Here is a 72,089-nt window from a genome sequence, read left to right as displayed (position 1 = left end):
TGACGTCACCTACAACATGGGTCGCTTACCTTGTCGCTTGCCTTGTGTCGCTTACCTTGTCGGTCACTTCCGTCACTTACCCTTGCCCCGTCCTCCTCCTCTATGTACGTTCTTTTAGAGCAGAGCTACAGATTAAAAATGCCCAAGGCGAAGCGGTCAAAAGTCTGGCTGTACTTCACAGCAAAAGATGCAAACTCAGCAGCCTGCAACAAGTGCTTTAAGGTGATACTGTGATACTGTCAAAGGAGGTAACACCTCGAATCCGATGAAACACCTGGCGACGCATAGCGTTTTTTTAAAAGCCGAGAAATGCGCCGTATTTGATAGCTTAATGCGAGACCTCACACCGAGCACATCTACTGTGGGTGTGGTGCCTCTTATCGGACCCGGAGTTAGCAACATCCCCCAAAAACCCGAAGAGTAGAGTCCTGGCCCCTAGCCCTGCCAGTGTAGCAGAAATGATGACGGATGATGATGCAGCAGCCGTTCTTCTCTGCGTGAGTAGCTTAATGTTGTTCGTGTGTAATTTACGTTGAGTAGGCTCACCACGTTATTACATTAATGCATGTAAGGTGAACTAGCAAACATCCTCATAGCTACATGCGGCTGTCTTCTTGTTTGATGGCAGATACTCCCTTCACCCTGGCCAAAAAGGCTAAAATGACCAAAGAAAAAGTGGAAAACAGTTAAACGTGAGAGGTTTTTGGACAAAGTTTGTGTTTTTCCATTGATTAAGCACTGCTTCCAGCCAAGAGTGATGCCATATATGCCCCATAGATGCAGAAAAGGCTAACATTGTTATCTTTTTACAAAAAAACAGCTGAACATGAGTGGTTTTAGGACCAAATTTGTGTTCTCCATTCTTTAAGCACCAGTTTGAGCACCGTTTAAGCACCAGCACCGTTTCAAAAGTACCGGTTTGGCACCGGTATCGGATAAAACCTAAACGATACCCATCCCTACTAAAGAGATAAGGAAATCTGCTGTGAGAGTCTCAGTTTCAGTCTATAATGTCCTGTAACATTTAGAATTTTCAAATAAATAAACAATCTCCTGCACATACCTTCAATATACCCACGTGTATCTTAATTTTCTAAAATTCAGTGATAAAATATTATTAAGGATATCACCTGGTAACACTTGATGGGCTGTTTTGGCGTGGTTGCTGGCCTGGTTGCTTGTGGATTATAGATACAGGGTGGCTTAGACCTCTTCGTGGCACGGTGAGGGGTCGGTTGGAGTTAGGTGAGTCTAGGGCAACTTCCTGCTGCCTCTGGTCCCCTGGCACTCCTGCCCTTGGCTGCGAGAGCTCCATCCGCGGCCTCCCTTTTCGCTAACCTGGGGTGGATGCACAGCTGTCATCAGGATATGGACTCAGATCTTCAGCTCTCTTGGGGGCCATGGACAGCCAGGGTCTCTTCTTTCCTTGTCAACCACTGGCTTGGGGGAGTAAAATTGTATTTGTTGTTGTGTCGTCTGAATGTGCTTTGTTACAAATGCGGGAACTGGAGACCCAGCATGTGTGTTCATCCTTTGCTCCCGCCTCCCCTAACCCCATTTTTTCTCCCTTTCTTTCTTCCCTTTTCTTTTTCAATTCCTCTGCTTTCTATTTCTCTGCTTTTCTATTCCCCCTCTTCGCCTACCTTTTGCCAATCTGACCTTCGCCCCCTGTCTGTGCCAGCATAATATCCAATCAGATAAAACTATGAATAATAACAAAGTCTGCTTGCTACAACTGCTGGACAGGACAGGTTTAAAAAAAATGCAACCCTGGTTATTTTTTCATTGGGAAATTTATTCTCATTGAGAGTAAAATTTGAAATCATATATAATGTAAAAATTTACATTTAAAATGAATAAATATATTTATTTTCAAAAACATCTTTCAAAGGCAGCTGAAGAATTCACTAAATTTGAAAAAAACAAACAAACAAACTATATTTCCCCACCTTCTACATGCCCTGTCATCCCCTCCTGTGAAATGAAAATTATTTTTTGCAAATAAAAAGTGTAACTCGGTCTTCACTCCATCAAATATACTGAGCCAATTAGTTTTAAAACTTATTGTAAAGTGACCTCTAGTGGTCATATGACGTAGTGTCAGTTGTTTCAGAACCAAATACTCTTGTTATTTATTACAGAAAGCCAAGATAACAGCCTGATTATAAGACTTCTTCGGTGTTGTACTGTTTGGATTTTGTAAAGATTTATTTGCATTCAGTTTTTAATCCAGTGCTCACTTTTCCTTTTTTAAATCTCCGCATCAAAACATTTTTAATGTCTTTAGTCTTGAAACAGTATATGATTGGATTAACAGCAGCAGGTATGAGGCTGTACATCATTGTAATAATAATCCGAATAACAAGATTAAAATTAAATCCTAAAACATTAGCAAGATAAACAAAGCATCTTGGCACATAGTAAAGGCAGGTAATAAAGAGCTGAGGGGCACAAGTGGACAGCACTTTGTGACGTCTCTCAGTTTGAGACATCCTCAGAACAGCTATGATGACAGAAAAATAGGATAAAATTATGAATGTTAAAGGAACCAGGAGAGTGACCATTGCATTAGCAAGTGCAACACTGTTCACATATGCCAGCCCATCACCACAACCCAGCCTTGTTATTGATATATGATCACAGTAACACTGCATGATAATATTCTGGTCACAGTAAGGTAAAGTTAAGGCATGAAGCACAATTCCCAGCAAACGTATAAATGTTAAAACCCAGCACATGGTGCAAGCAATAGCCACTGCTTTGTTTGTAAATAAAATGGGATATTTGAATGGAAACCATATGGCAACAAAACGATCCAAAGCCATCATCAGCAAGTTTAAAGACTGAATAGCTCCCAAAGAATGAACAAAATACATCTGTGTAAAACAAGCTCCAAAAGAAGTGATCATGTCATTCCACCAGTATCTGGCTATGATTTTTGGAAGAGTCACCACGCCAAAGCAGATGTCTGTCATTGCAAGGTTAGAAAAGATCACATATATTGGTTTGTGCAGAGTCCGCTCAAAAATGATAACAGCTATAGTGAAACCATTTCCAATTACAATAGCAAGGAAAACAAGAAGAAGAAGAACAGACACTGGACCATAATATTCAGGAGGAAGTCCAGGAAATCCAATAATAATGAACTCTTTTATAGTGGTAATATTGGTGTATTTCATAATTATATATACAAAGAAATAATCATAAACCAAAGGTAAAATTAAACAAACCACATTTTAGTCCTATGACAAAAATGATACAAATGTTTGGATTAGATACTCTATTATAATAATGATTAATTCGCTCTATTCATATCAATACACCTCAGCTCTTTAGCTCTAACTATGCAAGAACATAACCCACTTTCCAAAACAGTGTTGATGGTTTTATATTGTAAATGTTTCCAACAGAGTCTGAACTAATGATGTGTGGGGTAAATAACACTCAGAGGAAACAACTCCCATGTGCACTCAAACTTTTGAAGTGACTCGTTGCTTCTACTGTATAATGAAATGATTTGTGATAGGTTTGTAGCTTTAGACTAGAACAGACGTAGCTACGTTAATCCTACCGTAAAACAATAAGACAAGGTACGACCTCTCTCGTGCTCCCAGAGTGCTCTCTAATGCACACAAAGTTTGCAGACTATCAAGGATCAAACCTCTACCAATCTACAACTAATTACAAAACTCTAAGCATATATAAGTAGATATTTCTAAGCATAAATGACAATCAACAATACAAAACCTAACAATTTGCACTGAAGATTGTCAGAGCTTCACTGTGCAAAACTAAAGAAAAAGTTTATCCAACAAATCACAGATAAAATCTTTCAAATTACATAGCTTGCTGTGCTGTTAAGCATGCTCTTGATCTTCCCAGAGTTTGTGATAAACTTTTGGAAATTGAAATTCTTGTATTTTAGCTGTGTGTTACTTGTTAATAATTAACACAAATCTTTTTCCATTGTGTTGCACCATGCACCTTACTACCAAATTTACTAGTCTTGAACGATAACATAGCTCTCAATACTCTGGTCCACACCAGGGTCATATTGTGAATTCATCATTTCTACATTTTTTCTGTAAACTGGGGATATGTGTTAGTCATCCAGTACTGTACAAGAATCTTCAGTCACCTTAAATTTCTTTATATTTTGCAACGAGACTTTAGTTCTCCAAGCTTTCTGAAGTTCTTTCAAAGTATTTATTTGGACATTTGCTGCTTTTTCACTTGTTATCAGGTCAGTCTTTGTACCTAGGACAATTTCCAGAGGAATGTTTTATTTGTTAAATACTGGCCCATGAGTCTTTTAATCACTAAAAAAGACACCTGACTTAAGGGATAAACCATTGTTGTGTCTGCACATAACAGACAATTTAGCAACAACCACCTGCAAAACACAATTTGGCAGAGGTGTGGACTCGAGTCACATGACTTGGACTCGAGTCAGACTCGAGTCATTAATTTTATGACTTTAGACTTGACTTGAAAAAATGTTCTAAGACTTGTGACTTGACTTGGACTTTTACACCAATGACCTGGGACTTGAATTGGACTTGAACCGGTTTACTTGAAAAGACTTGATATTTCACCCCAAATATAAAATTTAACATGCATATTATATAGAGATTGAAAATGTGACGTCATTCAGGGGTAAAACCGCAAAGGATTCTGGGAACTCGTGGCAAGAGGTACTAGCGCACGCAGGCTTTCAATTGAAATCACAGCGATAAAAAAGAAACACAAAAATGGCAAGAAGCTGTTGTATTATTAACTGCAATAGCCGGTCGCATGACAGCCACGGAAAGCCGACGGGTAAAGAGATCGGCTGTTATCGGATTACGTCGTTGAAGAGAAATTGTTCGAGCCATGTTTCCGAAGTAACAAAGACGCGACGGGTGGCCTGGATTGCAGCCATTCAAAGACCAAATATAACGTCCCAGAACCCTCCAGCTCACAGGTTAGTCTGCTCCAAGCATTTACACAAAGGCAAATCTTCTGTTGTAGTTAATGCGTCATTTTCATAACATAATTGGTGATATAGGTTACAAGCAAGTCTGGCGCTGAACAGAAATTGTCGCGCTATGCTCCTTTGTTTATTGTGCATAAATAGTGAATTGTCCTGACACAATATTGCGTTTCGCTTCTGTTATTATGGTACAGTGACAAAAACATATACTTTTATTCACAGGATAAAACAGGTTTTTTGTATCACTAATTGCCCAGTACGATTACAGCATACAGTATTATTGTCACTGCTACATTTCTGTAACGCGTACCAGAAATTATTTCCACTGCTAATTAATTACCGTTGAGCTTAAAGGTCCTATTAATAAACGGTTAACGATTGTGTATTTATGAAGACGATTTATGAGACTGGTAAACTTATGATACGTACGATGGTCTTTCGTTCTACACGGTGCATTTCAAGGTCCTGTACCCATCCGTCGGTAAACTGTACCGGGCTTGTTGCAGTGACCGGAAGTTACTATGTCGTGCCAAACTGCATCCAAGAATAACATGCAGCTTATCTCAGAACTGTCGGTGAAAATTATTCTTGGAGCTAGGTTTAATTGAGCTGCATTTTAAAGAGGTGCAATTTCACAATTTGTGTATATTTTCTAAGTTCACTATTTTGTCATGTGTTGAGAAAAACACAGATTTAAAAATTACATGGTCTAATATTTACATTTAGCATAACTGCAACATTCTTTTTTCGTTTTTTTTTTTTAAAGACTCGAAAGGACTTGAAATTCAAAATTTCAGACTTGTGACTTTACTCGGACTTTTACACCAGTGACTTGAGACTCGACTCTGACTTGCCTGACATTACTTGAGACTTGACTTGAGACTTGAGGATAAAGACTTGAGACTTACTTGAGACTTGCAAAACAATGACTTGGTCCCACCTCTGCAATTTGGTCCCATTAACTTAACTGAATCTAAAAATTATTAGCCAAAACATACATATATCTGGACATTTGGTTGTGTGTCCTTAAAAACTTTGAGGAAACTGGACCCAAAAAAGTCTAACTTTTAACTTTTAACTCCTACATCAATAGACCCTGATATCTGAACACACAGAGCCTGCAATGATGGATGACTCATGCAACAGAGAAGCAGATAGCAAATTCACCTGTTCTAATTGCAGGACTCTCCAAATCATCAGTAGGATTATTTCATCTTATTCAAAATGCAGCATTCCGAGGTATGGGGAAATTTTTTACCAAATTACCCCTGTATTGAAGGCACTTCATTGTCTCCAGGTACAATATAGAATAGAATAGTCTTATTGAAATGCTACCTTATCATGGTTGAGGGGTTTGTGTGTCCCAGGGGTTGCTGGGGCTGTGTTGTGGGGGGGCTTTTGCTGCTTGGTAGGATCTCCCATGGGAAATTAGTCCTGGGTGAGGGACCAGACAAAGAGCGATTCAGAAAACCCCTATAAGTAAAAGGGCGAGGGACCAGCTCACCCTGCCCGTTATAGGGTTAACAGGGCCTCACTCTGGAGCCAGGCCTGCATAACGTGCCCAAGAGGGAGCATCTGGTAATTGGGCCTTAGGCCATGGGCCTGCCGGACACAATTCAAAAAAGGGACATGGGCCCACCCTCCTGTCTGCCCACCACCCATAGGAGGCGCTGTAGGAGTCTGGTGCATTGTGTGTCAGGCAGTGGCCACCAGGAGGCCCTGGTGGACTGATCCCTAGCTACCGAGACAAGTAACTGGGACACTGAATGTCACTTTTCTGTTGGGGAAGGAGCCTGAGTTAGTGCGTGAGGTTGAGAGGTACCAGCTAGATATAGCTGAGCTCAGCTCAACGCATGTCAACGGGCTGGGGTGTATCTCTTAGCATGCCCTTGGCTTGCTGTCTGTACGTGGGGTTTTTTTGGTGGACAAGAGCATTTTCTCCCTGCGGAGAATGGGTTCTGACTGCCGTCTACGCTTATGTGCCAAACGACGGTTAAAGTACCCAGCCTTCTTGGATCTGAACCTGAAGGGTGTTCAGTTACTGGACTTTTGTGCAAACCACAGTTTGTCAATAACGAGAACCATGTTCAAACATAAGAGTTTACATAAGGGAACGGACTCCAGAAGACACTCAATTTTGGAAACGTATCATTAGATCTGTGGCTATATGTTCTGGACACTTGGGTGAAGAGAGGGGCTGAGCTGTCAACTGATCACCACTTGGGGGTTTGGTCCACCAAATGGTGGACACCAGAGGTGAAGGGAGCCATCAGGCTAAAGACGGAGTCCTATCGGGCTTGGTTAGCCAGTTGGACTTTGGAGGCAGCCGGTAGGTACCGACAGGCCAAGTGGAAAGCTGCCCGGGCAGTTGCTGAAGCAAAAACTCGGATGTGGGAGGAGTTTGGAGAGACGATGGAAAAAGACTTTTAGACTGCCTCAAAGAGATTCTGGCAAACCATCAGGCAACTCAGGAGGGGAAAGCAGTGCTCTATCTGCACTGTGTATAGCAAGGATGGAGTAATGCTGGCTTCAGCTGAAAACATTTTGGGGCAGTGGTAGAAGTACTTCGAGCCTTTTGTGGAGAAAGCAAAGTCTGGGGGATGACTTGTCTAGCTTTGGGGGTGAAGTCACTTAGGCAGTTAAACAACTCTTTGGTGGCAGGGCCCCTGGGGTGGATGAGGTTTTCCCTGTTCCTGTAGTTCCTGGAGGCTCTGGATGTTGTAGGGCCGTCGTGGTTGGCATGCCTCTACAATGTTGCATGGAGATCAATTCAATTCAACTCAATTGTATTTATATAGCGCCATTGTTTTCTATTTGAGTCAATGATGTACTGGTGTCTTGGTTTATGATCGTTTGACGCTGTTATCCATCCGATCTTCAATGATGGCTCAAGATGTCTCATCCTCCTCCTCCTTTGGCACTTTCCATCCTCCGCCAGTGGCTGGATCCTCGGCCAGCGTCCTCAGCGATCCCCGCAGACCACGGAGAAGTAGAGGAAGAAGAGCAGGTATCCAGGTGAAGCTTAGGCTTTTCTGGTGGCGGGGTCTGACTGGAAAGCAATGTCGAGCATGCTTTATTACCTATCCTCAGAATAGCTCCATGGAGGGGAATTTGTTTTCCATGTCCCTGCTTGGATACGCAGAGCCTGGCTCTCCGAGACCGTGCTGCCTCAGGAGGATTCATCCAGACTCTTCTGCTGACTGGCTTTTCATCCCCTCATTGAGTAGAATCTACGAGCGTGAAGGTTCAAACCCCGAGTATTTGCGTCCTTTAACTTGAGCCTCTGCTAAAAATGATGCTTCCACCCCGCTGAACATGGCGCTTTTTAATGCCCGATCATTGACTAATAAATTGTTCGTTCTTAACGAGTTTATATCTTCTAAAAAACTGGACTTCTTATTTCTGACTGAGACCTGGCAGTGGGACTTGGACTATTCGTCCCTCATTGAACTGTGCCCAAACGGCTATTCCGTCATTAACCAGCCTCGGGGATCTGGTCGTGGAGGAGGTCTTGCTGTGGCATTTAATGGGCCATTTCTCCTGCCGCTCAGTGAAAGTTGGACACTTACTTTCATTTGAACTACAGCTGATTAAACTCGGAAGTAAGGATCCTTTTTATTGTGCTGTGGTGTATCGTCCACCTGGCCCAAATAGCTTGTTTTTATCAGAGGTCAGCGACTTCCTGTCCTCTACTATGAGGTTGTCCAGACTGCTTTTAGTTGGGGATTTTAGCATGCATGTTGATGATGACTCCGACCTCTTTGCCAGAGGTTTTATCAACATTATGGATACTTTTCATTTTACCCAGTATGTGTCAGGCCCCACACATAACAAAGGACACACACTGGACCTTGTTTTTACTTTGGGTTTGAATATTGATTCTATTTGTTCTGAGGACATTTTTTATCTCTGATCATCACTGGTTTGTTTCTTTGTTCGTGGTTTTGGGCGTCTGGAATCCGCCCTTGAAGGGGGGGCTCTGTCACGATCCTGGGTCTTATGACCCAGTGTTTTGAGTTTTAGTTCATTTTGATGTTTTAGTTTATGTAAGCCCTTCAGGTTCCTAAGTTCATTTGTTATCATGCTTAAGTGTTTCTAGTTATTATTTCCCCCTCGTGCTTCCACCATGTTAAGTCTCCCCTGCTTTTCATGTATTTCATGTCTGTGGCTTATGTTGTCAAGTTCAGGTTGTCATGTCTATATCTCACTCTGTTTCCTGTTTTATTGTGAAGAGGTCTGGCATTTCTGTGTTCATCGTGTTCAGTTTTACTCTCCCACTGTGACGTCATTATGTTCATGTGTGCCAGCTGTTTCCCCAGGTGTTGCCACTTCCCCTAATCACCTCCTGTGTATTTAAGTCCTCTGTTTTCAGTGTGTGATTGTCAGGTCATCTGTTGTCCATGCCATGCTTCCAAGTTTCTTGTCTAGGTTTTTCTTATTGTTTGTTTAGATTCCCCAGTTTAGGTTTGTGTTAATTTTGCTTCAGTTTGCCTTGCCCTTTTGTTTGTACCTTTTCTACCAGCCATATTAAACGGCTCACCTTTTGTTAATATTCAAGTTTTGTTCCCTGTTCCTTGTAGTCTGCATTTTGGGTCCTTTTTTCAATTCATACAGTCTGCCCTCGCCAGACTGTGACACAATATCCGCTCCATAAAACGTGATTGTCATAAAGCTGAGCGCTTGTGGAAGAAAATTCATTTAAATGTTCATCTCCTGTACTTAAAGGATCTTTTAGCCTCTTTTAACAGTGCAATTAGAGATGCGAGGGCTGCTTATTTTTCTCATCTTGTCGCAAAGAGTAGAGGTAATCCTAAGGTGTTATTTCACACTATTTCTGATATTATTACTCCTGCTCCACCTGCTGCCATTATTACTTCTAATGAAGACTGTGAAACATTGATTGATTGATTGATTGATTGGTAATTTATTTCAACATGTGAACAATATACAAGCACATTTAGAAAAGAAATGAGAGAAAAAAAATATACTATACAAATTACATACAAAAAAACATTCTGATTAATTTACATGTTGAAAGGGAGTGGGAAGAAGTATACACTTCCTGTTTGCCATTTGTCACTTCCTGTTTGCCATTTGTTTGGAAGTTGTGTTTTGATCGTGTCCTGTGGATTTTTGAAATTTGGCCATCAATTTCTGGAGCAAAGACTACTCACATTGTTGGAACTTTTGGTACAACCCTGTCTGGATTACGACTTTGATACAGGATATTGGACTGGACTAACGGAGTTAACGAGGTAATTGCAGGCTAGCCAACGCGTTACCAGGCTAACAGCTGACTGAGGAATCAGCTGACTGAACCTGCTACCAGGGTAACCAGATAAAATGGGGCCGAAGAGGACACCGACAGCTGAGGAAGTCGAGGACATTAAAAAGTCCCTTGACTTCATAATGGAGGAAATTTCTACTATCAGGTTGCAGCAGAAAAATATCATTGAAATTGTGGAGGAGGTAAAGCTCCTCCGCATCCAAAATGCCGAAAAAGATAAAAAGATTGCATACCTGGAAAGTAAGGTCGCTGACCTGGAACAATACTCCAGGATAAACGACGTCATCATCACTGGGCTCCATATTAAACCCCGGTCATACGCTCAGGCGGTGACCGCTGACAGCAACGAGGAACCTGGAGAGCTTGACATTAGCTCCACGGAACAACAGGTGGCTGCTTTCCTGCGGTCCAAAGGGATTGCCCTGGACTGTAACTCTGTCGAAGCATGCCACCCTCTTCCCAGGAGGAACGGCAACATACCGGCTATTATATTAAGGTTTGTAAATCGAAAGCACAAGATTACGCTGCTGAAACAAGGAAGAAAATTAAAAGGATCTAATGTCTTTATCAATGAACATCTAACCAAACACAACGCTGAAATAGCCAAAAAAGCGCGACACCTTAAGAAGCTGGGAAAAATCCAAGGCACTTGGACGACGAACTGCAAAATATTCATTAAACTAAACGGATCACCAGAGGAAGCCAAAGTTCTGACCATTAAAAATATGGCGGATCTCGAAAAATATCAGTGAGCAACACGATCTGGACGGCAAACAAGGTAACAGACAACCACACACTCACTTATGACACACACTGGAAGGAAGAACTCAGATACATCTGGAAGAATCAGCTGCATCAGTCAGACAGTTGCAGAATATGATCAATTGGAACTGAAAACATTTAACTATATGGATCACAATACACACGACTTGGAATATGAAATAGATCCAGACAACAACTTTTTCTCATCTAACAATAACAATTGCTGCTACTATACAAATAAAGACTACAATCAGAGGATTAAAACTGAGAATAAATTATCAATTATCCACTTTAACTGTAGAAGTCTCTATGCTAATTTTAGTCATATCAAAGAATATCTTAACCAGTTTTCACATCCATTTAGTGTCATTGCCTTATCAGAAACTTGGATCAATATGGAAAAAGGAACAGACTTTGAACTGGAGGGTTATGAATTCACATTTATAACTAGGCGAAACAAAGGAGGAGGAGGAGTGGCCTTGTATGTGGACAAATCCTTGAAATTTAATGTGGTGGAAAAGATGACGATGGTGATTGATAATGTACTAGAATGTATTACAGTTGAAATTTGTAAAGAAAAAAGTAAAAATGTAATCATTAGCTGTATATACAGAGCTCCAGGTAGTAGTATTGAGACATTTAAAGACTGGATAGAAGAAACATTTATTGAAATAGCTCGCAAAAAAGTTTTCATTTGTGGAGACTTCAATATTGATTTGCTAAACCCAAATAAACATAAAACCACTGAGGAATTTATAAACACAATGCACTGTATGAATCTATTCCCTAAAATTACTAGACCTACCAGGATTACATCACATTGTGCAACTCTCATAGACAACATTTTTGCAAATGACATTGAAAATAAGACTGTAAGTGGACTCCTGATTAACGACATAAGTGACCATCTTCCAATTTTTACAATCTATGATAGGAATTACAAGATCAATAAAATGGACAGTAAAAAAGAGTACAGACGAGTAAGAACAGAAGAAAGAATGAATGCATTTAAAAAAGATTTATTGAAGGAAAACTGGGGTGAAGTATATCAGGAACAGGACGTTAATAGTGCTTATAATAAATTCCTTAGAATATTTACATTACTGTACAATACCAACTGTCCAATTACTACCTCAATTCTCAAAAGTTCTTGAAAAACTGTTTAAAAACAGACTGGAAAAATTTATAGATAAACATAAACTACTCACTGAGAGTCAGTACGGATTCAGATCAAGCAGATCAACATCATCGGCACTATTAGATTCAATAGAATACATCACAAATTCCATAGACAAAAAGCAATATGTGGCTGGGTTATTCATAGACTTGACAAAGGCATTTGACACTATAGATCATGATATATTAATAAGAAAACTGGAACGTTATGGTGTCAGAGGGGTAGTTTTAGATTGGGTCCGGAGTTATTTAAGTGACAGAAAGCAGTTTGTGAAAATAAATGGTGGTTGCTCCTTATGTATGGACATTGCTTGTGGTGTACCCCAAGGGTCAGTTTTGGGTCCAAAATTCTTCAACTTGTACATTAACGACATCTGTAAAGTGTCCAGAGTATTAAAAATGGTTCTCTTTGCTGACGATACAAACATTTTTTGCTCTGGTGATGATCTGCAGAATTTATTGGAGGATATGACTAATGAAATAAGTAAAGTGAAGTTCTGGCTTGATAAAAACAAATTATCATTAAATTTGAATAAATCTAAACTTATGTTATTTGGAAATAGTAGTTTAAATACAAATGCAAAGATTCAAATAAATGGTGTTGATATTGAAAGAGTCAGTGAAAATAAATTTCTGGGGGTAATAATAGATGAAAAACTTAACTGGAGAGCTCATGTAAGATATATTCATTCCAAAGTATCACGAAGCATTGCAGTACTAAACAAGGCAAAACAGGTATTCGACAGAACATCACTTCATATTCTCTACTGTTCACTGGTTTCACCATACTTAAGCTATTGTGCAGAGGTCTGGGGCAATAACTATAAAACCACATTACATTCACTTTTTACTCTTCAAAAGAAAGCAATTCGAATCATCCACAATGCAGGTTATAGGGAACATACAAACTCACTATTTTTGCAGTCTGAAATATTGAAAATTGACGATATAGTGAAATTCCAAACAGCACAAATTCTATTCAAAGCAAAAAATAAAGAACTGCCAGGTAATATTCAGAGTATGTTTTTTTTGAAAGAAGGAAGTTATAATTTAAGGGGTTTTTGTAACTTCAAAACAATGAAGGTACGTACTACAAGAAAAGGCTTTTGTGTTTCTGTTCAAGGAGTGAAACTATGGAACAAACTGAATATGGAATTAAAGCAATGTCCAAACATAAAACTGTTCAAAAAGAGTTATAAAAATATGATCTTCTCGATCTATAAAGAAAAGGAAAATATTTAAATTAAGTGAATGTCTCTATTTAAAAACAAACAAACAAAAAATTCATGATGTGATATTATAGTATATAGTATATCAGAAATCTGTTCACTATTTTTATTACAAATTATATCAGTAAGGAAGCTGACTAAATATTCACTGATAATTTATGGGACAGGGGTGGGATTAAATAAGTGTATACTTCTTCCCACTCCCTTTCAACATGTAAATTAATCAGAATGTTTTTTTGTATGTAATTTGTATAGTATATTTTTTTTCTCTCATTTCTTTTCTAAATGTGCTTGTATATTGTTCACATGTTGAAATAAATTACCAATCAATCAATCAAAAAAAAACAAACATTTCTTTCTTTCTTTCTAGAAAAAATTAGTAATGTAAGGAAAAAAATGTCCCCATCAGCATCTGCATTGTCAATTCCTACGCCAGCTCGGCCTGTCATTTTAGAAAGCTTTTTATCCCCCTCACTATCAGAGCTGGTAAAAATAGTTAATGCAACGAAAGCATCCTCCTGTTCACTCTAAATTTTACCTGTAACGTTATTCAAAAATGTCTTCCACTCTATTGGTCCCTGTGTGCACACCATAGTTATCATCTCACTGGGGTCTGGTGAAGTCCCTGCTTATTTTAAAACTGCTGCTATACACCCCCTGTTAAAAAAAACCCCACGCAGGACCCATTTCTCACTAGCAATTATAGACCAATCTCAAAAATACAGTTAATTGCTAAGATATTAGAGACGGTTGTGGCTAAGCAGCTTACAGCAGTTTTAGACAAACATAATATATTTGACAAATTTCAGTCTGGCTTTCATAGAGCTCATTCTACTGAGACATCCCTTCTTAGAGTTTCCAGTGACATTCTGATGCAAAATGATGCAGGAAAATGTTCTGTACTCCTAATGTTGGACCTCACGTCAGCCTTTGACACCGTTGACCATTACATTTTGCTTGAAAGACAAAAGTACTGGGTTGGAGTATCTGGGTCTGCCTTAGAGCGGTTCTCCTCATATCTCTATGAATAGGGATGGGTATTGATAAGATTTTCACGATTCCGATTCCATTTTCGATTCTGTTAAACGATTCAATTCTTTATCGATTCTCTTATCGATTCTTTTTAAAAAAGGAGAACACTAAGGTCGATTAGCTTAGAACTTTGTGTATATCTTTTCTTTGAACAAGATAGAAATTTAGGAGTAACATGGCCTTACAAACCCAACAGTGAGATCTTAAGAGATCCAGCCTACAGCTCTTCAATGGGTCACAGGGCCCCCGGGAAAAAAATTGTAAATGTAAAATAATAAAAATAAATATTCATCTGTAGCAATAACAAAGTATAACATAAATTATTCTGTAGCAATTACACAAGAATATCCAGTAATGTCCCTGCCTACAATTAAACACATTCACTTACCGAAAATCGGGGGCATCTGCTGTGGCAAATGGGTGCAAGCCTTTTACCACAAACTTAGTCACTGCTCAGTGACACTCGTCTATCCTGGCCTGAAAGGAGACGCTACCGGTAGACTGCAGCGAGAACTGCCAGCATCTGAGCCAGCCAGACTCTGTCTCGCTCATCGTAGTCACTTAAATGCAGCGCACAGTAATGGTAGATTTTGTAGTGGTTGGGTGTAACAATGAAACAGATCTGAGATGAGGGAAGTGCCAAATGTTCCTTTGTGTCTCCAAATAAAAATCTGTACTTCCTCAGATATCCTAAATAAATTGACTTTTGTGAAATAGAAAGTTCAGTGCCATCACTTATTCCTGAACCAATAGTTTACAGCTAGTGAAGTGTCAGTGACTTCTGGGTTGGTCCCTGATCTTCATCTTATGAGATTGTTATTTTAATAACACTTGATTTATTTAAAAGAAAAAAGAAAAAGAAAAAACGAAAATATTTTCTCCCTGTTTTTTTTCTTATTCTCTGGGTCTCAGGAGGACATTATGTCCCTCTCGACTACAAGACTCTTGTTATGTCTAAAAAACAGTCATATTAAAATGATCCTCAATTGGACTCTGGCGCTTTCTCCCGACTTTCCTGACATGCTTCTGCGCGTGGACGGAGCAGCCGCACAGACGACTCGACTACCGTAGCGCCTAACTTAGCTATTGTAGGGCGCGCACACATCAATGAAACTAAACACATTTGACAATAAATCCAATTGACTTTGGCTAATTTTGTGAACATTCATTACAGTTTTAGTTAATTTTCCTTTTTTCTTGTTATTTCCGTTAAAGCAAACGTTTTTCCACTTCTAATTTTCGTTGTTTCATTTATTTTCTTTAATAATAATAATAACCCTGCTCCGCACACTGGAATAAACATAATCAACATGATCAACATTTTACTGCATGTTATTTCACTATCTTATTGAGTCAAATACTCCATCCTTATGTGGTTTACGACATTATATTTATCTAAACCTCCACTTTGTCTCTAAATGTTTAAAGAATTTTTTCAAGTTCAGGGTCAAATTTTGAGAATTTGACCATAAGTGAAAGTTATGGTGTTATCACCCCCTTTTGGGCTTACCTTTCCCAGTTTTGATGATATTCCTCTCTATTCTTTGTAAGTACCCCTTTTTCGGTGGCGAGAAACTGTTGGCGTGGCCAAGTGGGTGCTGAAAAAACAAAAGCTCAGGACAGAACAGGACAGAACAGTCACCAGTCATGTACTTCATACAAAATTAAGATATATTGACCTTCATATTGATCCTCTGAGTGTAATGTTACATTTTAATTTAAACTGCTCAAAGCTAAACACAATATTTTACTTTATTTTACTCTTGTTCTTGTGCAGCACCACCCCTATCGGTTCTCTCTTAGTTTTAAATTGCTGACTATTTCAAAAGGCACCCAAAAGGCGGGGACCAGTGTTTATCATTACATATCTCTCTTTTGAGTTTGGCAAGTTTATCATTTCCCTATTATTCATAAACCTCAGTGCAGGATTTTTTATTTTTAATTTTATAACCATTAATTGACTTTTACAGTGGTCTGCCATGGTTAACAATAACATGTTCAGTCATGAGTGAAAACGAACCTTTTCTTCACTTTAACATTTAGCATTCCCAACCATTTTATAATGATACATTAATCAAAATACAGCTACTATAACACAATTTTCTTAATGCAAACATCAGTAACTCAAAATTAGCAACCAAAGGGTTAAGTCTGCAGTTTACCCTCATGTGACGCTGCAGCCTCCCCCTTTAGTCTCTGTCAACCTTCTGTTCTCGCAAAACAAAACAAAGCAGGACAAAACATCCACCCTTCTTTTACAGAGTGGGTGAACTGTTTGTGGGCATCTACTAATCCTAAAGTCAGTACCGTTTTTGTCTCAATTTCAAGTCAATTAAAACTTTTAGTCATCAGTCCATCACAGTCCAGTCACATGCATACATCCACACACATTCATACCAGATATTGCTGATAATGGAGCTCCACGCGCAACCTACTCGAAGCTCCCTCACCAGCAAGATGACGTCATCATTTTAAAGGAAAACAGTTACTTGTTTTTTGGACCGGATTGGCTCGCTGCAATCCTTTTAGGCTCAGGACTTCTCATCCGACCAGTGTCCCATATAAGTGAATTTCTCCCCCGCCCATTATAATCATGGAGAAAAATTACTTTACGACTGTTTTCAGTAAGAATATTTCATAGCGCTCTAAAGTTCAATTTCTCAGGCCTGGATTAAGGAGCCGATTTGCTAAATCAGGAACTCACAAAATACCAAAATATCGCCACCGGTGGATCACACCTCTCAGATGTTCTTATCTCAGTGCACTGTAACAAAAGCAAAAACAACCATAACCAATAAAGTACTCATAAAATAACAAATACTGGGGCCCATTGCAAACATGTCCAAACATAAACCATCTTCCCCTCTCTTGGAGAAAGAAAATAATCCAAACCTCACTGATCAAATACACCTTGTGTCAAACAAAACCCAAAAATCAACCAAAACTTCACACACAATATTTAGCATTTGGTCAGGGTCACATCAAAGATGGTGGAGGAGAGAGCAAAGATGGTAGGGAGGGAGAGCAGGAGTCCAGGGTCAGCCTCGGCTTTCTGGGCGACAAAGCAGCCTGTAATCAAGCATAAAGAGAAAAAGGAAAGAGAAAAAACAAAACAAAACAAAACAAAACAAAATCGAACGAACCAGAATGATGTTTTATTGGCTGCGTCACTCAGAGAGGGGAGAAACACCGGGACCGAGCCCTGTGTCAACCTTCTCTCCCCCTTTTTTTGTTTTTTCTCTTATATATATAATATATCATATAATCAACTCATAACCCACCAAGCTGACAGGACAACACAGGTACATGTTAAAATTCTTAAGATCATGTTTAAAAGCACAAAAATGGAACTTTCTTTCACTCAGTAATCACTTATGTTAACCCTTCAGCAAAAAACATGTCACAATTTGACTTTTCTAGCCACTAAATTTGTTGTATCGTCACTGGTTGGTCAGACCAGTTTTTTATTTTTATTTTTTTTAAAGTTAAGTTGTTGTCCTGCAACCCAGAGAGTTTATTTGTTAGTACTGGATAAACTTTATTATTTAACGGCGGGTGTATATTAAGTTTCACTGCTTTAAACTTGCTGTAAAGTCTTCACACGTTCATGAGTGTAAGCTGTTTCTTCATTGCATGTGTGTGCATTTGTATAAAAGCAGGTTGATTTTAACTTTTTCTCAAACTAGGCGTTACCTTAAAAGGAGCCTTTCTCTCACATTTCTCTGCTTGTGTGTGTTTTTGTTTCACCTTTTGTTGTGATGCTCCGGACGCCTTCCCAACCTCCACAAGTTTGTTGGGCCCAATGTTATATGTTAAAAAACTCCTCTTAATTCCTCCTTTAATTCTCTGCTAGCTGCTGTCTTTTCCACAGCTGCTGATTCTTGCTGAATTTGGTTTCCATAACTATAATTTGCTTCGGCCGCTGTGCTTGTGGGGGCAGTTGGTCCAGGCCTGTAGCCGCCTGTATCAACACACTGAGAGATTTATTTAATATCATTTTCATCACAATCTTACTCTGCCGACTAAAGTGCCGGTCTTAATCATATACGATTTGTCACTTCTATATCAAAACCCAGCCGAACATCAAACATTCAGCATAGTCATTCAAAACCTTATTTATAATATTATAATCAGCAAAATCAGCGTTTTAATTACAGGCATGTATCATTGTTTGCAACTCATAATTATAAAACTCAAAAAACATGCTAAACAGCAACAAAAGTCCTCTGTACTCCTCCCAGCTCATTTGCATGTTAACACACAGTCTAAAAATAGCTCGCAGCGCTGCAGCTGCACGTCACACAGAGTCTCACACAAAGCTCAGGCAAAACTCTATTATTTTATATTACAAAGACGTCTTATATTTACAATCACTGACAGGCCTGACAGATTCAGCACCTAACAAATTTCGACAAATTTAATATAACGGGTCTCACCGAAGAAAGTCTCACTTTTTTGTAATCAATCAAACAGTATCTGTTACTTCTGGAACAGTTTCTGACCTAATTTCTAAAGAGCACCTACACAATTTCGACAAATTTAACCATAATGGGTCCAACCGAAGAAAGGTAACTTTTTTGTAATCAATTAAACAGTATCTGTTACTTCTGGAACAGTTTCTGACCTAATTTCTAAAATCCCTAACTCAATTTAACAGTATCCAAAAAAGCACATCACACCGTTCCAAACGGTGAGGAGACTCTAACTCCTAGCTTATTTCAGGATGCCCTGTACCCCACAGATAAGCCAAACTGAACTAACCCTGTTCGCCGACAGGTCAAGACCGCGCATCCACGGCCAGGAGGGAGCGTAACCTCCGGGCTATGCGCTTCTTAGCAACTTCTGGTGCCGTCCTATAATAATTTGTAACAATTTGAAACAACAGTCAACACCCTAAAACAAGAGTCTGACTAAGGCAAGTGCCACCTAGAGGTCAATGGAGCCAACCCTCACTTATAATCACACAGGACCACACTTATAGCCAATTTGGACTTTAACCAACAACATGACCAATTCCCTACCAAACTACCTGAGCCTTTAACTCAATATCCAGGGACTCAAACCCAACATTATTACGTTCATATTTTTTCAACTTCATTAAATACTCTTAACTGACTTTAACTGCATAACACACACGGATCCTCATCAAAATCAAAACAGACCCTCTACCAGTGATTTCAGTGAGTAGACTTTAATTTAGTCATATCCAATTTGGCACACTTTGGAAATAATTCAACAGGTAGTGCCTTACCTTTAGATAAGCCGGCTTATGCCCACTCACGTCAGACCACTGGCTTGTGCCTGTCCGTTCGACAACCTCGGACCGTCCAAACCTTTAAATTCCACCCCAATACCACAGGACGAGCCCCCAAGCTGTTACGAGTTCAAATTGGGGATGGACACAAGAGAAAAACCACAATAACAACACTGGTCCGGCCGGGTTGAGTCAAACGATGATTTTAATGCACACACGCGTGGGAGATGGACACTGTATGCAGACAGCCTCAGATCTCAAAATGGTGGAGCATTACTCAAACTCTTATAGCCTCTGGTGCCTCCACCTTATCATAAAAAGCCTAAACATTCACACTCAAAAGCCTAAACACTCACATGCTTTTCTCTCACACGACGCCTAAGCTACAACCTTGGCTCCCTGTTTATCTGCTCCTGCTGAGATGGGGCAGAAAACTCCAGTATACTCTCTCTTCTAATCAGACAAACAAGGCGATGACTTTCTGCGAACAGTATTTCTTATAACTCAGCAGTATAATGCATCATAAAACAATATCATTCATTCACAATAAATCAGCAGTCTACTTTAATGCAAATCAGTTTAACTAATGCAATAGTTGTCAGCTTCTTCTAATTCAGGAGAATAATGCAAACTAAAACTACATAATAATTCACAATCTTTAATTAGGGGTATAACATGGCATAAAATAATATTATAATCTAACAGCAGTCAGCACACCTCACTAAGGGACCACTGCTTTCTGCTGCCACTGGTCCTGCCTCACCTTCAAGAGTGCCAGGGGTAGGGATGTCGAGCACGCTACAGATCAGGACTCTGAGTTGACGTGACAGATTTGAAGAGGGGAACCTCTGCTCTGCCCATGGTTTGATGAGTGCCAATGCCAAAGCCTCCTCTGCATTTGGTTTTCACCTGTCTTCATTGCATTCTCATTGTGAATGATCCATGAGTTTATCACACCAGCATTGATCATGCCATAGAACACGCAAAGGGGCCATCTCTTGGTTTTTCTTCCATAACCATAGTGAGCGCACATCTGGTCAAAAGTATCGACACCTCCCTTTGTTTTGTTGTAAAATTCAATCACTTCGGGCTTACGAGTGGGTCTTATGCTTGGTTGTGTATGCATGGATGACAGGAGCAGTACAACCTTCTTTTTTGAAGCTTTGTCAGGGAGGAAGGACACCAAGGTTAGTTCTTTGGTAAAAAGAAATGCACTGGAGCCTGGCACGTGATTTTCTTTAACTTTCATCACTTGTGGGATCTCCCTTTTGTTTGCTTTTATTGTTCCCACTAAGGTCATGCCACAGTTCTGCAGCAGATCAATCGCCAGTGGCACAGAAGTGAACCAATTATCAGTGGTCACATTCCTGTTTGTATGGTGATATTGTTTGGTCAGCTCCTTGGTGAAATGCTGGCCAAGACTTTGTCCATCCTGTCGTTGTGTTACAAGTTTCCCCAGGTATGGTATTCCTGTCAGCAGGTACTTGCTTTGGGAATCATTGGCAAGGACAAGCTTGATACCATATTTGGCAGGTTTGTTGGGGATGCACATTCTAAATGGACACCTCCCTCTAAATCCAAGCAACTGTTCATCTACAGTTATGTTTTGACTGGGCACATATAAGTTTTTACAGTTGTCAATGAATATTTGCCATATATTTCTAATGGGAGCAAATTTATCCATGGCCTGTCTTTCTTGCCGTGTGTCAGGGTCATCAAATCGGAGACAGCTAAGGAGGAATGAAAAGCGGCCCTCAGACATAGCAGCACGGTACACAGGTGCAGCAGTAGCAGGGTTCCACATTTCTTTAGTAGACAAATGGTTGTCCATCTGGCAACCACTAAAGATACAAATCCCTAGCATTGCACGCACCTCTGCTGGGGTTGTTCTCTGGAAAGTACCTGTTATCTTCCGATACTTCACAACTTCAGCATCAATACGGATGTTCGTCCATGTCACAATTTCGTCGATGATTTGCGCCTCAAAAAATAATGTGAAACACTTCTCAGGGGTGTCAGCATTTGATGCTTCTGGTGTTGGTCCTGGTGTAAAAGCAGGCATCGTGCAGCTGTCCTGGTAGCTGCCAATGTCTGAGGCCGAGAACTCCCCTGGAAACCAGAAGTACTCCTGTAAGACTTGTTTTGGAGTCTCACAATATAGGCCATGTCATCATTCACATGGCGGTGTCCTCTCCCCCTGTGACCCACATCAGGCGTGGCAGGGACCGCATCAGGCGTGGCAAGAACCACATCAGGTGTGGCAGGGGAAGTAAGATGGGCAGTAACCCTAGAGGCAAAAGGTCCTGAGGTGGGAATTTGCCTGGTGGTCAGTCTACTTGAATCACGATGTCGCATTTTTTTTCTCCGATGACTTGAAGTGCTAGGCTCAAAGCCATCACTATCACTGTCATCATCACCCGGTTTTGGAATGTAGTCCACGTCACTTTCGCTGTCATACATCTCTTCTGCTTCCACATGATCAACATCTTCATCACTGCTTTCCCTGAATAGAATCTCTTCTATTTCTTTTTGGGTGAAGTACTTCAGTGGTTTCCTTTTTGGCATTTTTTTCCCTAGAGGACTGCTAGAACTTCACCAGCTAGCTATCTTGCTAGGTATTTGCTGAAAGAAATAATGTGCACAGTTATCTAGCTAGCTTTTAGATAAAAAAAAAAGAAAAGAAAAAGAAATCTAATCAGCTAACAATTGCCAAGTTAAACAAACCTTACCTATGTGTTACTCACTAGCTGGGATGCCAGAAACACTAAACCTGCAACAGGGTGACAGCTGTAGTTGAAGAGGGACAGTAAATATGGTGAGCCTGAATGTTGTCACCCTTGAAATGCGGCAAGCTCGCCTGATTTTATACACTAACACTATCACCGGGTGAAATCCACCCAAAACCTACTTTATCCTCTATCACTATTGCCGGGTGAAATTCACCCAAACACATGCCTGTAGGAAAAAGCGGGATTTGGGGTAGGGAAACACCCACGCCTTCAAAGACAATGCTGGAACTACCCAGAGACCCACCACACTCAGACAAACGCAACATATTGAAAATTATGTAAATACATTTGCTCGGGTGAAAATCACCCGGCGATAGTGTTCTAGGGTTAAAAATGATAAACCCTGTCCAGCATGTTACTTAAAGAATATGGAATCATAACAGAGACGCTGTACACATATGTCTGTATTTAATTCTTTGTATGTCTACCTAAATACACAGTGACACATCATAAACATATACAGCAATAGTTTAATAAGTTTCAACAATATACTGAGTCTATGTCTATAACATCACATACTATTTTATAATCATTACATCTTTATAATGAAAGCAAAAATTTAATTAGATTTTGCACATCTTAAAAATTAGATGACAGGATACTAATGAAGGCTTGACTTGAAAAACAAAACAAAGACAAGTTAAAAAATGTGTCTTGCCTACATGCAAATGTGTAACTGTGGTTACGGGTTCAAGGCAACAGCTTCAACAAAAACCATCCTGATATGTCTAATTACTAATATGTACTAAAGTAGGAATATGTATGTATTTTCAATGATAGCAAAATTTGATTGATTTCATACAACCTATGTTTAATATTGTGGGTAAACAGCATACTTTTACACTTTTACAGATTTTGAGCATTACACCTTAAAAGAGAAGTAACATTTTTCAGTACAATTCGCCATAATTATGTACAAAATATATGTACATAAAATAACATTGTGAAAAGCGAGTAGTCTACTTTCATAAAAGTGTCTGAGAAAGAGATATCCTGATTTTGGCTTATCGACTTATTTCTCAGAGTTACATATTAAAGGGCAAGCTTTATCTCTAATCCGATTTTAGTTTTCTTCAGCCTCTTCATCAGCATGTGTTTAATGTCGCGAGTCTTGAAACAGTATATGACTGGATTAACAGCAGCAGGAAAAAGACTGTACAGCAATATCAACCCAATGCGGACATCTAAACTGAAAGAAAATCCAAAAGCATTAGCCACATAAACAAAACATCTGGGTAGATAAAAAAGACATGCGATAAATATTTGTGAAGTACAAGTGGATAAGGTTCTTTTGCGCCCTGCAGAACTGGACATTTTCATAATAACCACAATAATAGAAATGTAGGAAAACAAAATGAATGCAAGAGGAAGCAAAAGACAAAACATGGCTAAACAGAGTGAAGTGACTACAACAATTCTAACATCGTCTCCACAAGCCTGGCTTACTATGGATATGTGGTCACAGTAGCACTGAACAATGATGTTTGATTTACAGAAAGGTAAAGTTAGGGCATGGAGTACAACAGCTATCATCAAAGGCAGAGGTATGAACCAAGCAAACCCACACAACACAGATATGACACTGTTTGTAATTAGAACAGGGTAACGAAGAGGAATACATATTGCAACAAATCGATCAAGAGCCATTACCAGCAAGATGAAAGATGTTACTGATCCCAAATAATGAACAAAGAACATTTGCGTAAAACAGCCATAAAATGAAATAACACTATTGTCAAACCAATATTTTGACATGATTTTTGGCAGTGTCACAGTGCCAAATGTCAAGTCATTCAGGGCCAGGTGACAAAAGACCAGATATGTTGGCTTTTGCAGGGACTTTTCATAGGCAACAAATGATAAAATGAAAATGTTCCCCAATGCAATTGCTAGGTAAACAAAAAAAAGAAAAGTTGATATGGGTCCATAATACTGTGGTGAAAGTCCAGGAAATCCAAGGATGAAGAAGCTTTTCATCCTTGTTACATTGGTGATCATAATTTCAGTAACAAATTTGATTAGAGCTTTGAAATATTGATATGAGAATATACTACTAACATGCACTATAACATTTATACATTAATCATTTTTCAGAAATCATTAAAAAAAACCTATTTAAAAGGTGGTCTTAGAAAAAAGCAATTAATTAGATGATCTCTGTTACATACTTTGAGTATGGCTTTTGCTTCTGATTGCAGCTCTATATTCAAAAGAGTGTCGGGGTGGTAGGCAGCATCCATCTTTTATGAGGTCTGACCTGTTGTATCCTCAATGGACACCCTTCAGCACATCCTTCTCTCTTCCTGCTAAGCTAGCTTGTAATAAATTATTCTTGGTCAAAAAGTGCTGTTCCCTGAAGATTTGGCAGTGCATTGGCTGCAAAATTCCATGCCAATAACTGAAGTCTGGAGAAACGAGTACTAAACAAGAGTGTACATAAGTAAAGTAAGTCAGTAAAATTTTATTTATATAGCACCTTTCAAGATAAAATCACAAAGTGCTTCACCAAAGCTAAAACATAAAAACAAAAATCAGCCAAAGGCAAGTTTAAAAAGATGAGTTTTTAGCTGTTTTTTAAAAGAGGTGAGTGAGTCCACAGATCTCAAACTCAATAGGAGAGAGTTCCAAAGTCTGGGGGCCATAGTTACAAAAGCTCTGTCACCTTTTGTTTTCAGCCTCGTGTGCTGGACAACAAGCAAGCCCTCATCACATGACCTCAGGGGCCTGCTGGGGATGTAAGGATGTAAAAGATCACTGACGTATTTTGGTGCTTGTCCATGCAGAGTCCTGAATGTCAAAATCATAATCTTAAAGTGGACTCTGAATTTTATGGGGAGCCAGTGCAGCTGGATCAGCAGGGGTATGGCATGGGAGTACTTGATAGACTTGGTCAAAGCCTTGCGGCAGCATTCTGAACATCCTGCTGATGTTCCAAGGAGGTATTACATAAACAGGTGAACAAGGAATTACAAGAGTCCAAATGAGAGGAAACAAATGCATGAATGATCATTTTCAGTTCAAAGCATGAAACAATAGGACTCAGCTTCGCAATGTTTCTTAAATGGTAAAAACAGGAGCGGACCAGAGATTTAACATGAGCGTCCAATGTCAGAGCTGGGTCAAAAGTAACACCAAGATTCCTAATAGAAGATTTTGCAAATAAACCAAGAGAGCCTAAAGATAGAAAGACGATGATTATTAAAAAGGTTTTATAATAAATCAACATTGTTATAGGAATGTAAAAATAAATTAACAACATCAGAAAATCAAAAAATCACCTTCCATGGCTCTAAAACACTGGAAGCATCAGTGCCTATCAGTAGCTCCACCTCTGCATCAATGTCGTGAAGTTTAACAGGTTTAAGATGAGGCCACTGATCAATGTTGCCTTGCTGGGGAATATTGACTGTAGAAACTGGCATGGTCTTTTGAGTCAAAACATCTGGCAGGGGCATGAAATCATTTGCTTCCAAACCAGACAGAACTTGTGCACTAACAATCCTATCTTGACTCATTATTCTCAAAAGGATATTGGTCTTTTTACCTTTTAGATTCAGTCTTTTTGCCAGGGTTTCTGTACAGAATGTACCTGAACTTCAAGGATCCAGGATTTCTTTTGTTTGACAGACCAAACATCCCACAATTAAAAGTCCACAAGCCACTGCTGCACTGAGATAATATTTCGTACGCAGGCAAAAGAAGTCCACTGTCCAAACTTGAAAGTTGCATTTTTATGATTTATTTTATCCAGTTTGGCAAGCAATAACAAGATCCATTTTTGTTACTTCCTGCTGCTTCTCCTGCTCTGGTAAAAAAAAAAATACATAGGCCCACCCCAGTGCATGCTGGTCCTATACCTGTCTCTTTATTTATAGAAACAAAATGGCCCTAGAGCTCTTAGTGTCCAGTCCAGCATGTTACTTAAAGAATATGGAATCATAACAGAGACGCTGTACACATATGTCTGTATTTAATTCTTTGTATGCCTACCTAAATACACAGTGACACATCATAAACATATACACCAATAGTTTGATCAGTTTCAACAATATGCTGAGTCTATGTCTGTAACATCACATACTATTTTATAATCATTACATCTTTATAATGAAAGAAAAAATTTAATTAGATTTTGCACATCTTAAAAATTAGATGACAGGATACTAATGAAGGCTTGACTTGAAAAACAAAACAAAGACAAGTTAAAAAATGTGTCTTGCCTACATGCAAATGTGTAACTGTGGTTACGGGTTCAAGGCAACAGCTTCAACAAAAACCATCCTGATATGTCTAATTACTAATATGTACTAAAGTAGGAATATGTATGTATTTTCAATGATAGCAAAATTTGATTGATTTCATACAACCTATGTTTAATATTGTGGGTAAACAGCATACTTTTACACTTTTACAGATTTTGAGCATTACACCTTACAAGAGAAGTAACATTTTTCAGTACAATTTGCCATAATATGTATGAAATATACACATAAATTAAAAAAAAAACAAGAGTGGAATCCATGTTTGGGAGGAAAAATACTGAAAAGGGGCTACATTGTGAAAATCATCACGTCTTTACTCTCATAAGTGTCTGAGAAAGAGATATCCTGCTTCTGACTTATCGATTCACTTTTCAGAGTTACATATTAAGGTGAAAGCTTTATCTCTAATTCAATTTTAGTTTTCTTCAGCCTCTTCATCAGCATGTGTTTAATGTCGCGAGTCTTGAAACAGTATATGACTGGATTAACAGCAGCAGGAAAAAGACTGTACAGCAATATCAACCCAATGCGGACATCTAAACTGAAAGAAAATCCAACAGCATAAGTCACATAAACAAAACATCTGGGTAGATAAAAAAGACATGTGATAAATATTTGTGAAGTACAAGTGGATAAGGTTCTTTTGCACCCTGCAGAACTGGACATTTTCATAATAACCACAATAATAGAAATGTAGGAAAACAAAATGAATGCAAGAGGAAGCAAAAGACAAAACATGGCTAAACAGAGTGAAGTGACTACAAAAATTCTAACATCGTCTCCACAAGCCTGGCTTATTATGGATATGTTGTCACAGTAGCACTGAACAATGATGTTTGATTTGCAGAAAGGTAAAGTTAGGGCATGGAGTACAACAGCTATCATCAAAGGCAGAGGTATGAACCAAGCAAACCCACACAACACAGATATGACACTGTTTGTAATTAGAACAGGGTAACGAAGAGGAATACATATTGCAACAAATCGATCAAGAGCCATTACCAGCAAGATGAAAGATGTTACTGATCCCAAATAATGAACAAAGAACATTTGCGTAAAACAGCCATAAAATGAAATAACACTATTGTCAAACCAATATTTTGACATGATTTTTGGCAGTGTCACAGTGCCAAATGTCAAGTCATTCAGGGCCAGGTGACAAAAGACCAGATATGTTGGCTTTTGCAGGGACTTTTCATAGGCAACAAATGATAAAATGAAAATGTTCCCCAATGCAATTGCTAGGTAAACAAAAAAAAGAAAAGTTGATATGGGTCCATAATACTGTGGTGAAAGTCCAGGAAATCCAAGGATGAAGAAGCTTTTCATCCTTGTTACATTGGTGATCATAATTTCAGTAACAAATTTGATTAGAGCTTTGAAATATTGATATGAGAATATACTACTAACATGCACTATAACATTTATACATTAATCATTTTTCAGAAATCATTAAAAAAAACCTATTTAAAAGGTGGTCTTAGAAAAAAGCAATTAATTAGATGATCTCTGTTACATACTTTGAGTATGGCTTTTGCTTCTGATTGCAGCTCTATATTCAAAAGAGTGTCGGGGTGGTAGGCAGCATCCATCTTTTATGAGGTCTGACCTGTTGTATCCTCAATGGACACCCTTCAGCACATCCTTCTCTCTTCCTGCTAAGCTAGCTTGTAATAAATTATTCTTGGTCAAAAAGTGCTGTTCCCTGAAGATTTGGCAGTGCATTGGCTGCAAAATTCCATGCCAATAACTGAAGTCTGGAGAAACGAGTACTAAACAAGAGTGTACATAAGTAAAGTAAGTCAGTAAAATTTTATTTATATAGCACCTTTCAAGATAAAATCACAAAGTGCTTCACCAAAGCTAAAACATAAAAACAAAAATCAGCCAAAGGCAAGTTTAAAAAGATGAGTTTTTAGCTGTTTTTTAAAAGAGGTGAGTGAGTCCACAGATCTCAAACTCAATAGGAGAGAGTTCCAAAGTCTGGGGGCCATAGTTACAAAAGCTCTGTCACCTTTTGTTTTCAGCCTCGTGTGCTGGACAACAAGCAAGCCCTCATCACATGACCTCAGGGGCCTGCTGGGGATGTAAGGATGTAAAAGATCACTGACGTATTTTGGTGCTTGTCCATGCAGAGTCCTGAATGTCAAAATCATAATCTTAAAGTGGACTCTGAATTTTATGGGGAGCCAGTGCAGCTGGATCAGCAGGGGTATGGCATGGGAGTACTTGATAGACTTGGTCAAAGCCTTGCGGCAGCATTCTGAACATCCTGCTGATGTTCCAAGGAGGTATTACATAAACAGGTGAACAAGGAATTACAAGAGTCCAAATGAGAGGAAACAAATGCATGAATGATCATTTTCAGTTCAAAGCATGAAACAATAGGACTCAGCTTCGCAATGTTTCTTAAATGGTAAAAACAGGAGCGGACCAGAGATTTAACATGAGCGTCCAATGTCAGAGCTGGGTCAAAAGTAACACCAAGATTCCTAATAGAAGATTTTGCAAATAAACCAAGAGAGCCTAAAGATAGAAAGACGATGATTATTAAAAAGGTTTTATAATAAATCAACATTGTTATAGGAATGTAAAAATAAATTAACAACATCAGAAAATCAAAAAATCACCTTCCATGGCTCTAAAACACTGGAAGCATCAGTGCCTATCAGTAGCTCCACCTCTGCATCAATGTCGTGAAGTTTAACAGGTTTAAGATGAGGCCACTGATCAATGTTGCCTTGCTGGGGAATATTGACTGTAGAAACTGGCATGGTCTTTTGAGTCAAAACATCTGGCAGGGGCATGAAATCATTTGCTTCCAAACCAGACAGAACTTGTGCACTAACAATCCTATCTTGACTCATTATTCTCAAAAGGATATTGGTCTTTTTACCTTTTAGATTCAGTCTTTTTGCCAGGGTTTCTGTACAGAATGTACCTGAACTTCAAGGATCCAGGATTTCTTTTGTTTGACAGACCAAACATCCCACAATTAAAAGTCCACAAGCCACTGCTGCACTGAGATAATATTTCGTACGCAGGCAAAAGAAGTCCACTGTCCAAACTTGAAAGTTGCGTTTTTATGATTTATTTTATCCAGTTTGGCAAGCAATAACAAGATCCATTTTTGTTACTTCCTGCTGCTTCTCCTGCTCTGGTAAAAAAAAAAATACATAGGCCCACCCCAGTGCATGCTGGTCCTATACCTGTCTCTTTATTTATAGAAACAAAATGGCCCTAGAGCTCTTAGTGTCCAGTCCAGCATGTTACTTAAAGAATATGGAATCATAACAGAGACGCTGTACACATATGTCTGTATTTAATTCTTTGTATGCCTACCTAAATACACAGTGACACATCATAAACATATACACCAATAGTTTGATCAGTTTCAACAATATGCTGAGTCTATGTCTGTAACATCACATACTATTTTATAATCATTACATCTTTATAATGAAAGAAAAAATTTAATTAGATTTTGCACATCTTAAAAATTAGATGACAGGATACTAATGAAGGCTTGACTTGAAAAACAAAACAAAGACAAGTTAAAAAATGTGTCTTGCCTACATGCAAATGTGTAACTGTGGTTACGGGTTCAAGGCAACAGCTTCAACAAAAACCATCCTGATATGTCTAATTACTAATATGTACTAAAGTAGGAATATGTATGTATTTTCAATGATAGCAAAATTTGATTGATTTCATACAACCTATGTTTAATATTGTGGGTAAACAGCATACTTTTACACTTTTACAGATTTTGAGCATTACACCTTACAAGAGAAGTAACATTTTTCAGTACAATTTGCCATAATATGTATGAAATATACACATAAATTAAAAAAAAAACAAGAGTGGAATCCATGTTTGGGAGGAAAAATACTGAAAAGGGGCTACATTGTGAAAATCATCACGTCTTTACTCTCATAAGTGTCTGAGAAAGAGATATCCTGCTTCTGACTTATCGATTCACTTTTCAGAGTTACATATTAAGGTGAAAGCTTTATCTCTAATTCAATTTTAGTTTTCTTCAGCCTCTTCATCAGCATGTGTTTAATGTCGCGAGTCTTGAAACAGTATATGACTGGATTAACAGCAGCAGGAAAAAGACTGTACAGCAATATCAACCCAATGCGGACATCTAAACTGAAAGAAAATCCAACAGCATAAGTCACATAAACAAAACATCTGGGTAGATAAAAAAGACATGTGATAAATATTTGTGAAGTACAAGTGGATAAGGTTCTTTTGCACCCTGCAGAACTGGACATTTTCATAATAACCACAATAATAGAAATGTAGGAAAACAAAATGAATGCAAGAGGAAGCAAAAGACAAAACATGGCTAAACAGAGTGAAGTGACTACAAAAATTCTAACATCGTCTCCACAAGCCTGGCTTATTATGGATATGTTGTCACAGTAGCACTGAACAATGATGTTTGATTTGCAGAAAGGTAAAGTTAGGGCATGGAGTACAACAGCTATCATCAAAGGCAGAGGTATGAACCAAGCAAACCCACACAACACAGATATGACACTGTTTGTAATTAGAACAGGGTAACGAAGAGGAATACATATTGCAACAAATCGATCAAGAGCCATTACCAGCAAGATGAAAGATGTTACTGATCCCAAATAATGAACAAAGAACATTTGCGTAAAACAGCCATAAAATGAAATAACACTATTGTCAAACCAATATTTTGACATGATTTTTGGCAGTGTCACAGTGCCAAATGTCAAGTCATTCAGGGCCAGGTGACAAAAGACCAGATATGTTGGCTTTTGCAGGGACTTTTCATAGGCAACAAATGATAAAATGAAAATGTTCCCCAATGCAATTGCTAGGTAAACAAAAAAAAGAAAAGTTGATATGGGTCCATAATACTGTGGTGAAAGTCCAGGAAATCCAAGGATGAAGAAGCTTTTCATCCTTGTTACATTGGTGATCATAATTTCAGTAACAAATTTGATTAGAGCTTTGAAATATTGATATGAGAATATACTACTAACATGCACTATAACATTTATACATTAATCATTTTCCAGAAATCATTAAAAAAAGCTATTTAAAAGGTGGTCTTAGAAAAAAGCAATTAATTAGATGATCTCTGTTACATACTTTGAGTATGGCTTTTGCTTCTGATTGCAGCTCTATATTCAAAAGAGTGTCTGGGTGGTAGGCAGCATCCATCTTTTATGAGGTCTGACCTGTTGTATCCTCAATGGACACCCTTTAGCACACCCTTCTCTCTTCCTGCTAAGCTAGCTTGTGATAAATTATTCTTGGTCAAAAAGTGCTGTTCCCTGAAGATTTGGCAGTGCATTGGCTGCAAAATTCCATGCCAATAACTGAAGTCTGGAGAAACGAGTACTAAACAAGAGTGTACATAAGTAAAGTAAGTCAGTAAAATTTTATTTATATAGCACCTTTCAAGATAAAATCACAAAGTGCTTCACCAAAGCTAAAACATAAAAACAAAAATCAGCCAAAGGCAAGTTTAAAAAGATGAGTTTTTAGCTGTTTTTTAAAAGAGGTGAGTGAGTCCACAGATCTCAAACTCAATAGGAGAGAGTTCCAAAGTCTGGGGGCCATAGTTACAAAAGCTCTGTCACCTTTTGTTTTCAGCCTCGTGTGCTGGACAACAAGCAAGCCCTCATCACATGACCTCAGGGGCCTGCAGGGGATGTAAGGATGTAAAAGATCACTGACATATTTTGGTGCTTGTCCATGCAGAGTCCTGAATGTCAAAATCATAATCTTAAAGTGGACTCTGAATTTTATGGGGAGCCAGTGCAGCTGGATCAGCAGGGGTATGGCATGGGAGTACTTGATAGACTTGGTCAAAGCCTTGCGGCAGCATTCTGAACATCCTGCTGATGTTCCAAGGAGGTATTACATAAACAGGTGAACAAGGAATTACAATAGTCCAAATGAGAGGAAACAAATGCATGAATGATCATTTCCAGTTCAAAGCATGAAACAATAGGACTCAGCTTCACAATGTTTCTTAAATGGTAAAAACAGGAGCGGACCAGAGATTTAACATGAGCGTCCAATGTCAGAGCTGGGTCAAAAGTAACACCAAGATTCCTAATAGAAGATTTTGCAAATAAACCAAGAGAGCCTAAAGATAGAAAGACGATGATTATTAAAAAGGTTTTTAAAAAAATCAACATTGTTATAGGAATGTAAAAATAAATTAAAAACATCAGAAAATTTAGCAGCAGTAGAGGAATTTAAGATGCAAGAGCTAACCACATGTCAAATAGGAGAGAGAGACAGATGGAAAGACAGGAAAAAACAATACAACAATGTCCAAAATAAAAATGTCCTCAGAACTAATAAAATCACTGGTTAATCCTTGTCAGGGTTTCTGGGTCGTTGACCCAGTATTTTCAGTTCATGTTCACTGTTTATCTACTGCCTGTTCCACTTCCTGTTTTATTGTGTTAGCCTTGGTCTGTGTGCATTATGTTCAGTCCTCTTCCCATTTATCATTAGTTCATTATGTTCCGCTGTGTACTCACTGGTCTCTCATTATCATCATTATCATCAGTCTGTGTATTTAAGCCCTCTGTTTCTACTCGTTCACTGTCGTGTCATTGATGTTGATGTTATGTTGTCCTTCCCGTGTGTTCCCTCAGTTCAGTCAGCCATTCAGTTGTCCAGCCAGTCAGTGTCCGTTCACCCTCTGTTCATCCACTCCTTAAAATAAACCTTCACCAGTCTTCACCTACCTGCGAGTCCTGCATTTGGGTTCCTTCTTCCTCACCTCCACACAACACCTGACAATCCTAAGGTAAAAACAAGGTCCAGTGTGTGTCCTTTGGTGTGTGTAGGGCCAGACACATTCTGTGTAAAATGAAAATAATCCATGACGCCAAGGAAACTTCTGGCAAAGAGGTCAGAGTCATCCTCAATGTGTATATTAAAATCCCTGACTATAACCAGTTTGGACAGCTTCAAAGTGGAGGATAAAAAGTCAATGAACTCCTTTAAAAATTGACCATTTATGCCAGGTGAGCACTACAGTGTCCTCTCTCGAGAGCGGGAGAGGGATAGGCCCTGACCGTCGACACTCCCGGCCCCTGGGCCAGGGACAGGGAGGTGTCAGAAGAGGTGGGTCCAGGTGCTGCCTACATGTCCAGCAGCAACCACGGAGCTTGTCTGGGGTCCACCCATGTGGCATGTGACAGTGACGCAGCAATCACGGCCGTGAATCTAAAAGAAGTCCTGGTTTTCATTGACGATCTCATTGTTTTTGCACCAACTCTTGAGGAACATGAAGCTCGCCTGATGAAAGTTCTCACCAGACTCAAAGATTTTGGCTTGAAGCTTTCACTTGAGAAATGCGTGTTCTTCCAGACATCTGTGAAGTATCTGGGCCATGTAGTGTCCCAGGCTGGTGTTGAAACTGATCCGGACAAGATTTCCACACTCACTTCTTGGCCAGTGCCAAAAAACTTGAAGGAATTAAGATCTTTCCTTGGTTTTGCTGGGTACTACAGACGTTTTGTCCAGGGATATTCAGCCATTGTCAAGCCGTTGCATGATCTCACTGCTGGTTATCCACCTTCCCAGAGGAAACTGAGACAAACTGTAAAGCCAGAGAATTACCTCAACCCCAAAGAGCCATTTGGAGGACGATGGACGCAAATGTGTCAACAAGCTTTTGAGTCCATTATTGACAAACTCACTTCTGCCCCAGTTCTGGCATTTGCTGATCCCAGAAAACCATACACACTCCACACTGATGCCAGTGCCACAGATCTTGGTGCGGTGCTGTATCAAGAGCAGGATGGAAAAAACAGAGTCGTAGCATATGCCAGCAGAGGTCTTTCCCGGAGTGAGTCAAAGTATCCCGCCCACAAATTGGAGTTTCTTGCTTTGAAATGGGCGGTGACTGAAAAATTCCACGACTATCTTTATGGTGCTCAGTTTACAGTTGTGACAGACAGCAACCCATTAACATACCTCTTATCATCAGCAAAACTTGACGCTACCGGTTACAGATGGCTTTCAGCGTTGTCCACTTTCACCTTCAAATTAATCTACAGAGCAGGAAAGCAGAACGCGGATGCTGATGGTTTGTCTCGCCGACCTCATGGTGAACTGTCTGATGATCCTCTGTCACAGAAAGAACGTGAGCGAATCTGGAGATTTGCATGGCAACATCTCAATGAACCAGATCATGTCTCTATTGACCAGCATACCATCAAAGCAGTTTGTGACCGTCATCTGGTGTACAGTTCAAGCACTGATCCTGATCTTGCTCTGGTGTTATCCATGTCTGTCAATGTCAACAGTCTGCCTGACAGTTTCACGGACGACATCCAGTTCACCTCCATGGTACTCCCCCAAATCTCAACAGCTGACCTTGCAGCCAAACAACGCCTTGACCCTGTCATCCGGCATGTCATAGCTCAGGTTGAGCGAGGAGAGTCCCCACCGCCATTCTTGAGGGAAGAACTTCCCGATTTACCTCTATTACTGCGAGAAGTAAATAAACTGGAGCTCCATAACACCCTTCTCGTCAGGAAGAGACAAGTGGGAAGTGACTTCACATACCAGCTAGTGCTACCTGAGGAATATCGACCAGTTGTACTACACCACCTACATGATCAAATGGGTCACATGGGAATTGACAGAACGCTGGACTTGGTCCGTTCCCGGTTTTATTGGCCTAAGATGACGAGTGATGTGGTCAATAAAATAAGACACTGCGAAAGATGCGTGAGACGCAAATCTCCATCTGAACGAGCCACACCTCTGGTCAATATCAAAACCTCTCATCCCATGGAACTGGTGTGTATGGATTTTCTCTCTGTGGAACCAGATCGTGGAGTCAAAGTCATAACTGACCATTTCACAAAATATGCCATTGCTGTGCCAACACCAAACCAGAAAGCCAGGACTGTTGCCAAATGTTTATGGGACAACTTTCTTGTGCATTATGGTATCCCAGAACGCTTGCACAGTGACCAAGGCCCTGACTTTGAATCCAGAATCATCCGAGAGCTTTGTGAAATGGCTGGGATCCACAAAATAAGAACCACTCCATACCATCCAAGAAGCAATCCTGTTGAACGGTTTAACCGAACATTACTGGATATGCTAGGAACACTCACAGCTCAACAGAAATCCCATTGGAAAGATTTTGTAAAACCCCTGGTGCATGCATACAATTGCACAAGAAATGATGTTACAGGTTTTTCACCATATGAGCTTATGTTTGGCCGCCAACCTCGCTTACCGGTCGACTTGGCCTTTGGACTACCCCTTGCCAAAGAAGGATCAACATCCCACACACAATATGTGGAAAAACTAAAGTCCCACCTAGAAGAAAGTTACAAGCTGGCCATCGAAAGCTCAGAAAAGGTGATGAAACGTAACAAAAACAGATTTGATAAAAATGTCACTGCATCACAGCTGAATGTTGGAGACAGAGTTCTTGTGAGGAACGTGTGGCTAAGAGGCAAACACAAGCTTGCAGATAAATGGGAGTCATCTGTGTACATTGTAGTGAAGAAAGCCGGCACTCTTCCTGTGTATACAGTTCGACCCGAAGGCCAAGACAAGCCCCTGAGAACTTTACATCGAGACCTCCTACTGTCCTGTGGGTATTTACCACCTGAAAAGGAAAGGCTTACTAAGCAGAAGAGAAAAATGCCTGTCTTACCCATGTCTCCTGTATGTGCTGATGCTGATGACAATGACGAAGAGGAACTCGTCTCATACCTACCTATTCCTTTCTCTGCTGAACCAGTCACCTTCACAACAACCATTGACTTACCCAATACTGCGCAACCTGTTCCACTTATCAACCAGCCAGATGTCCCTGTAGTATTGGCTACAGAGGAAGAGAATGCTATTCTCTCAGAGGAACCTGTACCTATTGAAGAGGAACAAGTTATTGCTAACGGAACCTTGGAAGCTGGCTTTGAGCCAGTTGACCTTGCAGAAACTTCACACGATGAAGAAAGTCTGTCTTGTGATTCAGAAGCATCCAGAAATAACTTGTCACAACACTCACCTACTGAATCATAGCCTCTCAGTCCTGAGGCAGAACCACCCTTGAGGCATTCAACCTGCACCAGGAATCCTCCTGATCGGCTGCAATACATCAAGCCTGGTAAGCCTCTGTTAAAGAGCGTTCAGACCTTTCTCCATGGGTTAAGTTCTGTCTTCTCCTTCGCTCTTCAAGATGATGAAGAAGAGGAGACAATGCCTTCACAACCAGTCATTCGCTGCCAGCCTAGTCCATGTACGAGGACGTCCATGAGATTAGGGGGGGAGAGTGTAACCACGGTAACTTCTGACCCCACTTCCGCCAGTCCCTTTATTGTGGCGGGAATGAACCCTGTATAAGTTCCGGGTCAATCAGCTGCATGTCCCTGCTCCTCTGGCTGCTGTTGTCCCTGTGGTTGGCGTACTTGTCAGATATCGACAAATTTTACACTAGACCAGTTGACAGCGTGCAATAACCCGGCCGATTCATTCATCTTTACACTACCTCACAATCGACTCAACGGTGAGTTATTTGTTTGTTTTGTTTTGTCACAATTAATGAAAATGCGGAGCCGCGATCGCACATCCGAAATCGCCGGTAAGCTAATGCTAGGCTAGCAACAGTAAGTGCAATTACTAGTTTTATTTATTGAATATTGTTGTTTTTGTTTATTCCATTATGGCCGAATGTTGACTTAATGTATCTAGAGTTAACGAGTGATTAAATTTTTGTAGTTTTGTCCGTTTTGGATGTTTTTTGTTACTTTTCTGATGAAATGCCAAAATGGCCTATGAGATTTTGCATGGAGTTAAATTCCATTGAGATTATTGAATCTGTTGTGCAACACCTGTGATTAAATGAGTTTTGTAAATATATGTGAGTAACTTTGGATAATATTTATTAGCTTTATTGCTGATATACTTTGATGGGACCCATGAGAATGTTTTTCTATAATAGTATTTTGAATGAAATTCATTATAAGAGATGATGGTTTGTTGATTGTTGTATGAAACGTGGCATTACTTGTCTTTGTTATTTATGGATTTATGTATTTATTTTGTCACAGCAGTAGAAAGAACTCTGCAACTGAGTTTTGAACAAACTGCAGCATGTCCAGGGCTTTAATAGGCAGACAAAACTGGACAGCTTTGCAGGAGTCCATGCTGGAGGTATAAGGCTGGAGTCTCAAGATGTTATTTAGATGAGAGTGGACAGTTGTAGAGAGAGATATTTAATATGAAATGCGAATTAATTCAGTGGTTATAATGGCTGTAGGATGTGATAGTGAGTGTTTGATTGTCTGTCTCTCTGTTATCCCTGTGATGGAGCGATGCCCTCTGCAGGGGTTGCTGCTATTTGCCTAGCGTCCCTGCAATGGTAAATTTGATGTGGTTAAAAAAATGTTAATAGAGCCCAAGTTCATGTTCTTATTCTGATTGAGGATTGATTTAAGACTTTCCCATAATGAAAGTGATACAAGTGCTAATAGAAGACAAACAATTCACAGCAGAAAAAGTCTGTGGAGGTGTCTGAAATTTATGGTGCTTTGGAATTAAAAACAAAGTCAGAATAACATTTACTAATCTATAATATGCCAATTTGCTTATCAGATAAAGAGAGACATGTATGATGCAAAGCTCTTTTCCTCAAATAACATATATGAACACTATATACTTTCCTTAAAGTTGCTTCAGGAATTTGTTTTGTTTTATTTTGTTTGTTTTTTCTGAAAGGGTTGAATTATGAATTCCTGACTGAGAGAGGTAATGCTGCACTAATGAATTAGACTAACTATTCACTTTAGCTAAAGTTATTAAGTTAGCTAAAGAGTTGGGATGCTGTAAGACATAAATAAAGCTAAACTACAAAGGTTTGGACACTGTTTTGCATGTTTCCCTACTGTAGGGGTCTCTGCAAGCATACAGGGCTCTAAGAGGGTACAAGATGACAACTTTGGAATTCTACTAGAAACAGTCGAGCATATTTGTTTGTCAAAGCTGAATCCAGGGCGTATTTAGCTAAAAGCTACAATAAGCATAAAAGTTACTGTATGGCTATCATTTGTTAACATGACGCTCGTTCTTATACATGTAATACATTTATTACCAACCTGAGAGTTTATCCGCTGGTCATTCGACATGACTTCTGAAGTCTTAATTCAGCTCAAGATGCTGTAGATTCCCATCAGTGACACTTTCGGTCCGCTAGTAAAACGTAGTTCTATTAATCTGCGCTCTGGTTCCGGTTCATACTCTTGAACCGGATGCAAGTCACAGAGAACGGAATTTTGGAAATGAAATTGAATTGTAGAACTGAAACTGAATGGTGAGAAGTGAATCTGAAATTATTCGAGAACTAAATTTTTAAAGGATAAAATACAGTTTCAAAGCAAATGAATTCATTTTCAAACTATAAAATTGAAGTTCAATTTAGTGATGATAATTTTCAAACCAATAAATTGAATTTCAAATTAGGCTAATTCAAATTTAGTTTTTAAAAGCTTTTATTCAAGCTACAATTCAGATTCAGTCCGAATAATTCAAATTTAACTTATTCAAATTCAGTTTCTGATGGCACAGATTTCTGCCCATATAAATGACCGTCTTTCAGATGCTGTAGTTACCTCCACAGAGTCACCACCAGACTGGTGTTTGAAACTCCTTACGCAATTTCAAACACTTCAATTCAAGATTCCAAGAACACTGTGTTGATTTCTACTCTCAGAAGTCCTCACTTTATCTCAACTGTAGGTGTAAAAGGGATGGTGCTAAAGGGGGAATTTTAAATTTAATTGAAATTCAAATTTGAAATCATACACACATACATATATTAGCAAAATTTGTTATAAATGATGATTAAGCTGCATCATTATTTAAAACATAAAACATAAAAATATCGCAGTAAATAATAGAAATGATGCATTTTCCCCCTCTAATTTATTCAGTTGCATACCTGTTTAAAATGATTTAACAGACACTACAATTAATCCCTTCTATAATTACATTCAATACAATTTCTCCTTAAAAAAATTATAAACAAAGTGAAGCATCCCAAAAACAGAAAAAGTAAAACATACACCTTAATATTATACAGCAAAGCTCTTGTTATTGTGGGGTTTTTAAATTAAAAAGCAAAACTAAAGAACTAAATGTTAAACAGCCAATTTGATTAACATAGAACTACTTTGTGCTCTGAGATTATTTTCTAGATTCAGTAGAAGCAATAAATAATTTAAGTCACATGCCAGGAAGTGTCGACTCTGTACCCTGCGAGAGATACCACTGAAAATCAACTATATAAAACTTTTCTATACACTAACCAAGCAAAAGACTCCTTAATGAAATACAAGAATCACTTTGGCTCCCCATTAGAATAGGATAATTTAAAGCATGTTAAGGTGATGTTTTTAACGAGTTACTAATAGCTGCAACCTGAGCTTTTTCTGGAACGATTCTTCTGCAGAATTGCTTCAACAAGCTTTCTCTCATGTCTTTTGCTCTTAAGCAGTATATGAGTGGATTGATCATTGGTGGGGCAAGGCTGTACAGCATGATGATCACTATTCGCACATCAGCACTAAATGTAATGCCAACATTTTGGGCTAAATATACAAAACATCTGGGTAAAAAATAAAGGGAGATTATAATCAGCTGAGTACTACAAGTGGACAATGATTTCATGCGGCTTTGCACATTTGCTATCTTATACACTGCTATAAGAATAGAGCCGTATGAGAAAATGATGAATGCCAGAGGCCCCAGTAGCACAACCATTGCAAATACAAAAGCAGGGATGGCATAAGGGGTCCTGTCAGTGCACGCAAGGACTGTTATACCAATATGGTCACAGAAGCAGTGAGTGATTATGTTTGAGGCACAGTAAGGAAGAGGATATGCTCTAATGACCATCATTAAAGGGGATGCCTTGGCAATAATCCATGCAGTAATACTAAGAATTAAAATATTCGATTTTGTAAGAATATGTGAATATCTGAGAGGATGGCAGATAGCCAAGTACCTATCTAAAGCCATCTGAAAGAGAATGTATGCAACAGCTGTGCCAAAATAATGGACAAAGTACATTTGGATAAAACAGGCAGTAAATGAAATGCTTCCTGACTGAAACCAATATCTGCTTATTATCTTAGGTAAAGTGGTTGTGCTAAAGAGAATATCACATACACTCAGATTTAAAATGATAAAATACATTGGCTTATGGAGGCTGTGGTTGGTTGCAAATAAAAAAATAACCGTAGCATTTGCTATCAGAGTTATCAAATACACAAAAAACAATACAGCTGAGACAAGACCATAGTACTCTTGATGAAGTCCAGGGAATCCGGTAAGGACAAACTCCGTCACACTGCTATGATTTTCCACAGGCACGATGGAGGGGAGACGTCCTTAAAACACTAGTAAATATAATACTTTAGATAAAACACTTAAGGCTCATCATTTACATGATGACATTCAAACTCACAATAAAGTACAGCATCAAACCAATTCATTTAGATTCTTTTCACTGTACTGTTAACCCTATTGTACCATTTAATGCATTTATATTGCTAAGATTATAAATTATTGTTTTTAATCCTTTTTGATTACTTATTTCTTTTAACAAAGGATTTCGATCCATGAATGTTTGTATACAACCAAAGCTTTTTTGTGTTAAATTTTAACAATATAAATTAACATAGTAATGATTTAGACTTTAATTAGCTCAGTTTATATATACCTTTCTCATACAGCCTTGGGGTAGACTCTGCTGACTTGTCTCCTGGTTCTCTGCTTAAAAAGACTTCTTGCACTATATGGCCTTGTGATGAAGGTGTGCTATTGGCCATTTTTCTATTCTCTGTGGATCAGTCAGTGCTCAATATTCAGTCAGTCCATGAGAGCATCATTAATGGTATTTTTTAGTAAAGGAAAAAGTCCTTTACTACGGAGCCCCACAAGGGACATGGGAGAAAAAAAAATTATGATGAACTTTTGCGAGATCTCGCAAAACAAACTCGGGATCTTGTAAAAGTTTTGCAAGATCCCGAGTTTGTTTTGCGAGATCTCGCAAAAGTCAGTCTTAATTTTTTTTTTCTCCCATGTCCCTTGTGGGGCTCCGTACTTTACCAGTTACTCTTAAGATTAATTAAAAACTGTATACATGCTCAAAGTACTAATTGTGTGACATGCTTAAGTAAAAAAACGTATATTTTAGGTATTTATATGTGTATCTATTTACATTTGGTGTCATTCAGCTTTTTGGACTTCAATAAAGATTATGCATAATTATTTAGTAGAAGTTGTCATGGTCCTGGGTCTGTGATCTGGGGATCATGTGTTATTTTTTTGAGTTTAATGAATATTATGAGTTTTATTCGTCTTTCTTAATCATTTATGGTTGTGGTGTGATCTGCTCCTGGTTCCTCGTTTCCCTGTGTGTTGTCGTGTCAGTTTTGCTGCCCGATCAGGACTGGAGAGTCCCTGCCTTGGAGCCAGCCACACCTGCAATAATCACTCACCTGTTGCTGATCTGCCTAATCAAGGGGCTCTACTTAAGAGAGCAGTGGAGCAGCAGTTGGCATGGGATTGTTAAACTAGAAATACAGTTAGTGTGGAGCTTGTGTTTTCAATACTCTCTTGTTGGAATGGTTAACGTGTTTAGTTGGCCGGTGGATGGGACAGTACTCATTGTGGCATCTCTTGTTTCCAGGTTGATTACGGAAACGTGTGCAGGGAGCAGTACACAGTTGAACACAAGCACCAGGGAGGACGAAGCACTACCACGCATCACGGAGAGGAATCACCGCACGGGGAATTGGAAAAGCCCACACTGTGGATTGTTGGCACTTTTTTCTGTGTAAATAAACAAACTTTCTCCATTCTAAAAGTCCAGCATTTGGGTTCTCCTTCAGCCAACCTTGACAGAAATGAGCTAAATTTAGTCGTAAATAAGCTGAAAGCCATCTAGGATTGTTTTTGTTGTTGTTAGAAAATGATATTTCTTGCTTTGAAAGCACAGCGTTTGTTTACAGTGTTGGTCAAGTTAGTTGAAAAAAGTAATCAGTAACTAATTGCTAATTACTCCTCCAAAAAAGTACCCCATCACTTTACTGATTACTTATTTTCAAAAGTTCTTAGCTACTTAATTACATTTTAAAAACATGATACAAAACCTGATTACGTAATAAAGCAATAGAACTTTTAGCCCAGACCTTTCTACTTATTCTGCATAATCTATCATATAAAATGTAATCAAATGAAAAAGTCTCTTTTTAAAACTTGTTTTATTAGTTTTAATCTTTTAACTTTATGCACATTGCATCAAGCAAAAGTTATATGTAACAGTCTTTGACTTGAAGAAATTTGTTTAACATTTAAACCTATTTTCTGCATATTCCAGCATATAAAATAACATTTTTTGTTTTTACACTCACTCTTTCAAATAGATGCAAGTAAAACACAGCAGAAAATAAATAAAATCAAAGACTTAGTGGCACTAAGTCCTGTTGCTCATAATTCTATTTTCACCTGTTTAGCAGGAGTGGGGCATGTGGAGGTTTGCCCTGGTGCAGGTTTTTTTTTTTTTTTTTGCTAACTTGTTGCCTTACAAAACATGTGATTTATTGCCTGTACTGTTTGGCAGTGTAGCAATCAGAACAGTTGTTTGAAGGTCAGAAAAAATGATCAACAGATTTATTTTCCCAACTGCACCATTACGGCTTTTACTATACTGGTCAACTTGACACAGTATTAATGATACACGCCATGTTTCGAGGCAGCAGTAAACTAATATAGTGTGCATTTGTAAGTACCTGTTTGTACACATGTGTGAAAACTTGTACGCTTGTGTGCACACCTGTGTGTGTGAGCTTGTGCTCATAAGATTTCTCCATTTAAGTATCTAATAGTAGGTTTGGGGAGCCACAGCCTTGACCCCATTTCATAAAGCAGGCATGGAGGAGACCCAGGCCCCAGACATCCATAGCCCCCCTAGAGTACAAGAGCAATCACAGCACCCACCTAGAAAAGTGTTAAGGAGAGCCCTTGACAGGGATCACCCAGGGGCCATGGTGCAGAAGCCACAGGAGGCCTCAGCGGCGAGCCTGCGGGCTCCACAGGCAATCTGGCTAGCAGACTGTGTACCGGGCCCAGAGACCCCCAGCAGGGGCCCAATAGAGCCAGGCCCCACCAAGCAGCCACCAGGAGTGAGCCACTAAACAGCCAAACACCCACCCAGAGACACAGAGAACCACCAATGCAGCGGTGTGTGTTGGCACCAGCAACTGGCAGTGAGTGTGGTGGGGGGAAATAGGCCATCACACCTGAGGGAGCCTAAGATGTTCTGAGAGAGTGAGAGTGTAAGACCTGACCTGACACATAGACATATACAATCAGAATACTTTATTAACCCCTAGGAAATTATGTCACAAGCATGCATTTCCAGCCTCATGCACACACATACAAATACTCACATGCTCGTCCAACATGGAGACACACAAAAATGTTGTTTGCTTTTTCCCCCATTGAACAGCAATTTTAGCTTTTTTTTAATGTGAATTTTCACTGGTGCTATAAGTTAAATATAACACTATTCTAAATGTTGTCCTTTAAATTCAATAATAAATAGGTTAAAATCATGTTTAAAAAAAAAAAAAATTTATTAACTGCATATTTTTTTTACAGCCAGCAGAATTAATTCATTCCACAGTTACAGTGAAAAGATTTTCTTCTTAACAAAAAAAAAAAAAAAAAAAAAAAACTCAACAAAAATTAAAGCCACAGAATGAAGCAAAAACAGGAAAAAACAAATGGATACCTTGTTACAAGGGCAGTCAGAAAACATTTTAAACTTGTGAAACAGTATAGATATTTGATAGATGTCTTTCATCATTCTGTTTACCGCTGTTAGTGTCCTTACTGATTTACTCTGAAGGAGGCTGTCAGTGCGCAATGCTGTTTTTGTTGCTGTTATCTGCTGTTAGCCAGCATTAGTGAAGCTTCCTTTGAAGTCGATCAAACATTGTTGCACTTGGAAACTTAGTGAATAAACTCTCATGTGATGTGAGAATACAGTCAAACTGCTTATCAGAGGGAAAAATGTGAATTTAGTACACTCGCAGCTAAGCTGTTCTTGTTGGTTAGTCAGCCATTTTCAGCTGTCAGGAAACTGGAGAGTCGCGTGTGTAATCTGATGACAATAAATAATTGCGATTGGGAATATGGAGGATAAATAAGCATGTTTATGGCCATTTTTTGAGTCCAGACTTTAGTTCAGAAGATGAAGCTTAAAGTGAGGAGAAAGTGGATGAAGTGGAAATAAGGCAGGAGAGAGCGCATGGTGAAAGGCATTATGAGAAAGATGCATATGAAGTGATCACATATAGTTTGAAAAACATATTTGGTATCCTAAAATTAAAAGTTACAACTTTTAAAAACTTACAAAGAGTACTGCGTATGTGCCTGGTCTCTAGCAACATACATAAAAATGTTATTAGGTAGAATGTCTTGGCCACTGTATTCAAGATGGTGGGGAAACTTCCACAAACCAGCACCTGCTCCTCTATATTTCCAAATGAATAATTGGGTGGTGTAATTACACATTAATTAAAGTATATTTATCAGGAAACTATTATTTTTTATATTAGATAACCTTAAGAAATTACTTAGTATAACTTTAAATTAAAAAAAAATGGACATAAAAAAACTACTCGATTTTAATAACAAAGAGTAGGTAAGAAGAATTTTAAATTTGGTGAGGGCATAAACACATGAAAAAAAGCACGTGAGAAGTTCAAAGCCTGGTTTGTTTTATCAGTAGAAAAACGGGGTCAATAGAAGCAATAAACATATTCTGTCACATTCCAGGAAGTGCTTACAAATGTTTTTTTTAACGTTTGTTCCCCTGTTTCCTGCAACAGACACCACTGAACATCAACTACAGCAACTTTTTTTTACATAAATCCAGCAAAGGTTTCTTTCATAAATGCAGTACAACAAGACAATCTATTTGCCTTCCCTTTAGAATGATTTACATTAAGGCCTGTTTGAAAGATATGTTAACTTATGAGTTACTAATAGCTGCAACCTGAGCTTTTCGTGGAACAAGTCTTTTGCAAAATTGCTTCAACAAGCTTTCTCTCATGTCTTTTGCTTTTAAGCAATATATGAGTGGATTGATCATTGGTGGGGCAAGGCTGTACAGCATGATGATCACTATTCGCACATCAGCACTAAATGTAATGCCAACATTTTGGGCTAAATATACAAAACATCTGGGTAAATAATAAAGGGAGATTATAATCAGCTGAGTACTACAAGTGGACAATGATTTCAGGCGGCCTTGCACATTTGCTATCTTATACACTGCTATAAGAATAGAGCAGTATGAGAAAATGATAAACGCCAGAGGCCCCAGTAGCACAACCATTGCAAATACAAAAGCAGGGATGGCATAAGGGGTCCTGTCAGTGCACGCAAGGACTGTTATACCAATATGGTCACAGTAGCAGTGAGTGATTATATTTGAGGCACAGTAAGGAAGAGCATATGCTCTAATAACTGACATTAAAGGGGATGCCTTGGAAATAATCTATGCAGTAATACTAAGAATTAAAATATTAGATTTTGTAAGAATATGTGAATATCTGAGAGGATAGCAAATAGCCAAATATCTATCTAAAGCCATCTGAAAGAGAATAAACGAATTGACTGAACCAAGATAGTGAACAAAGTACATTTGGATAAAACAGGCAGTAAATGAAATGCTTCCTGATCGAAACCAATATCTGCTTATGATCTTAGGTAAAGTGGTTGTGCTAAAGAGAATATCACATACACTCAGATTTAAAATGATATAATACATTGGCTTATGGAGGCTGCGGTTGGTTGCAAATAAAAAAATAACTGTAGCATTTGCTATCAGAGTTACCAAATATACAAAAAACAATACAGCTGAGACAAGACCATAGTACTCTTGATGAAGGCCAGGGAATCCAGTAAGGATGAACTCAGTCAGAACACTATGATTTCTCTCAGGCATGATGAAACAGAAATTTGTTTAAAACACTGGTAAACATACAATGCTTGAGAAACCACCGTTAAGCCTTATCAATTACACAATCTTAAATTTACAATACAGTATAGTATTAACTCAAAGATTTAATCCGACTAATTGTTATTGTTATTATTTTTCAATTCTTTTTCAATTCTTTTTCTTTATCAAAGCCTTTTGATCTAATCATGTTTCATGTGAAAAATAAACATTCCGTTTTATTGTAAATCTTTAACTATGCACATAAACATAAGGATGAGAAAGACTTTAATTAGCTCAGTTTATATGTACCTTTCTCATACAGGATGAGAGAAGGCTCCGCTGTGTTGCCTGCTGATTCACTGCTTAAAAAGACTTCTTGCAGTGTGGTATCATGATGGTGGTGTTCGATAGGTTCACTTTATATTCTCTGTGGATCAAGCCAAGCCTACTTTATTTATAAAGCACTCTAACTGAACACTGACCAGAGTGCTGAAAATAAAACAATAAAAAATAAAAATACATAAAATCAAAAACAGTGACAGTAAACAATATACAACACCAACATCAGAAAGACATTAAAATCCAAATAAAATTGGCCTTTCTATACGGTGTTAAAAGCCAAACCAAAAAGGTGCATCTTCAGACCAAAATGAAAGATATCAAATTGGAAAGACTTTGTAATTTGTAATGGCAGTGCATTCCAGAATTTGGGAGCCGCAATTGCAAAAGCCCGATCTGAGAGACCGACGAGGGGTGTGAAGGTGCAGTACTTAAGAGAGGTAGTGTGGGGCAAGACCATTTAAGGCTTTTGAAACCAAATTAAAGAATTATTAATTGAACCCTAAAATGCACAGGTAGCCAGTGTAGTGAGCATAAAACAATAGTAATATGCTCCCTCCCTTCTCCGTTTACCAGTTAAAAACCGTGCAGCAGCATTTTGCACCAGTTGAAGACATGACAAGGGTGCCTGGCTACTACCAAGGTACAACAAGTTACAGTAATGCAGCTGAGTTGTAATAAAATAATGGATTACTGTTCTAAAATCAGCTATCTTGGAAAACCAAGATAACATGACTACCTAAAGTTGTAGCCAGGAGGGTGTCTTTAACAACTCTAAGCAACACACCGCATGGACAATGAAATGTCAAATAACACAAGCTTATGATCTGAAACACGGCATCTAAAATCATGAAGTTAGAAACAGGCCGATGATGGGATAAAACAACATACAATGTAATATCCACATACTTGTGTAGGTCCAGTCACTAGGACCAGGCATCATAGCGGCTAAGATGAACAGGGATATGACTCAAAACATGAGTGAGGCACAGTAAATAATTGGCAGGAATAACAGAGGGGTGAAACACCAGCTCCTGGTAGACAGAACAGTCTCGAGATTGCAAGACTAGAGTGACCAAACTTTGTACTGCCTGGATTGACTACAAGAAAGCCTATAACTCAGTGGCCCACACATGGATCCTGGAATGCCTAGAACAATAAAAGATCAACAGGACCCTAAGAGCCTTCATCGGGGATTCAATGGGGATATGGCGAACAATAGTAGAGGTCAATTTCAGACATCAAGGACAACTGCAATTACTTGGGAATCCCAAAGACATGTCCTGAGTAGTCAGCTGAATGGTAAGAACAAGATCCCTGCAATCAACACCTACGCCAATGATCAGGTATCCTGCCGGTGATTAGGTTCCATGCTGGGATAATAAACTGCCCAAAGAAGGAGATCAAAGCCACTGACATCAAGACAAGGAAGCTTGGATTTTAACCCAAATGCACCACCACGAGACTGTGGGGACTGTACGCTAAGCAGAAGGAAGGAGGCCAAGGACTGGTGAGTGTTAAAACCACTATCCATGATCACATGATGACAACAAACATCCATGAGTACATCAGGAAGATGGCCACAACTGACCATGTATGTACTAAATACCTCAGGCAGCAGAAACCTGAGAAAGAAGAGGATCAATGAGAAGAACCATTGTAGAAGGACAGGCCCCTGTACTGTATGTACCACGGGGAGGTATAAGACGTGGCTGACATCAAGAAATCCTACCAGTGGCTGAACAAATCTGGACTGAAAGACAGCACAGAGGCACTAATAATGGCAGCACAGGAACAGGCTCTTAGCACAAGATCGATAGAGGCAGGGGTTTAACACACCAGGCAATACCTTAGGTGCAGGCTGTATAAAGATGCCCCTGAGACAATCCAGCACAACAGCAGGGTACAAAATGATAGCAGTCAGGGCATACATGGAATACCATAAGCACGTGGCTGGCATAGTATGGAACATCTGTGCCGAGTACGGCCTGGAATTCCCAGATACAGGCAGACAAACTGGTGGTGGCTAACCAACCTGACATAGCAGTGGTGGACAAGCAGAGGAAGACAGCAAAATTTAAAATTATTTTATTTATTTATTTATTTCTACACACAACACAATAAATTTATTCTATAGTTACACATCAAGTGATTGTCTCATTAAGAAAAAACAAAGAATCCCCCCCCCCCCCCTTCCTGGGACAGTACAAATGTTGTGGTATGTTTTGACATTTACAAAAGAAAATTCTGCCCTCAGGTCAAAAATGAAATGTACATTATCTAAGTAACAATTTGATTCAATTTAATTTATATAGTGCTAAATCACAACTGGTGCCTAAAGGCTCTTTAACAAGTGGGTAAGACAAAATTTGAATCTATTCAGGTCACAAATACATGAAATGGAAAGCTGTGTGAGACACTGTGAGTGTGAAGCTCAGCCTGTTTTTTGAATATCGAACTCTGTTTGTGCTCCCTTAAAAACTTGACAGAACTCTGCATACATATCTGGGGTCAAGAGAACATATAAAGATACCGGGTTACAAGTAAGGAAATGCTTGCTAATGGTTTTATTTCATCTGTAACCTGCAACAAATAGCACTGGATCTCAAGTATATGTAATTTTTATATGTAATTTTTCTCCAACAACTCATGGACTTTTTCATGCAATACAAGAATCCCAATGACTTAAACTGTTTAAAAGATCTGTTATTTGTGATTTATGATATTAATAACTGCAACCTGTGCTTTTTGTGGAATGGTTCTTCTGCAAAATACCTTCAACAAGCTTTCTCTCATGTCTTTTGCTCTTAAGCAGTATATGAGTGGATTGATCATTGGTGGGGCAAGGCTGTACAGCATGATGATCACTATTCGCACATCAGCACTAAATGTAATGCCAACATTTTGGGCTAAATATACAAAACATCTGGGTAAAAAGTAGAGGGATATTATTATCAGCTGAGTACTACAAGTGGACAATGATTTCAGGCGACCTTGCACACTTGCTATTTTATGTACTGCTATAAGAATAGAGCAGTATGAGAAAATGATAAATGCCAGAGGCCCCAGTAGTGTAACCATTGCAAATACTAAAGCAGGGATGGCATAAGGGGTCCTGTCAGTGCACGCAAGGACTGTTATACCAATATGGTCACAGAAGCAGTGAGTGATTATGTTTGAGGCACAGTAAGGAAGAGGATATGCTCTAATGACCATCATTAAAGGGGATGCCTTGGCAACAGTCCATGCAGTAATACTAAGAATTAAAATATTCGATTTTGTGAGAATACGTGAATATTTGAGAGGATGGCAGATAGCCAAGTACCTATCTAAAGCCATCTGAAAGAGAATGTATGCAACAGCTGTGCCAAAATAATGGACAAAGTACATTTGGATAAAACAGGCAGTAAATGAAATGCTTCCTGACTGAAACCAATATCTGCTTATGATCTTAGGTAAAGTGGTTGTGCTAAAGAGAATATCACATACACTCAGATTTAAAATGATATAATACATTGGCTTATGGAGGCTGTGGTTGGTTGCAAATAAAAAAATAACCGTAGCATTTGCTATCAGAGTTATCAAATATACAAAAAACAATACAGCTGAGACAAGACCATAGTACTCTTGATGAAGTCCAGGGAATCCGGTAAGGACAAACTCCGTCACACTGCTATGATTTTCCACAGGCATGATGGAGGGGAGACGTCCTTAAAACGCTAGTAAATATAATACTTTAGATAAAACACTTAAGGCTCATCATTTACATGATGACATTCAAACTCACAATAAAGTACAGCATCAAACCAATTCATTTAGATTCTTTTCACTGTACTGTTAACCCTATTGTACCATTTAATGCATTTATATTGCTAAGATTATAAATTATTGTTTTTAATCCTTTTTGATTACTTATTTCTTTTAACAAAGGATTTCGATCCATGAATGTTTGTATACAACCAAAGCTTTTTTGTGTTAAATTTTAACAATATAAATTAACATAGTAATGATTTAGACTTTAATTAGCTCAGTTTATATATACCTTTCTCATACAGCCTTGGGGTAGACTCTGCTGACTTGTCTCCTGGTTCTCTGCTTAAAAAGACTTCTTGCACTATATGGCCTTGTGATGAAGGTGTGCTATTGGCCATTTTTCTATTCTCTGTGGATCAGTCAGTGCTCAATATTCAGTCAGTCCATGAGAGCATCATTAATGGTATTTTTTAGGAAAAAGTCCTTTACTACTACTAAATTTAGTCGTAAATAAGCTGAAAGCCATCTAGGATTGTTTTTGTTGTTGTTAGAAAATGATATTTCTTGCTTTGAAAGCACAGCGTTTGTTTACAGTGTTGGTCAAGTTAGTTGAAAAAAGTAATCAGTAACTAATTGCTGATTACTCCTCCAAAAAAGTACCCCATCACTTTACTGATCACTTATTTTCAAAAGTTCTTAGCTACTTAATTACATTTTAAAAATATGATACAAAACCTGATTACGTAATAAAGCAATAGAACTTTTAGCCCAGACCTTTCTACTTATTCTGCATAATCTATCATATAAAATGTAATCAAATGAAAAAGTCTCTTTTTAAAACTTGTTTTATTAGTTTTAATCTTTTAACTTTATGCACATTGCATCAAGCAAAAGTTATATGCAACAGTCTTTGACTTGAAGAAATTTGTTTAACATTTAAACCTATTTTCTGCATATTCCAGCATATAAAATAACATTTTTTGTTTTTACACTCACTCTTTCAAATAGATGCAAGTAAAACACAGCAGAAAATAAATAAAATCAAAGACTTAGTGGCACTAAGTCCTGTTGCTCATAATTCTATTTTCACCTGTTTAGCAGGAGTGGGGCATGTGGAGGTTTGCCCTGGTGCAGGTTTTTTTTTTTTTTTTTGCTAACTTGTTGCCTTACAAAACATGTGATTTATTGCCTGTACTGTTTGGCAGTGTAGCAATCAGAACAGTTGTTTGAAGGTCAGAAAAAATGATCAACAGATTTATTTTCCCAACTGCACCATTACGGCTTTTACTATACTGGTCAACTTGACACAGTATTAATGATACACGCCATGTTTCGAGGCAGCAGTAAACTAATATAGTGTGCATTTGTAAGTACCTGTTTGTACACATGTGTGAAAACTTGTACGCTTGTGTGCACACCTGTGTGTGTGAGCTTGTGCTCATAAGATTTCTCCATTTAAGTATCTAATAGTAGGTTTGGGGAGCCACAGCCTTGACCCCATTTCATAAAGCAGGCATGGAGGAGACCCAGGCCCCAGACATCCATAGCCCCCCTAGAGTACAAGAGCAATCACAGCACCCACCTAGAAAAGTGTTAAGGAGAGCCCTTGACAGGGATCACCCAGGGGCCATGGTGCAGAAGCCACAGGAGGCCTCAGCGGCGAGCCTGCGGGCTCCACAGGCAATCTGGCTAGCAGACTGTGTACCGGGCCCAGAGACCCCCAGCAGGGGCCCAATAGAGCCAGGCCCCACCAAGCAGCCACCAGGAGTGAGCCACTAAACAGCCAAACACCCACCCAGAGACACAGAGAACCACCAATGCAGCGGTGTGTGTTGGCACCAGCAACTGGCAGTGAGTGTGGTGGGGGGAAATAGGCCATCACACCTGAGGGAGCCTAAGATGTTCTGAGAGAGTGAGAGTGTAAGACCTGACCTGACACATAGACATATACAATCAGAATACTTTATTAACCCCTAGGAAATTATGTCACAAGCATGCATTTCCAGCCTCATGCACACACATACAAATACTCACATGCTCGTCCAACATGGAGACACACAAAAATGTTGTTTGCTTTTTCCCCCATTGAACAGCAATTTTAGCTTTTTTTTAATGTGAATTTTCACTGGTGCTATAAGTTAAATATAACACTATTCTAAATGTTGTCCTTTAAATTCAATAATAAATAGGTTAAAATCATGTTTAAAAAAAAAAAAAAATTATTAACTGCATATTTTTTTTACAGCCAGCAGAATTAATTCATTCCACAGTTACAGTGAAAAGATTTTCTTCTTAACAAAAAAAAAAAAAAAAAAAAAAAACTCAACAAAAATTAAAGCCACAGAATGAAGCAAAAACAGGAAAAAACAAATGGATACCTTGTTACAAGGGCAGTCAGAAAACATTTTAAACTTGTGAAACAGTATAGATATTTGATAGATGTCTTTCATCATTCTGTTTACCGCTGTTAGTGTCCTTACTGATTTACTCTGAAGGAGGCTGTCAGTGCGCAATGCTGTTTTTGTTGCTGTTATCTGCTGTTAGCCAGCATTAGTGAAGCTTCCTTTGAAGTCGATCAAACATTGTTGCACTTGGAAACTTAGTGAATAAACTCTCATGTGATGTGAGAATACAGTCAAACTGCTTATCAGAGGGAAAAATGTGAATTTAGTACACTCGCAGCTAAGCTGTTCTTGTTGGTTAGTCAGCCATTTTCAGCTGTCAGGAAACTGGAGAGTCGCGTGTGTAATCTGATGACAATAAATAATTGCGATTGGGAATATGGAGGATAAATAAGCATGTTTATGGCCATTTTTTGAGTCCAGACTTTAGTTCAGAAGATGAAGCTTAAAGTGAGGAGAAAGTGGATGAAGTGGAAATAAGGCAGGAGAGAGCGCATGGTGAAAGGCATTATGAGAAAGATGCATATGAAGTGATCACATATAGTTTGAAAAACATATTTGGTATCCTAAAATTAAAAGTTACAACTTTTAAAAACTTACAAAGAGTACTGCGTATGTGCCTGGTCTCTAGCAACATACATAAAAATGTTATTAGGTAGAATGTCTTGGCCTTCAAGATGGTGGGGAAACTTCCACAAACCAGCACCTGCTCCTCTATATTTCCAAATGAATAATTGGGTGGTGTAATTACACATTAATTAAAGTATATTTATCAGGAAACTATTATTTTTTATATTAGATAACCTTAAGAAATTACTTAGTATAACTTTAAATTAAAAAAAAATGGACATAAAAAAACTACTCGATTTTAATAACAAAGAGTAGGTAAGAAGAATTTTAAATTTGGTGAGGGCATAAACACATGAAAAAAAGCACGTGAGAAGTTCAAAGCCTGGTTTGTTTTATCAGTAGAAAAACGGGGTCAATAGAAGCAATAAACATATTCTGTCACATTCCAGGAAGTGCTTACAAATGTTTTTTTTAACGTTTGTTCCCCTGTTTCCTGCAACAGACACCACTGAACATCAACTACAGCAACTTTTTTTTACATAAATCCAGCAAAGGTTTCTTTCATAAATGCAGTACAACAAGACAATCTATTTGCCTTCCCTTTAGAATGATTTACATTAAGGCCTGTTTGAAAGATATGTTAACTTATGAGTTACTAATAGCTGCAACCTGAGCTTTTCGTGGAACAAGTCTTTTGCAAAATTGCTTCAACAAGCTTTCTCTCATGTCTTTTGCTCTTAAGCAATATATGAGTGGATTGATCATTGGTGGGGCAAGGCTGTACAGCATGATGATCACTATTCGCACATCAGCACTAAATGTAATGCCAACATTTTGGGCTAAATATACAAAACATCTGGGTAAATAATAAAGGGAGATTATAATCAGCTGAGTACTACAAGTGGACAATGATTTCAGGCGGCCTTGCACATTTGCTATCTTATACACTGCTATAAGAATAGAGCAGTATGAGAAAATGATAAATGCCAGAGGCCCCAGTAGTGTAACCATTGCTGCTGTAAAGGCAAGAGTGGCATAAGGGGTCCTGTCAGTGCACGCCAGGACTGTTATACCAATATGGTCACAGAAACAGTGAGTGATTATATTTGAGGCACAGTAAGGAAGAGGATATGCTCTAATAACCATCATTAGAGGGAATGCCTTGGAAATAATCCATGCAGTAATACTGAGAATTAAAATATTAGATTTTGTAAGAACAAGTGAATATCTGAAAGGATAGCAAATAGCCAAATATCTATCTAAAGCCATCTGAAAGAGAATAAACGAATTGACTGAACCAAGATAGTGAACAAAGTACATTTGGATAAAACAGGCAGTAAATGAAATGCTTCCTGATCGAAACCAATATCTGCTTATGATCTTAGGTAAAGTGGTTGTGCTAAAGAGAATATCACATACACTCAGATTTAAAATGATATAATACATTGGCTTATGGAGGCTGCGGTTGGTTGCAAATAAAAAAATAACTTTAGCATTTGCTATCAGAGTTATCAAATATACAAAAAACAATACAGCTGAGACAAGACCATAGTATTCTTGATGAAGGCCAGCGAATCCAGTAAGGATGAACTCAGTCACACTGCTATGATTTCTCTCAGGCATGACAGAGCAGAAATTTCCTGAGAACACTGGAAAACCCACAATGTTAAGATAAATGGTAACATTTAAATTTATAATACCTTGAAATCATTGTGCTTTAAAGTAATTTTTGGTACTTTGTGCATATTGTTAAGAATATATTAGTAAGTTTTAGTTCTCATTTGTTTTTCCTTTAGGTCTGGGAATTTATGTTACAACTAAACATGTTCCTGACTGCATAACATACATGACATAATCTTTTTTATGGGATGAATAACACATAACATAACATAATAATGACTCAGACTTCCTTTCGCTCACTTTACACTTACCTTTCTCATACACCGTGGCAGCATAATCTGCTGAGTTGCCCGCTGGTTCTCTTTTTAAAAAACTTCTCGCAGTATGTTTTTGTGATGAAGGTGTGCTATAGGCCATTGTTATATTCTCTGTGGATCAGTCAGTGCTCAATATACAGTCAATCAGACCCAGATTAATGATTTTTTTTTTCTAGGAAACAAAAAAGATCTTCAACAATAAGTCAGAAGATTAGGAAAAAGAATAGTTGTGTATTTGCTGAAGATTGTATGACTCGATCATATTATATAAAGTGCAGTTTTTGTTTGAGCTGGATTTAAGTTAAAGCACCTTCTTTGTTTTTTAAAGATCCTTGCTGAGGACCAGTGAGGCCCCAGTTTGTCAAACTAGAGATTCATGAACTTGTCCTGCATTTTGGAAAATTAAAAGTTAAAATCTTATTTTATGACATCTTAAAGTTTGTGGGTTTTTTATTGATTCTTTTGCCCATGGAACAGTCTTTATTTTTCAGAAAGAGATGGGTTTTCTGACTATTATTGTAGGGTCTTTACCTTACAGTATAGGGTGCCATGGGGGGTCAGTTGTGATTTAGTATTATATAATTCAAATGGAATTGAATTGAACTTAAAATCAACTGTACAACGGCTGATTATGCTCAACTCGGTACTTGAGCAAAACGGGTAAGGATAAGTAACAAAGTGCAATGGTCATATTACTTGTTGTGATTTATAATAGGAAAAAAAAAAGACACAGACAGTCTAAGGAGGAAAACTTTACCCTACCGCTTATTAGCTCTGAAGCTAATGGATTATAAATCCCACAGGAGTAAACAACTGCACCTTAATGAAACCCCAATGTGCACCTAAATTGATACTGTGGTAGAAGTGCTGAAACCCCTTTGTGTTTAATGATGCTCTCTAATCACACATCTTAGATTGCTTCACAACATAAGGCCCAAGGTCATAAGCACATAACATGCACAAAATTGTAAGCCTGCGTAAGGGGCGCGAAACACACAATAATGTGTCTTCTTGTGTTCTTTCATTTAATACGATTAAAATTTATTGTAATTGCTTAGAAGATGAGTAGGCCCCGCAACAAAAATGATGAGGTTTTTTGCCCTAACACTGTTTCAAATTTTTTAAAATAAAGCTGAAAAACAGCAACACCTCTCAGTAAAAATGGTCTTTAAGAAACCTGCTGTTTAATATTTTGTGCTTTAATATTTTTTTTGACTTGAAAAAGGGTAAGAAAGCCAATTTTTTCTTTTTTCTATGTGTGTGTGTGTGTGTGTGTGTGTGTGTGTGTGTGTGTGTGTGTGTGTGTGGTCTCGGTTCATTTGTTTTTGGCACTTTACAGCATTCATATTTCAACTTTTCTGTTGAACTTAACTAAAAGGTGAGCTAATGTTTATAGTTCTTAGATACTTTCAAATGCTAAACTTAAAAATAACCACGGCTGTTCAGGTGAAAACAACATTGCATAAGAGTGTTTTGAGAATAGAACACGGTGAGGAGCAAAGACAAATATAGAAGACACACACTTTAATTACACACATGAGACCACTGTTGCCATAAGATGGTAATTAGCTCCCTTGTGTAGCTCATTTGTGTTGTTGCTTCTGAGTATCTGTAGACTGAGGCAACATGTTTCTTTGCCCCAAAGACAAAACTTTTTTGATTGTTAACCAGCAGCTGAACACAACAACAGTTAATTGTATATTACACCTATAGCATTCACATAACCTAAAAAATGAGAAACCTAAAGAAAGTTTTCTTACTAAAAGTATCATATCAGTGATATATAATATCATTAGAGTGGACTAGATAACAGTGATCGACTTTTGAAAGTGATGTGCTGTTGTGATTTGCTGCTATATAAATAAAATGTGCCATTTATGATGGCAAGGTATTACATGTTACTGTAATCACATTATATTTTTCAGTAATGCAGTAATTTTAGATGTTACTGTACTACATTAAACAAATACATTAGAGTTACAATCATGTCATTATGTATTGCTGCAAAGGTTCTTTGGTTCTTTGGCTGCTAACACAACTTTGGCTGCACAGACGGCATGCTAACATAAAGCTAGCCAAAAACCAACAGTGAAGTTAAAGTTGAGTGCATGCTGACCACAGCCCAGCAGTCAGATTCTGAACTTCAACAGGTAGAACCGGTAATGATAAGTAGTCAGGCCTGCAAAATTGTAGCCTCAATTTGTACCTGTTTTTGTTTCTACAGTCTATCCCTTTAAGGTCTCTTTGGGATAGTTTTCAGCTTTGTTTTGCCTTGTATTGCCTTTTATGCTCATGTATAAAAAAGAAAGAGCCAGTGTGTTTTTGACTGACCACTGGAGAAGCTCAAAGAAAAGTGACTATTGCTTTGAGCACGTGAAAAATCCGCTGCTGTTTATAAGTGGATATGATATTTAATTCTCAAATTCTTTTACTTTGTCTGATAAAGTAAATGGCCTGATTGCGAATATCCTTGGGCCATCTGTTGTAAATCCTTTTGTGTACTGCCTTAGGACAAAAGAAATAAAAAATAAAATCTATATGATATTCAAAAAATTATTTATTCAGTTTTGTTAACCTTTAACTCTTAACTGGTAACTTTTTTTTCTTCTTATCAGAATTGTAAAGCACTGAGTCCCAAACAGTTGAGAATCAACAAATCATTAAATGCATTAATCATTTTAAACAGTCGACATCTGCAGAGTATGTACAGTGAATATACTGAGCAAAGGACATTGGTGGAGTTACTAGGCAGGAGGAAAAGATGACAGCCTCAAAGCAGGTTCATGGATGAAGTGAACAAGGACAGGCATATGGTTAGTGTGACAGAGGAGAAGGACCTAAAATGCAGGACTCGCGGAAGCGAAAGTGAATTAAGAAAAACCGGCTTTATTGCAGTGGTGACTGAACAGAAAACTAACTATACCGGAAAATAACTAAACTGGCATGCAGGTAAACAGAACACACAGGGAGGTAAGAGGGAGAACAGACGTTAACAATGTGACACCGAGTAGGGGAAGACACAGGCTGTGTCCCAATTCAGGGTCTGCACGCTTGAAGTACGCATTTTAAGTGCGGTTACGTCACCTCCACGCGACGATAGCTGTCCCAATTTGAAGTGTACTTCAAATGCATACTCCAAATGCGCCGTCGATTTCCCCAAATAGCGTGGTCCGGTGCACGCTTCGTGGTCCCATATATCCCACAATGCATAGCGCGGCGGTGGGTGTGGATAATTTTGCCGCAAAATACGGCAGAAGGGAGCGGCCGAAGAGGGTTTTTTTTTTCTTTTCAAAACTTTATTGAAATTATAAAGCGAACAGTCAGTCATTCCAGTTCAGTTTGTACAGTAGACATACAAGGCAAATAAGAGTAACAATATACAGTACAATGAAATAAGAAGGATAAATAAATAAAGGATACAAAAGAAAAAAAGAAAAAAAGGGGGGAAATGTGACAGACTTCATAACAACTTTGTACTTGAAAGTTGTGACAGCTCATTTGTTAAACATTTCTGAATGAATTTCAATCAATGATAAACCTTTTTTTATTGGAAGTTAATTTAAGAGAGTTTAAGTAATATTCAACTTCAATCAAAAACAAATTAAATGATGGGGTTGAGTTTTGAAATTGACATTTATGTATGTGGAATTTTCCTAATAAGATGGAGCGGCCAAAGAGTGAACTGTCAAAAGTACTGAATATGACGTCACTTATTTATGTGCGAATGTTTAATAATTAAAGTCAGTCATATATCCACAAACACAACAAGCTGAAAGTCAGTGATTTTATATATATGTATATGTATATATATATATATATATATATATATATATATATATATATATATATATATATATATATATATATATATATATATATATAAAAACAACACCCAGCACGCCCCTGCGGGCGGTTTATCCTTCAAGCTCGGGTCCTCTACCAGAGGCCTGGGAGCTTGAGGGTCCTGCGCAGTATCTTAGCTGTTCCCAGGACTGCGCTCTTCTGGACAGAGATCTCCGATGTTGTTCCCGGGATCTGCTGGAGCCACTCGCCTAGCTTGGGAGTCACCGCACCTAGTGCTCCGATTACCACGGGGACCACCGTTACCTTCACCCTCCACATCCTCTCAAGCTCTTCTCTGAGCCCTTGGTATTTCTCCAGCTTCTCGTGTTCCTTCTTCCTGATATTGCTGTCATTCGGAACCGCTACATCGATCACTACGGCCGTCTTCTTCTGTTTGTCTACCACCACTATGTCCGGTTGGTTAGCCACCACCATTTTGTCCGTCTGTATCTGGAAGTCCCACAGGATCTTAGCTCGGTCATTCTCCACCACCCTTGGGGGCATCTCCCATTTTGACCTCGGGACTTCCAGGTTATACTCGGCACAGATGTTCCTGTACACTATGCCGGCCACTTGGTTATGGCGTTCCATGTATGCCTTGCCTGCTAGCATCTTGCACCCTGCTGTTATGTGCTGGATTGTCTCTGGGGCATCTTTACACAGCCTACACCTGGGGTCTTGCCTGGTGTGATAGACCCCAGCCTCTATGGATCTTGTGCTCAGAGCTTGTTCCTGTGCTGCCATGATTAGTGCCTCTGTGCTGTCTTTCAGTCCAGCTTTGTCCAGCCACTGGTAGGATTTCTGGATATCAGCCACCTCCTCTATCTGCCGGTGGTACATACCGTGCAGGGGCCTGTCTTTCCATGATGGTTCCTCGTCTCCCTCCTCTTTCTTGGGTTTCTGCTGCCTGAAGTATTCACTGAGCACTCGGTCAGTTGGGGCCATCTTCCCAATGTATTCTTGGATGTTCGTTGTCTCATCCTGGACTGTGGTGCTGACACTCACCAGTCCCCGGCCCCCTTCCTTCCGCTTAGCGTACAGCCTCAGGGTGCTGGACTTGGGGTGAAACCCTCCATGCATGGTAAGGAGCTTTCTTGTCTTTATGTCAGTGGCTTCTATCTCCTCCTTTGGCCAGCCTATTACCCCAGCAGGGTACCTGATCACGGGCAGGGCGTACGTGTTGATGGCCCGGATCTTGTTCTTACCATTCAGCTGACTCCTCAGGACTTGCCTGACCCTCTGCAGGTACTTGGTGGTTGCAGCTTTTCTAGCGGCCTCTTCATGGTTCCCATTCGCCTGTGGGATCCCCAGGTACTTGTAACTGTCCTCTATGTCTGCAATGTTGCCTTCTGGTAGTTCAATCCCCTCAGTTCTGACTACCTTCCCTCTCTTTGTTACCATCCGACTACACTTCTCCAGTCCGAACGACATTCCAATGTCATTGCTGTATAGCCTGGTAGTGTGGATCAGTGAATCGATGTCTCGTTCACTCTTGGCATACAGCTTGATGTCATCCATGTACAGGAGGTGGCTGACAACTGCTCCGTTCCGTAGTCGGTATCCGTAGCCAGTCTTGTTAATGATCTCACTGAGGGGGTTCAGGCCTATGCAGAACAGCAGTGGGGACAGAGCATCTCCTATGGGCTATGGGCTTGGAGTTGGCCTCTAGTGTTGTACGCCACATCCCCATTGAGTTCCTGATGAAGGCTCTTAGGGTCCCATTGATCTTGTACAATTCTAGGCATTCCAGTATCCAGCTGTGGGGCACTGAGTCATAGGCCTTCTTGTAATCAATCCAGGCAGTGCACAGGTTGGTCAGTCTGGTCTTGCAGTCTCGGCTGATTGTTCTGTCTACCAGTAGCTGGTGTTTTGCGCCTCTGGCATTCTTGCCAATTCCTTTCTGTGTCCCGCTCATGTATTGACCCATGTGCCTGTTCATCTTAGCCGATATGATGCCTGAAAGGAGCTTCCATGTAGTACTGAGGCAGGTTATTGGTCGGTAGTTGGAGGGGACCGGTCCCTTCTTGGGGTCCTTGGGGATCAGGACCGTCCGGCCTTCAGTTAGCCATTCCGGGTGTCTCTCGTTAACTAGCAGCTGGTTCATTTGTGCTGCCAAACGCTCGTGGAGTGCAGTCAGCTTCTTCAGCCAGTAGGCGTGAACCATGTCGGGCCCTGGTGCTGTCCAACTCTTCATACTGGAGACCCTTTCTTGGATATCTGCCACTGTGATGGTTACTGGACCCTGTTCAGGGAGGTCGCTGTGGTCTGCCCTCAGATCCTCTAGCCACTGAGCATTGCCGTTATGGGTTGCATCCTTCTCCCATATGCTCTTCCAGTATTGCTCCGTCTCCAGCCTTGGTGGTGCTGTTCTCTTATTGTTCCCTTGCCACTGAGAGTACACCTTTGCTGGTTCTGTGGAGAACAGCTGGTTTATTCTCCTGCCTTCTATCTCTCTGGTGTACCTCCTCAAGCGGCTGGCCAAGGCTGTGAGTCTTTGCTTGGCAGTTTCCAAGGCCTCAGGTATGGACAGCTTGCTGTATTTCTTAGGCACCTTATTTGTCGCACCTTTCTGCAACTCCGTTAGTTGGCTAACCTCCCTCCGTGCTACTTTGATCTTGCCCTCTAGCCTCCTTCTCCATGGAGGGTACTGCCCCTTGTCGCTGTTCAACTTGTAGCCAAGCATCTCACTGATCACTGCTGCCGTATTGTAGATCAGCTTGTTAGTGTCAGTAATCGTGGTTGTAGGTATTGTCCGTAGTGCTGCATTAACATCATCTAGCAGACCTTCTGAGGGAACTTCACGTAATCTTGGTAACCGGCTACGGGGGATCCAGGTTTCAAGCTTGGCCATGATCCTATTTTTCAGGTCAGTTCCTCTCGCACTCAACGATCCTTCTCCTATCGCACTTGGGGCTATGTACCCAATCTCGGGTGGGGGTGATGATATCGCCCCCCTGACCTGGCGTCCTGACTCCTCCTTGCCGTAGCATTTGTGTTGTACCTCGTCAATCTCTAGCTGTGAGAGCAGTGATTGGGAGTTATTGCCCTTTCCCACTATGAGCTACTCGGCTTTACTTGACGCGGCTCGACTAAAAACTGAGTAGGTGCTAGTGGAAAGGGGCTATTAGTGCAGTGTAGAGATGTCTTAGTATCATTTCCAGTTATAATGAACACAGTCCTCCGTATGTAAGGAACACTAAGTCAGAAAAAAGCTGAATCCCTTTTTCAGCACATTTGATTCATCATCAACCCCTCTCCCATGTTTGTCCCCACTGTTGCACCTACAGCTACTGCCATCATAACATGGCGCCCCTGGGGAGCGCCCCAGCTCTACTCCCACCTCAGCTCCTCTTTGCACTTCCACTACATTCCCAGTGTGCTGCCCCTCCCCCTCAACCATGACTTTCAATAGAGATTGAAAATGTGACGTCACTCAGGGGTAAAACCGCAAAGAATTCTGGGAACTCGTGGCAAGCGGTACTAGCGCACGCAGGCTTTCAATTGAAATCAGTTATACAGCGATAAAAAGAAACACAAAAAATGGCAAGAAGCTGTTGCATTATTAACTGAAATAGCCGGTCGCATGACAGCCACAGGAAGCCGACGGGTAAAGAGATCGGTTGTTATCGGATTACGTCGTTGAAGAGAAATTGTTCGAGCCATGTTTCCGAAGTAACAAAGAGGCGACTTGATTGCAGCCATTCAAAGATCAAATATAACGTCCCAGAACACTCCAGCTCACAGGTTAGTCTGCTCCAAGCATTCCCACAAAGGTCAGTCTGCTGTTGTAGTTAATGCGTCATTTTTCTTAACATAATTAGTGATATAGGTTACAAGCAAGTCTGGCGCTGAACAGAAATTGTCGCGCTATGCTCCTTTGTTTATTGTGCATAAATAGTGAATTGTCCTGACACAATATTGTGTTTCGCTTCTGTTATTACCATGGTACATTGACAAAAACATATACTTTTATTCACAGGATAAAACAGTTGTTTTGTATCACTAATTGCCCAGTGCAATTACAGCATACAATATTATTGTCACTGCTACATTTCTGTAATGCGTACCAGAAATTATTTCCACTACTAATTAATTACCATTGAGCTCAAAGGTCCTATTAATAAACGGTTAACGAATGTGTATTTATGAAGACGATTTGTGAGACTGGTAAACTTATGATATGTAAGGGTCTGACCCTTTCACTGGTTTGATTTTTTTTCCTCGTGTCTTTTCTTTGACTTTTCATCAAGTCTGTCTTTGTACGGACCGGCATTGTTCTCCTTCGTTTTGTACATACCTTTTTGGGGGGCAAAGAAAAAGCAAGAATTTATTGGAACCGAAGAATGAATGTTTTGCGGTGCTGCAAATGCTTGCATTTGATGCGGTACTTGGATTGTTTTGCCACGAGTTCACGGCATGCAATGCGCGAAAGTCACGTGGTCTGTCAATCTCTATACACAGTTGCTCCCAGTTCCAACATGCAACCCGCAATAAACGAGGTAAAGTGTAAACTCAGGAGGATCAAAACAAGGATAGCAACAGATCCAGATGGCATCAGCTCTGAGGGGAATGGACATCAAGATCGTGAACGCAAATAAGTACCTGAATGTTCATCTGACCAATAAACTTGACTGGATTAACAACACAAATGCCATTTACAATGAAAAAAACTGAGCAGGCTGTATGTGCTATGGAGTCTTGGGCCATTTTTTAGTGCATGGTGAACTTCAGAGTTGGCAAAAGTACAGACAATCTGTACTTAAGTAAAAGTACAGATACTATTGTTAAAAAATCCTAAAAAGTCGAAGTACTGATTCAACTTCTTTATTTAATTAAAAAAAAGTACAGGCACTGAAATCTACTCAAAGTAAGAAAGTAAAAAAGTATCTCTTTGGAGGATGTCTATGCTGTCCTCGCCCTGAGTCTCTTGGTTTCACCAGCTAGACAGCGAGATAACGATGCTCCAATAACCAGACTTATTTTCCTTTTTGCGCTGATTTATTGAAGAATGGCCTCTGACCATTGTCTTCTCTTTGACCATCGTAAAACTGAAAGTACAAAATACTGTATTAGCTAACATTGTAAACTAGCTTGTTACACTCTTACTGCAAGCTAACAAGATAAAACTTTCAAATGTACAAATTATCGTACCATTTTTACACAAAACAAAAGATAATAATTATTTTATCGACACTCATACTTACAGACATATCTTGTCTAAGACAACAACATTTTAAGGTCCGTATCAGCTTAGAACAATAACATTATGGTATCACTTTCCGCCATCTTTTATTTCTTCTTCACGTTCTCATTTTTTTCCTTTCCCAAAGTAACCGAACCCATATTACAAAGCAGCCACTAGAGGGCGCTCTAGGGCAGTTTATAACTATAATATCCAATTTAAGTTATAAAAGGCAGAACAATGTCTCTATTTTTATGCAATGAATCTGAAGAAAATGAAGGAAAATAAAACATATTTCCTGTTCCCTACATTGTAGAGAGTGGCTTTTCAGTAGTATACAGGCTGTTCTCTGTGGTTTTTGCTCCTCTTCAGTAGCACTAGTAAGATGCTCAAGTACCGTTGTGCCAAAAAAAAACAAACCAAAACACAACAACGAAAAAATGGCCCACACGTTAACCCCTAACTTTGGTTTGAAAGGGTGGTATTTAGAATACAGTTACTTTGTTGAAATAAAGGGATTACACGGCGGTCTTTTCCTGTTTCATATGTTAGGCTATGCCGTCTCTATTTTTAATTTCAAACAAAACACACATTAAGAGGCTCAAATGCCTGTTTCTCAATCTCGCTTCTCATAATGACATGAAGAAACATTTTTTAAATGATTTAATATGAAGGCAATAGAAGAGTGTTACAGGCATTGCCCTAAAGAATGTACCCTCAAGGGCAGTGTAGTCCGTGCTGCAGGGAGAATGGACTGCCATACCCGTTATGTGTCTGTGAGAGCAAGGGAGGTTGAAAAGGGAGAGTGGAAAAGTACGACTTGTCACCGACCAGAAACGGGAGCTGGAAGCATGTAAATATAATAACCACTGCAGCCAAAAAGAGTGCCTGACGAACCCAGTTGAAAGGAAAGCTATTAAGACTCGACTGTACACTGTGTTCCTGTTTTGCTCTGAAACAATAAATTCCGCTGGAGCAGCCTTTAAATGCCTCTCTCTGTCTCTCGCTAGCAAAGTTGACCCAGACAACAAAGTAAAGCTAGTTTTTGGCTACGAGCCTGACACGGAACCCAACGTACTAGCCAAAGGTCCCTTTACTACGGTTCGGAGCTGCGGGCCTGTTTTATATACGCGCGGAATAGTTTTCTATATGAGATGACTGCAAAAAGTGCAGCCTTGCGTAATGTCCACCCTACTGTTACTCATTTTATATTAAGGTTTTAAAATCTAGTTGCTATTGGTATGGCGAGTAGCCTTCAGTAATAGTACTAAATCACACAGCAATAGGACATTCATTGGTTGTAAAAAAGCATGATAATATATTAAGTAATCCAAAGTATTCAGAATACGTTACTCTCATTGACTAACAGAACGGAATACATTACAAAATACATTTTGGGTAATGTATTCTGTAATCTATAGTGGAATAGATTTTAAAAGTAACCTTCCCAACACTGTTTACAGCAGGGATCAGCTGTTAGCCCTCAGGGCCTCCGCTGAGCAAGCCAACATTCCCTGCGAGGTGAGGAGGAAGAGACGCGGTACTCGGGCTGGGATTGGGTGTCGCAGTAAAGTTAGGAGGTACTGGCCAGCAATTCCATCTATTATTATGGGGAATGTGAGATCTCTCCCCAACAAAGTAGACGAGCTGGCGGCTCTTACCCGAATTCAGAGGAGCTACAGGGAGTGCAGCCTGATGTGCTTCACAGAGTCGTGGTTAACTGCGCTAACTCCGGACTCACACGTAACCATTAGGGGTGCAACAATATTCATATCGATATTGAACCGTTCGATACAGTGCTTTCGGTTCGGTACGCATATGTATCGAACAATACAAAATGTTTAATTTATTTTATCAACTTTTCTTCTGACGATGCTGACTGTGTTGAGAGCTCAGTGTTTGACTACTCCGCCTAGGCTGCACTGTCGAGTGCAGATCCACTGAGCGCAGCGCAAGCTAGCGAGACAGAAGTTGAGCTCGTTGCAACATGGCAACTTCCTCAACGCTACCCAAAATTGAACCTCCCCCACACTCATTCAGATCTGGCGTTTGGAACTATTTTGGTTTTCTTGTGAAGCATGACCCTGATGGTAAGTGTGTCATGGACAAAAGTAAAACCGTATGTCGGATGTGCCACGCAATGCTCAATTGGTGGGAACTAGTGCGTTAGTGCAGTTAGCTCGTTAACGTGTTGACGCCGTCCAGCCCCACGCACGGGGCGATCCGCAGTAACTCGTTAAAGGAGATTTGCGGCGTTAAGGCGTTAATGATATTTTAACGAGATTAACGCTGATAGCACTAGTGGGAACACAACGAATATGACTACACATTTACGCCGACATCATCCTAGTGCAAACACAAGTGGAAGTAGACAAAAACAACAAGCACGCATGATACAAACTTTACCCCAGTCATTTAGACAGCCGTTAGCGCAGCCATTGACATGTCGAAGAGGTTAACACGTGAGGAGCGGATCGAAATTGTGTTGATATCTGGTGAACGCAGTAACTGGATCATTGCAGCAGATTCCAATGCAAGACACCCTACGAGACCACTCATCTCCCATGCAAACTGCTTGCTAAGTTTCGTGAAACTGGTTCAGTGTTGTGGATGCAAGAAAACTGTCACTAATGAAGAAACATCAGTGGCTGTCCTAGCTTCATTCAGCAAGAGCCCTCAGCGTAGCACTCGCCGCATGTCACTGGAGAGTGGCATTAGTTGAACATCCCTTCGGCAGATATTAGCTACTCATAAATTGCACCCTTACAAACTCCAGCTACTCCAGCATCTCAACGAGGATGACCCAGATCGGCGCACAGAATTTGCAGAATGGGCACAACAAAAATTGGAACAGGACCCTCAATTAATGCAGAAGATTTTGTTCAGTGATGAGGCAAACTTTTATGTGAATGGTGAAGTTAACAATCAAAACCATCGCTATTGGTCTGACACTAACCCACATTGGATGGAGCCCTCCAAGACTGTTGGAACAACAAAAGTGATGGTTTGGTGTGGTATATGGGGTACAACGATAGTGGGTCCATTCTTCATCAATGGTAACCTCAAGGCCACTGGATATTTGAAATTGCTACATGATGATGTGTTTCCTCTTTATGCACTGAAGCTGGCACGTTCCCTGAGTTTTTCCAGCAGGATGGTGCACCACCACATTATTGGTGCCAGGTCCGAGCATTCCTAGATGAACAGTTTCCTGGAAAGTGGATTGGTCATCGTGGGCCAGTTGAATGGCCCCCAAGGTCTCCCGATCTGACCCCCTTAGACTTTTATCTTTGGGGTCATCTGAAGGCAATTGTCTATGGTGTGAAGATACGAGATGTGCAGCACCTGAAACTATGGATACTGGATGCCTGTGCTAGCATTTCTTCTGCGGTGTTGCTATCAGTGTGTGAAGAGTGGGAGAAGAGGGTTACATTGACAATCCAACACAAAGGGCAGCACACTGAACACATTTTATAAATGGTCAGAAACTTGTAAATAACTCATGAAAGAATAAAGTTATGTTGAAACCAAGCACACCATTGTTTTTCTTGTGACATTACCAATAAGTTTGATGTGTCACATGACCCTCTTCCTATTGAAAAAACAAAAGTTGTATCTAAGATGGCTGACTTCTAAATGGCCCACCCTGTATTCTATATCATCTTTTTGCAATATCTGATGCAATATAGACTAATTTGACTGGAAGAGGGAGCTCTCCAATCAAAACTTACTGTTCTTCCAAAGCCTTAAGATGAGAAGTTTAAATGTTGCCCAGTAAAAGCAAAGGTGTTTGACTGAGCTCAGAGGTGTCTGTGAAGTCTGATAAAGAAGATTTACCACGTATTTTATCCAGATTTGCTTTCCTTTTTTCCCTTCTTCTTCTTAAACCTCCAAACAGAATATGTCTTTACAGAATGCTTCAATCAATGTAACACACTTTATTATAGGTGGTTTTGACACACTCAGTAGACCTATTGCTGTTGGTGTGGTTATATTAATAGTCTATCTTCTTGCTGTTCTTGCCAATATGATAAATATCATGTTTATTATTTCTGACAAGAGATTACATAAACCAATGTATCTTCTGATTTGCAACCTTGCTGTTGTTGATATAATGTACACCTCCAGTTGCAGTCCAACAATGATTGGGGTTCTACTCGCAGGTGTTAATACTATATCCTATGTGGAGTGTTTAATTCAAATGTGTGTTCGCGCTTTGGGAACATCAATGGAGTCATTTGTTTTAGCAGTTATGGCATTGGATAGATTCATTGCAATAATTTATCCTTTCCAGTATCAAAGTTATTTAACAAACACACGTGTTCTTGTTCTTACATTTATCGTGTGGTTCGTTGCCTGGTGTTTTGTGTTTTATATGCCTGCAACTGTTGTCCTCCTCCCACACTGCAGCTCCAGGCTCAGGTACACTTTCTGTGACTTTGCTGCTGTATTAAGAACAACCTGTGTTAACCCAGAAAAATATTTCAATGAAGTTGCCATTGTCTCATTTTTTATTTTCTTTTTCACTTTCATTTTCATTTGTCTTTCATATTGTGGAATATTACTTTTTGTAAAATTATCTTCAAATAATGAAAAAAAGAAAATGGGGAGCACTCTTGTGAGTCACTTAATTTGTGTATTTGTTCATTACTGTCCTGCATTTGTTCGCATTATCTTCACCAGGTTTGGTGTGGTATTGACTCTTGAGGAACGCCAAGGTTTAGTAATTGGTGCAGTCCTCGGTCCATGTCTTGTAAATCCTTTTGTGTACTCTCTTAGAACAAAAGAAATTAAACAAAAGTTCTATAAGATTTTCAAAAAGTTTCATACATCTGACTAAAGTCTTGTGAACAGAGTGTGACTTTTTTTTTTTTTTTTTGTTAAGATGAATACAGTAGTAGTCTTAATTGATGTTGGTGTAAATTTTCTGAACATTTTATCACAAAATGTTTGAAACACCAACCATTTACTTTGATTCTGGCACAGAAGTGAGAATTACTCTACTTTGTGGGTTTTACACAAGATATTTGCACCTTAACTTTTCAATAAAAAAATACAAAATTTAGAAACAAAGGTTTTGATTTTTTTTTTTTAAATTTACTGAAACTGTTTTTGTGTTTGTGAGCAACAGTATGTTTTTTCCTGCTACGCTGTAAATAATCATATTTTATTCAACAAAAATTAATCAGCTTTAGCAATTATTTATTTGAACTGCCTCAATAATTCTTTTGCTTGTTTCCAGACCTTCAGTTGTGTCTGATCATGTGTTTTTGGAAACCAGCAATGAGTTTTTATTGCATTTCAAAAATGATCAAAATGAATGAATGTCTCCAAAAACAGCCTAACATAGTTGACATGGCTGCTACATTTTGACAGACATTTCAGTTTGGTCTGTTAAATGATTATACATCAGAGAGACGTAAAATAAACAAACAAATAAAGCTACTTTGTGAGGACACATCTGGAAAAAGTGACACGAGTAACTTGGCAAGATCCTTGCTCGTACTGATAACATCACCCTCTCTGCCAAATAGCTTAGCACTGCTAGCAGCAACTCTTACATCTGCATTGACAAAATAAGAGACACGTTTTTGGTAATATATTCAGCTTAATATGCATTAAATTGCTTCTTCAAAAAAAATCATTCCTCTAACAAATGGTCATTTGGCTCTTTTAAAACTACTCTTTGAAGAATTGTTTACATAAAATAAAGTTGTAAATTGAAATATAATTAGCTAAGGTAGCTGGGTCAAGTGATGGCTTTTTGATTAATGTTTTAATTACTGCTACCTTGAAGCCTGTGGCACATAGACCATTAATAGAGATGGCCCTATTATTTGGAATGGAACAATATTTAATGGTAGGTCTTTGAATCTAATCGAATCGTATAGACACATTGATGGTTTAAGGAAGTGTTTACTGAACAAGCATCAATCAGAGATTAAGACTATATAAATATCAATAGTAATGGAAGTTGCTGGACGTAATGATACATCTGTGAGACAGTTATTAGAATTTTTTTAAAATTTAGTGAAGAAACTAACAAAATCATTACTAGCTACGGTTAAAAGAATATTTGGTTAACACAGCTTACTCTTTTCAGTTTGGGTGCAGTGCTGAAGAGAAACCAAGTGCAGTTCTTATTTTCTTTAATATGATGAATAATAAGCATGCCTTAGCTTTACAAATGGCTTTGTTATAGATCTGCTATCTGCTACAGCTATGCATTTCATAGTTATACGAGGGAGTCAAGTACTTCTGATTTAAGACTTTGTTTTTCACAGTATCCAGAGCAGGGGTCTCAAACTCACGGCCCGCGGGCCATTTGCGGCCCATGTCACCTCTACTTGCGGCCGCATAATGACGTGAAGAAATATTTTTAAAAATTATTCACAAAAATGATTTAATATAAAGGCAATAGGCAGAGTGTTACAGGCATAGCCCTAAAAAATGCAGCCTCTGGCAGTGTAGTCCATGCTACATGGAGACTGGACTGCCATATCCGTTATGTGTCTGTGAGCGAGGGAGGGAGAAAATGAGTCGAAAAGTAAGAGATGTCACCAACCAGAAACGGGAGATGGAAGCATATATATATATATATATATATATATGCTTAATACAAATTAAGTGACTCTTGTGAGTCACTTAATTTGTGTAATCGTTTATTACTGTCCTGCATTTGTTCGCAATATCTTCACCAGGTTTGGCGTGGTACTAACTCTTGAGGAACGCCAAGGTTTATTAATTGGTGCAGTCCTCGGTCCATGTCTTGTAAATCCTTTTGTGTACTGTCTTAGAACAAAAGAAATTAAACAAAAGTTCTATAAGATTTTCAAAAAGTTTCACACATCTGACTAAAGTCTTGTGAACAGAGTGTGACTTTTTTTTTTTTTTTTTTAAGATGAATACAGTGATAGCCCATTCTGAACATTTTGTCACAAAATGAAACACAAACCATTCACCTCGATTCTGGCACACCTTGATTGGCACAGAAGTGCAAATTATTCTACTTTGTGGGTTTTACCCAAGATATTTTCCTTACCTTAACTATTCAATTCAATTCATAAAAAATTTAGAATGAAAGGTTTTGATTGTCTTTTTTCCATTTTGTGAAACTGTGTCTGTGAGCAACAGTATGTTTTTTCCTCCTATGCTGTAAATATTTTAATCAACAAAAACTTTAGTAATGATTTATTTGAACTGCTTCAATAATTCTTTTGTTTGTTTCCAGACCTTCAGTAATGTCT

At 39.1% G+C, this 72,089-nt stretch overlaps 7 protein-coding genes and 1 pseudogene across 7 annotated transcripts; all 8 read right to left on the bottom strand.

The window, feature by feature from the left end:
- Positions 1–2,207: 2,207 nt before the first annotated feature.
- Positions 2,208–3,179, bottom strand: LOC146619195 (olfactory receptor 1500-like). The gene has a single exon (XM_085370009.1). The coding sequence runs from the start codon at positions 3,177–3,179 to the stop codon at positions 2,208–2,210; it is 972 nt and encodes a 323-aa protein (XP_085226135.1).
- Positions 3,180–23,533: 20,354 nt separating this feature from the next.
- On the bottom strand, positions 23,534–24,499 carry LOC146619194 (olfactory receptor 52E8-like). The gene has a single exon (XM_085370204.1). The coding sequence runs from the start codon at positions 24,497–24,499 to the stop codon at positions 23,534–23,536; it is 966 nt and encodes a 321-aa protein (XP_085226330.1).
- A 2,648-nt stretch (positions 24,500–27,147) lies between these two features.
- LOC146619193 (olfactory receptor 52E8-like) lies at positions 27,148–28,113 on the bottom strand. The gene has a single exon (XM_085371168.1). The coding sequence runs from the start codon at positions 28,111–28,113 to the stop codon at positions 27,148–27,150; it is 966 nt and encodes a 321-aa protein (XP_085227294.1).
- A 2,648-nt stretch (positions 28,114–30,761) lies between these two features.
- On the bottom strand, positions 30,762–31,727 carry LOC146619192 (olfactory receptor 52E8-like). The gene has a single exon (XM_085370518.1). The coding sequence runs from the start codon at positions 31,725–31,727 to the stop codon at positions 30,762–30,764; it is 966 nt and encodes a 321-aa protein (XP_085226644.1).
- Positions 31,728–40,179: 8,452 nt separating this feature from the next.
- LOC146619191 (olfactory receptor 2AT4-like) lies at positions 40,180–41,630 on the bottom strand. The gene is made up of 2 exons (XM_085370203.1): positions 41,522–41,630; positions 40,180–41,189 (listed from the first exon to the last, which is right to left on the bottom strand). The coding sequence occupies exons 1-2, from the start codon at positions 41,628–41,630 to the stop codon at positions 40,180–40,182; spliced, it is 1,119 nt and encodes a 372-aa protein (XP_085226329.1).
- Positions 41,631–45,844: 4,214 nt separating this feature from the next.
- On the bottom strand, positions 45,845–46,822 carry LOC146619190 (olfactory receptor 52E8-like; annotated as a pseudogene).
- A 3,039-nt stretch (positions 46,823–49,861) lies between these two features.
- Positions 49,862–50,848, bottom strand: LOC146619189 (olfactory receptor 2AT4-like). Its single transcript, XM_085370201.1, has one exon. It carries the CDS (start codon positions 50,846–50,848, stop codon positions 49,862–49,864), a length of 987 nt encoding a protein of 328 aa, XP_085226327.1.
- Positions 50,849–54,525: 3,677 nt separating this feature from the next.
- On the bottom strand, positions 54,526–55,503 carry LOC146619188 (olfactory receptor 2AT4-like). Its single transcript, XM_085370200.1, has one exon. It carries the CDS (start codon positions 55,501–55,503, stop codon positions 54,526–54,528), a length of 978 nt encoding a protein of 325 aa, XP_085226326.1.
- Between the last annotated feature and the right edge of the window lie 16,586 nt (positions 55,504–72,089).

This window comes from Diplotaxodon limnothrissa, linkage group LG14, assembly GCF_057381915.1.
Source record: "Diplotaxodon limnothrissa isolate DT_005_m linkage group LG14, D_limnothrissa_male_GT1.1, whole genome shotgun sequence".
NCBI lineage: Eukaryota > Metazoa > Chordata > Actinopteri > Cichliformes > Cichlidae > Diplotaxodon > Diplotaxodon limnothrissa.
Note: the sequence above shows the minus strand (reverse complement) of the source record. Positions and strands in the feature narration are given on the sequence as shown.

What these genes read in the sequence shown, in the direction of transcription:
- LOC146619189 (XM_085370201.1), bottom strand. Translation starts at nt 50,848, where the DNA reads ATGCCTGTGGAAAATCATAGCAGTGTGACGGAGTTTGTCCTTACCGGA.
- LOC146619192 (XM_085370518.1), bottom strand. Translation starts at nt 31,727, where the DNA reads ATGATCACCAATGTAACAAGGATGAAAAGCTTCTTCATCCTTGGATTT.
- LOC146619193 (XM_085371168.1), bottom strand. Translation starts at nt 28,113, where the DNA reads ATGATCACCAATGTAACAAGGATGAAAAGCTTCTTCATCCTTGGATTT.
- LOC146619194 (XM_085370204.1), bottom strand. Translation starts at nt 24,499, where the DNA reads ATGATCACCAATGTAACAAGGATGAAAAGCTTCTTCATCCTTGGATTT.
- LOC146619188 (XM_085370200.1), bottom strand. Translation starts at nt 55,503, where the DNA reads ATGCCTGAGAGAAATCATAGCAGTGTGACTGAGTTCATCCTTACTGGA.
- LOC146619195 (XM_085370009.1), bottom strand. Translation starts at nt 3,179, where the DNA reads ATGAAATACACCAATATTACCACTATAAAAGAGTTCATTATTATTGGA.
- LOC146619191 (XM_085370203.1), bottom strand. Translation starts at nt 41,630, where the DNA reads ATGGCCAATAGCACACCTTCATCACAAGGCCATATAGTGCAAGAAGTC. An exon ending in CCCAAGGCTGTATGAGAAAG is followed by an intron (nt 41,190 to 41,521) that starts GTATATATAAAC and finishes TAGTGTTTTAAG; the next exon opens with GACGTCTCCCCTCCATCGTG.